Source organism: Chiloscyllium punctatum, chromosome 8 (assembly GCF_047496795.1).
Source record: "Chiloscyllium punctatum isolate Juve2018m chromosome 8, sChiPun1.3, whole genome shotgun sequence".
NCBI lineage: Eukaryota > Metazoa > Chordata > Chondrichthyes > Orectolobiformes > Hemiscylliidae > Chiloscyllium > Chiloscyllium punctatum.
The window spans coordinates 114,173,102-114,230,271 of NC_092746.1; the positions used below are offsets into that span (position 1 = coordinate 114,173,102).

Genomic DNA, 57,170 nt, shown 5'->3' on the forward strand with positions numbered 1-57,170 from the left:
ATATTACAGGAAGGATGTGGAAACTTTGGCGAGGATGCAGAAAACATTTAACCAGGCTGCTGCCTGAATTAAAAGGATATGAGCTACAAAGAGTATAGAAGAACTCAGGTTTTCTCTGGAGCAGTGGATGTTGAGGGGAGACTTAAAAGAAGCCTATAAAATTATGAGGGGCATGATAGGGTTGATGGTCAGAACCTTTTCCCCCCTCCAGAATCCAAGTGTCTAAAACTAAGAGGAATATGTTTAAAGATGGGAGGGAGAAAATTCAAACACAATGTGGGGGGGGGTAGGCTTTCTTAGAGAGTAGGAGTCTGGAATGCACTGCTGGGGTGGTGGAGGAGGCAAGGCCAATAAGGCCTTTTAGATAAGCACATGAATGTGCAGGCAGAAGGGATTAATTAATTTGGCATCATGTTTGACATAACATCGTGAGCTGAAGGGCCTGTTCTGCACTGTACAGTTCTATATTCTAAATGGCATGTCATGAAGTTGCAAATTGCCTCAGAATACAATTCAGCCTTATGATTGCCTTGGGGGGGGGGGGGGGGGTTTGCATGATGCAAGATCTACCCTAATTAGCGGCAATGCTCTGACTTTTCCAGTGGTTAGGTTGATGCTGGGCCATTCAAAAAGAATTCGAGAATTTAGTTATTTGATCCAACTGCTAACAAGCCGTTCACAGGCAAGAGTCAACAACATAGATTTGGAATCAGATGTAGGTCAGATCAGGCAAGGACAGCAGATTTGGAGAACAGAACAGCTGAAGTATCGTGTGGTTCTAATCACCACATTTTGAGCATCTGATTGCACTAGACAGAGTGCAAAAGAGATTCACCAGGATGCTGCCTGGGCTGGAATGATTCAGCTATGAAGACAGACTCGATAGGCAGGGGCTGTTTTCCTTAGATCAGAGAGAGAGAATGCTGGTGAAGGGTGTCTGTACGTGTGCACATGCATAGAATCTAAATGACAAAGTTCCAAGGAATGTAATCAGCTAGATAGGGAGAAACACCTAAAAAGAGGGGTCAATGACTAGGGGGCACAGTTTCAGAGTAACAAACAGTTAGTTGATTGGGAATTTGAAAAGCTACTTTTACTTGTAGGGTTGAGTGCATCTAGAACACACCATCTTTTAAAAAAAAAGGGTAGTCAAGGCTGGAATCCAAGACATTTAAGAACTATTTAGATGAGCACTTGAAATGTCATAGTACACAAGGCTATCAGCCAAATGCTGGCAAACAGGATTGGAATAGATGGACATTTGATTCCTGGCACAGACAACAGGCTCAAGAGCCTCTTTCTGTGCTGTTAAAAAGAAAAATATAATTTCCTTTCCAAAAAGGCTTTAGTGAACCAACTGGGTTTTTAAAACATGCAGCTCCATGATCATCAAAAAGAAATCTGGAATTAATGGTCTAATGCTTGGGTCTCTGGATTATTAGCCCAGTGACAACACCACAACACCATCACCACCTACTATTGGCATTCCCATAATCCCAGTATTCTGCCTGAGAGATGATAATGAATGTTTTTAGAAACTTAAGTCAGGGACAAATATTTAAAAAATCCAGAATGAAATGGAACACTGGACCACAAGATTTCAGAATGTCATATTAACCCAATGGCTGCCAGTAGAGCCAACAGCTCACTTCTGCTCTAGTGTTTTCCATATGTCCCAGTTTTCTATACATTAACAATCTACCTTTCCTCCAACCTCCATTTAATCTATTCACCTAACCCCAAATACCAGACATTTTTTCCCCCTCCCCCCACCCCCCACCCCCAACCCCCCCTCAACTCAAAATGTCAACAAGTAAACATTGAACCAGCTGCTGGACAACTAAATTAAGTCCACGGGGTCAGATTCCATCCAGACAGTGAAATTCCTAGTGTGCTGGAGAGAGTCAACATTTTTATTTTAAGAGTCATCTGGTTTCTTATAACTAGCAGCCAGGTGGGATTAGAAACTGCGAGAGCACTAAAGTTAGCTTTTTGGACATCGGAATCCTTCCAGAGGACTAAAATGTTGTAATTATTCCAGTTAGCCCTTACTCCAAATTTACACACACAATTCAGTACACAGTATCATTTTATTTGAGAATTATGCATGACTTCAAAAATTACAACGCCCAAGAAGCAAAACTTCAAGAACAGAGAGGTAATAGCTCACTAACAAATCAAGGCAAAGATTTTATTCAAAATTTTATGAAAGGTATTAAATTATCAAAAAAGGAAAGAAGGGAGAAGGATCATTGCTTCCTAATAAAGTACAGACAGAATCAGAAATGTAATTTAGGAGGCTGGGAATTTCAACTCACTGTACAAGTACAATTGAAACAAACAGTCTCTTAAAAAGAGAAAAGAGTTTGCACAATTATAGTGGATTTAAAATTGCTACATACTCCATGCTGTTAAAAACATCTGAAGCAAAATGTTTGAATAGGGGCAAATTATAGATGGCTCCAGAATAAATGCCAGCTGGAAGAAATCCCCTGCCCTTCAAATAGTGCCATGAGATCACTCATGTTCACTAGAGAAGGCAGATGGTGTCTTGGTTTAAAATATTACAGTATCAGCCTGGTTTCAAGTCTCAGCAGAGTGGTTTGAACCAACATTTTGCAAGGGTACCAACATAGAACCAATAATGAATCGGTGAATGAATTTCCACATCCTAGAACTAAACAGATAAATGCCCTCTGTTGTACATCATTTCATATGCAGCACTCAGGAAGAGTGCAGGGGGAAAAAAGTTGAAATCAGCTTGTTTCAGTTCAATCCATTACAGCAAGTACAAACAAAGCACATTTCTGTATAAAATCATCTGTCAATGTTATTGCTGAAAAAAATTGGCACTGTACACAAATTTCATGAAGACAAAATACAATTTTTCAAAAATAGGATTGTATACAATTTCTATTTAATTTTATACATTTTTACTGAATTTAAAGATCACTTCTATTTTCACTTTTCTTTAAAAATAGCAGTCAGGATCTTACAAAGTCCTGTTAATTTTAAGCACCCATTATGGTTTTGCCATCAACTGCAATCTAATAGCTAGAGGCCCAGACAATATTATTTTAAAAAACCTCTGGAGCCACTGCTGACTTTGCTTGAACAAACTGCTTTGGAGTTTAGCCTTGAAGCACAGGTGAAGGGATTATCGTAGAAAATACGGAGGACAAGAACAGCATCATGATCCAAATACTGAGGTAAAACAAATATAAGCCTCTAAACAACACATACTTTATTGGAGGGCATGGTTGTGAGAAATCGCTGCTTCAATAAGTATAGCAGCCAAACAAACAGTCTGTGCAGTAAGAACATGTGATCTCCAGTTAAGGGCTCAGTTTGAGGAAAGATATCTATAATAGATATACTTGCACTGTCTCCAGCTCTGGCTCTAACCCCCAGATCTAAACTTTGGTATAAATAGTTATGAATAGTGGCACTTCCATGTTTCAATAGCAGTTATTGTCAGGCCTAAAAGGCTGGGTGCAAAGACAGTATGCAATTGTGAATCACAATAACAGATCAGAGAGCAGAGAAATGGCTGGCAATACTGACTAGTTCCAAACAGCATAGACCGGTGTAGCCCAAGAAGGAAACAATACTAGTCATTGAATCAGACTGTAAAATTTTAAATAATGATTTTTGACAAATCAAGGAATGATTAAGATATAGACGGCAAATTCTTTTTGAAAAAAAAAAGAGATCCAAGGTTATACAACTGGAGTTATTCAGACAGGTTCCCCAATACTAGATTGCCCCAACCACAGTATGTGACAGACCAAAGCCCAGAAAAAGTCATCATTGGAGACTATTTGTGAAGTAGAACTATCCAGCATTAATAACATCCAAATTTGGATTTTCTATTTGCTGTAACAACAGCAATTATTTTGGAAATAAGAAAAACTACCGGTAAAAGTAAATGTCTGTATTTACTACAAAGTGAAAAGGCAAAATTATTACAAAATTACATCCTAATTAAAATTTGCACCAAAAGCTAAATTTGATTATATAGTAAAGGGATGCCATGGCTTCAGGTCTTTGCAAGAAGGCAAAAAAAACCATTAAACAGAAAAATTCAGTTTTTGTTTCTAATCAAGAAAAGGCAACACATTTTGTAGATGGAGGTATGAGGCACAAATCAGCGGTAAGATTTAAGTACTGGCTCTTTCACAGTCTAATTACAAGGTCGATGGATGTGACCTTTGTAGCCAAGTCTTGTACTTGATAATGACCTCCCTCTCTTCTTCCAGGGTCATGTCAAGGTAGTCTTCTTCATGCTCTGGGATGTCTGCTAAAACCTCTTCCACAATTTCACGCTCCTTTTGCTTTTTTTCTGAAGACTCTTCTGAGGCAGGTATGAAACAAAAAAAAAAAGAGCCATTTAAAAAAAATTGTCTATGCTGCAGCACTGTTTCATTGTTGGCTGAAATGTAGAAACTTAATGAATTAGCTGCTGATCAGGCTTTAATTCACATTAAAACACAATCTCAGGAGGGAATCTAGTCACCACTGCGCCACTTACATGGATTATGACACCTCAGGGTAGAAGGGACCATATGTCCTCAATGTCCAATTGCTGTTATCACTGAAAAAAAATTTAACTAGGCTAGCTATATAAATATAATGGGTGACAAGAACAGCTTGAATTAACTTCAACCAGAACCATCTAGTATTCAAGCCAGGAGCACAATGACATGCTTTCCAATTGCCTTGATGAGTGCAGCTCCAACAGTACTCAAGGAGCTCCGTTGACTTTAGGAATTGGGAAATCATTGTGGCTGTATAGGACATTGGATAGACCACTTTTGAAATACTGCATGCAGTTGTGGTCACCTGTAGGAAAAAGGATGTTATGAAACTTGAAAAGGGTTAAGAAAAGATTTACAAGGATATTACCAGGGTTGGAAGGTTTGAGTTTTGGGGAGAGGCTGAATAGACTGGGGCTATTTTCCCAGGAAGAGGCTGAGGAGTGACCTTATAGAGGTTTATAAAATTGTGAGGGGCATAGTTGGGGTAAATAAACAAGGTCTTTTCTCCAGGATGGGGGAAATTCAGAAGGCATTAGGTTTAAAGGTGGGAGGTGAAAGATTTAAAGAGGGACCCAGGGCAACCTTTTCCACACAGAGGGTGGTGAGTGTATGGAGTGAGCTACCAGAGGAAGTGATGGAGGCTGGTACAATTACAACAACATTAAAAGGTGGTTGGATGAGTATATAAAATAGAAAGGGTTCAGGAGGATAATGGGCCAAATGAGAGTAGAATAATTTAGGATATCTGGTCGGCATGGACCAGTTGAACCGAAGGGTCTGTTTTCATGCTGCACATCTCTGACTATGACCATCCAGAACAAAGTAAGCCACTTGATGTGCGCCCCAAATACCAGCTTCAGTTTCAACTTCAATCCTTTCATCATTGATGCACAAGTGGCAGTACTCTCAGCTACAAGAACTGCAGCAACTCACCAATGCCTGCCTGGGTTTGGAGTGATTCTGAAGTCCAGAGTAGTCTATTGTTGGCACTGTAAAAACAGCTTTGTTGTTCAGCTAGCTTGCACTGTACTTGACCAGAAAACAATTCGCACTCCATGAAGCAGCATTTTAAAGAGGGGGTGGAGAGGTCACTGGACCCAAAACATTAACATTGCTTTCTCTCCGCAGATGCGGCCAGACTTGTTGAGGTTTTCCAGCAATTTGTTTTGTTTCACATTCATAATTGTTGCCAACCTGACTGAAATGTACCTCACGTCAATGTCAATCTATTTATTGCCACACACAGAAAAAGAAGTGTGAATAGGAATTAGGAGCTTTGTGCTTCTGTTACAAATTAAACCTTTTCCTCACAAGAAAAGGCATGCCACAGGACAAGATGGGCTCACATTGCAACACCTGAAATATTCCAAAGAATGGAGGAAAGGAAAGGAAAGGAAAGGAAAGGAAAAGGAGGAGTGCCAGAAAAGGTCATACATGCCAAGGGGGGATAAAATCAGAACACAAATTCTTTGGTAGAATTAAATTCCAAAAATATTTTACAGGTTATTTTCTTAAAAGATAGTTCAAGTAGTAGTCAGAGATTCCTTATTCTCTTCACAAGCTTCTCCCTTTCAAACCAAGTGCTCAAGTCAGTAATTGATTTTATTAATACACTGTCTAGCTCAGTGACATGGGCCACTGCCCCATCTGTGTATAATGACATATATAAAAGGTCATGGTTACTACTTCAAAACCAAAAACCCAGTGACATTCATGCCAAATCCTAGCTGATATTTATCCCTTCAACATAACTCAGATTACGGGATCTTCTATTATACTGAGTTTGAGGCCTTGCTGTGTAAAATTGGCTGCCATGTCACCAACACTACATTTCCAAAACAAAATTCATAGACTGCTCCAGATGTTTAACAGGCTGAGCTCATGAAAGGTGCTAAAGAAAGGTTTGGAGTTTGTTCTTTTCTCAGTAGTTTTGCACATTGACTCCAACTGCAACTTTGTTAGTTAACACAATTACCTTCAACATCCATATCCTCTGGTGATGTCGATGAGGGAGGTGAATTAAGTAGACTTGATGGAAGGTATCCACCATGATCGATCAAAGCCTGAACAGCACGCTCAATGTTCCCATTAAATCTCCTGAGGGCAATTTCAGCAGCAGAATGATCAAAACCCAAAAACGCCACCTGTAAGGGAAGACATTATTGAAGAGGATTTACCAGTTATTAAAATTTCCTAAATTCAGAAATTTTAGGTGAATCACCAAACTGGAGTGCAATCCAGTGAAACTCCTGGGAGCAGGAAACAAGTTGGACAGGGGTACTTAAGTCTGAGGCAACATGCTAGCTACTTGATGAAAGATGGTTAAGTTGACAGAAAAAAAGTGAGGGTGCATTGTGCTTCCCAACAAGCAGTGAGAAACATGTACCTGGAGATTCGTGACTAGTTTGAAAAAAAAGAGGCGGTGGCATTGGGTGGGGCCCTATAAAAAAAGGGGGATCCTGGGGGACAAAAGTTGGAATATACAGGAAAGGGTTACACATGCAAGATCAATGCTTAGGTCTAGAGAATCAAGGCTAAGAGATACGACAGATGGAGGGCCCTGGCAGTTCCATGTTGCTGGGAACAAATAGATGGTGCATTGGTCAGAGTGGCAGTTGGGTCATGAGGAAGTTTGGGGTCAAATGATATAGTGAAGGGTGACATGATTGTAGAGTGTGGAGGTGTCTTAGTACAAAGCTCACAGAGGACAGGGGGAAAGGGTGAAAGAGGAATATGCAAAAATAATGCGAGTTAGTTAATATTACGAGTAACTCATTCAGTAAGCCTTGTAATCTTATACTGAATTTTTAAAAAACACTTTAGTTATGACTTCACCTTTACCAGCACATACAGTAATGTTGGCCTCAATCAAGTAAGGCGAGAGAAAGAAATACAAAGGCAAAATAATACTCTGGATATTGGCTTCTCTTGTTCTATTTATGATTATCTGCAAAATGCATCTATATACATAGATGGTGGGACTGGTAAGACCATAAAGACAACCAAAAGGAATAGCAACAGGAGTAGGCTATTTGCCCCCTCGAGCCTGCTCGGCCATTCACAGCCATGATCTCCAACATGGATAAAATTATGAGAGATATGTATTGCAGGGTGATTCAACCACAGAATTGTGCTCTTGATTGACTGGCACCTGGGGCAGGGAGAGGAGTGGGGTATTGAGGAGGAAAACAAGCCAAGGATTGGGAGTATGGTCAATAGTCTCTCAATTTTTGCTCTAAAACATTTACGAGAACATTTATGTAGATTCAACCAGTTTGAGGGCAAATTATCAATCCATGTGGGCGGCACAGTGGCACAGTGGTTAGCACTGCTGCCTCACAGCGCCGGAGACCCGGGTTCAATTCCCGCCTCAGGCGACTGACTGTGTGGAGTTTGCACGTTCTCCCTGTGTCTGCGTGGGTTTCCTCCGGGTGCTCCGGTTTCCTCCCACAGTCCAAAGATGTGCAGGTCAGGTGAATTGGCCACGCTAAATTGCCCGTAGTGTTAGGTAAGGGGTAGATGTAGGGGTTATGGGTGGGTTGCGCTTCGGCGGGGCGGTGTGGACTTGTTGGGCCGAAGGGCCTGTTTCCACACTGTAAAGTAATCTAATCTAAAAAACAATGCAAACCTGGTTAATAGTTTCTTCAGAAACTTCAATTCTGTTACTTGGTCCAGCTTCCTCATCATCCAGATAGACTTGCTCTGGGGTGCGTTGAAGTATCTGAAAATAGTGCAATTAGTGGAGGATCAGTCCAATTACCTACAATAAAATAGCCCTCTCAGTAGTGGGCAACTTGGGATATTTAAAATGGATACAATAAAAAAATGCTTTTAATAACCTGTCCATTGAACAGAAGATGGATATGTCTAAATGATAAGGTTGAGAAATTTTGTTATTTGATAAGTTATGGGTGCCTGACATAACTGGAGGAAAAACAAACCAAGAGAGCTTCAGAATTCACCATGTTGATATTTTAAGCTGAAATGTACATTCAGCCTGCATTGGATCCAGTACATCTTGATATTTGGGTTCAAGTTTTAAGCTAGGAACTGACACCCAGAGTCTTGTTAAGGAGTTCTTTGGCACTTAGGCTTTCTGCTGGTGTGCATTAAAAAAGGAGGATACACATCACTTGGGTGAATAGTGTTCAGCTTAATGCCCGAGCAACAAATAAACTGATTGCAAGTAAAGAAGTCATTGCAGTGGATTTTGAATATTACTTTAAAAAACTAATCACCTTTTAAATGCTTCTTGTTCCTGTAGGTTTGGAGCAGACCTCTGAAATGCGGTAAGGTAATTCAACATTTAATCTAGGAATTCAAGAGGACTTCACCTTCACAAGTGCTGCTTTAGATTTATCAATTAGAAATCACAAGAGAAAACAGTTTCAAATCATTAGGATCTTGCTCAGTATCCTCAAGCTTTCAGGAGAAACATGTGAAGATGTTAAGGCAGTCAGAGCACAAACAGCAAGTGAGAAGGACTAGGTGAGTGGGACTCCAGTCTTTCAACCCCGCTGATGGATCTCCTTTGCTAGGACCTACAGTATATCAGACAGCATGTCTGCCTGCTCCCTCAATCCCCCTCGCTCTATCATTTTAAATCCTGGCCATATTGCACTTCCTTGTGGGCCTTCAATTATACCATTATGCAGAATTTGTTTCACCCAGTAGGATGTGCATTCATACGGAAACTATCCCACTTATTTCTTCATTGACATCAGTTGTGGAGCCAAGATCTCAACACCTTGCACGAGTCCCATCGGGTCAAATGAGTGGTGAGCGTGAACTTTACTTATTCTACACAGCATGAACTATCACCTACAGCATTCCCTCTATGCACATAATCTCCAATAAAACTACAAAGATGTTAAATTGTGTAAGAGAGCATAGCACCTCAGCAGAATTTACATGTTTTGTGCACTGTCTCTGGTAACCACCACCACTGCTTCCTTCAAGATACAGGAGTCTTAATTACAATTGTCTGGTTGCACCAATATACCGTAGAAACAAACACGACTAGGCAATTTATAAGTAGACAATATAAAACAAAATGTCCTCTTTAGGGGCTGATTAATATTGTCACTTGTGACAAAGTTTAACTATTTTGCAGGAATGGATAGGGCAAGGCAAAAGCTAAATTTATAGCAAGTTTGCAACTGAAAGATTTACGATTTGTGCAATATAAAGGAGTAAACTAATCTGATACAAATGGAAACATTGTATTTTTTCCCTCCAGGTGAGGTACGTAAATGGTAGAAGATTATTCAGTATAACAAAATGCAGAGACAAACAGCTATTTCTGATTTATGTTAATAAGTTTTAGCTTTAGTCACAGAATGGTACACAACAGATTCTCAATCCTTAAATTACCACGACATCCCCACACCTACCTCAAAAGTACAATTGTGTAAGGTCCCTTTGATGGAGATGGCCAACTTGGGTGCATTTTACAGTAAACATTGACTCTTCTGTCAAAGGAGGACAATAGGGTTAGGCTAGGTAATTGCAGACCACTTAGTCTGACAGCGGTGGGAACTGTTGGAAAAATTCTAGAGGACAAGCTTAATCAATATTTGGAAAGGAAGGGTTTGATCAGGGATTGTCAGTACTGAGAGTTGCCAGATGGCTCAGTGGTTATCACTACTGTCTCAGCGCCAGGGACCCAGGTTCAATTCCATTGTCAGGTGACTGTGGAATTTGCATATTCACCCAGTGAATGTGAGAATTCCTCCAGGGGCTCTGGTTTCCTCCCACAATCCAAATTTGTGCACGTTAAGTGGATTAACCATACTAAATAGCCTGCACACGATAGGCAGTGTAGATTAGCTATGGTAAATACAGGGTTACACAAAGATAGGTTTGGGGGCTCAGTCTGGGCGGGATGCTGTTTGGAAAGTCTTGCAGACTTGATGGGCCGAATAGCCTCTTTCCACACAGAGGGAGATCCTCCCTGAATAATTCAGAGAGTTTTCTTTTGCAAAAAAGTGAATAAATATACCAAAGAAAGCACAGTTGATGTGGTCTACACAGACTTCAGGAACATTTTTGATATAGTCCCTAACGAAAGACTGGTCAAAAATATAAGCACTTATGGAATCCAAAGGTAAGTTGGCAAAACAACAAAAAAAAAAACTGGCTTAAAAATAGACGGCAAACAATGATAGTGGAGGGCTGTTTTGTGATTGGAAGCCTGGTGTCCAGCAGTGTATCACAGGGTTTGGTGCAGGATCCTTGATGTTTGTTATGTACATGAACATCCAGGTCATTAATGTAGAAGTTTAATTAGTAAGTTTGCAAATGACATGAAAACCTGTGGTGTTCTTAATAGCAAGTCGGATAGTCTCAGGCTAAAGTCTGATATTAATTAGCTGGAAAACTAGGCAGAGCATTGGCAGACAAAATTTAATCCCAACAAGTGTGAGGTGATGCATTTTGGGAGGTCTAACAAAAGAAGGATGGACACAATGAATGGTAAGCCCATAGGGAGTAGTGAGGAACGAAAGTACCTTAATGTACTAGTCCACAGAAGGTGTCAGCACAGGTAGACAGGCTGGTGAAAGCAGCATTCATGACGCTTACATTCATTAGTCAGGTTGTTGGATATAGGTGCAAGGGAGTCTTGTTACAACTTTATAAAACATTGGTTAGCCCAGAGATGCAATACTGTGTACAATTTTGGTTGCCACAGTATTAGAGGAATGATTGAACTGGTGAGGGTGCACTGGAGATTCACCATGAATCACCATTCACCACTGGAGATTCATTGCTTAGGATGAAAATTCTCAGGTATCAGAAGGGCCTGGATAGGCTTGATTTGTTTTCCTTGGAGCAGAGTAGGCTGAAAGGAGATCTGATTGAGGTACAAAATTATGAGAAGCATAGATAGAGTGGATCGTGAGAATTGCTTCTACATGGCAGGCGTGTCAAAGACCAGACATCATAAATTTAAGGATGAAGAGCAAGTGATTTGGAGGAAATCATCTCCGGAAAGGTTTTTTTCACCCAGAGGTTGAAAAGGTATATGAACATGCTGTCTGAGGGGGTGGTGGAGCAAAGTACCTTCACAACCTTTGAGGAGCATCTGGATGAGCACTTAAAATGCCAGGGCATTTTAGCTGTGGACCAAGTACAGGTAAAAGGGGATTGGTGTAGTTTGGTGTTCGCTAGTCAGCATAGACACGGTGGACTGAAGGGCCAGTTTCTATGCTATACAACTGACTTTAAATTGAAGTTTTCAATACTCTCTCAAGTGGAGATGAGAAGCTATGCATAAACTAGCTTTTATATTTCCTGTATTCCTGCTGAAGGGCCTTTGCCCAAAACATTGATTTTACTGCTCCTCAGATGCTGCCTGAACTGCTGTGCTCTTCCAGCACCACTAATCCAAATTCATATTTGTTACATTGACAATAATTTCATTGAATGCAAAGTTCTTCCTTTGGGTTGAAGATGCAAAAGGCAGTTTATAACTTGAAAGCATTTTCCCAAACGGATTTCAAAAGAGAAGCAATCTCATGGAAACTGACTCCACTGTTTGGGTGCAAACAAACTCCATCAAAATGACATTACAGCTTAGTGCATATTTGAATGACATTTTCTTAGGTGAATTTGCATTTTACCCCTCTGCTCGTCTGTTTTTTTTTAAATTAATAATCACATATCTGTCATTAATAGAGGAGATGAATAGCGCAGATTTTCAGAGATATTCCTTTACTGGCCATGGCCAAAACCAGTCAGGAGTGAAAATTAAGAGGCTTCCTCGTTTGTGTGGACTAAAATCCCAACACCATCTTTGAAATCACTACCACAGAATTCTGTACAATGAAAGTTCCTGACCTCTATAGCACGTTCCAAGTTATTATTGGCTGATCTAAATGCCTTGGCTGCAGCTTTTTCCGAATAGCCCATTGCCACCAAAGAATTCACAGCTTCTTGTTTCTTCCTTTTTCTTTCAGCCTTCTCTTTTCTCCGGATTTCAGCTTTCTCCTACAAAGTGCAGAATCAAAAACACAGTCTCACCTGTCAGATGTTTGTGTTCCTGACAGTAGTTGGAATCAAGAGTTCAAAAAAAAGTGTGTTTTGGCCTTTATTTTTGTAAAGGAAAAATACACCAAATTAGACAGCATTTTGCTACTCTATTTGGCTTCTTCACCATAAAAAGGAACTTGTTATTGTCCATATGTACAGCACAAACAGTGGTATAGTCAGTTTTATGGACATATTAAATGGGAAACAAGTTGAAACGATTAGTGGCTAGGAAAAAACCATGATAAATCCCTATCCCTAAATAGAGGGGTTCAGGTTCAAGCACCACACACCCCTTCCCTTCAGGTGTATAATCACATCTCTATTAGAAGAGTAGGTTAAATAACAAAAAAAATTGTTAAAGTCATGTCAATCTGCCAAGAGAAACAGAAGAAGAATCTAAGCAGTTTGATATATTGCAAAAATCCATGCAACCTTTATTTTCAGAGAATTATTAGGAGAAAGTGTTACCTTAATTTAAAAAGCTCTACTTATGAGAAATTATTTTAATGAGATTGAAATATCTTTCTGGAAAACAAGTTACATCAAATTTTAAAAATGATTCATCTAGATTCTAACCTCAAAAAAGGTGTGTTTACTCCATCTGCTTTAGTCTGCCCCAGATTTTCCACTTACTCTAGAATACGTTTTTTTTAAAAACAAGCTCAAGGTTTTTTTCAAATTGAATAGATAGGGAAGCTGGCTTACAAAAAAGATCAAAAATTAACAAAGGAAGTGTGCGAAAGACATTTATACGGTATTCAGTTTAAAACAAAATTTATTGTATCCTAGGACAGTAACATTATAAAATTAGATATTAGGCAGTCTGGGAGCAATGGTTTCCCTAGCAAGAGCTTGCTTGACTTTGTCAAATGACTGATTCATTTACCATGCTGCAATGGCTGTAGTTAATATTGCATCTCAACTAGCTGCAGTTTCTGGTAGCACAGAACAGCTGCTGACCATCTGGAAGCAGGTGTTTGGCCATTTAAAAGATGTGAGCGCTGATGGTAGCTAGTTAGCTGCAAAATAGTCCAAATCAGCCTCCCTCTTTGATTTCCCCAACCCTTAAATTTTCCAGTCCTTTATTAGAGTCACAACTAATCTGACTAAGTGGAGTTCAAGATGCCAGTATCACTGCACCAGATAAGATTAGAACATAAAACATTACAGAGCAGTACAGGCCCTTCAGAACCTCAATGTTGCTCCAACCTGTGAAATTAATCTGATGCCCATCTAACCTACATATGGATAACAACAGAATGGTGTATGTCCAATGCTCATTTAAATGCTCTTAACATCAACAAGTCTACTACTGTTGCAGAGAGGCTGTTCCATGCCCTTACTAAGGGAACTACTCTCGATATCTGTCCTAAATTTATCACCCTTCAATTTAAAGCTATTTTCCCTCATGTTATCCTTTACCAGAGGTAAAAAAACCTCACTGTCCACCTTATCTAACTATATTATCTTAGACATCTCAAACAAGTCACCTCTCAACCTTCTTCTCTCCAACAAAAACAGCCTCAGTTCCTTCAGCCTTTCCTCATAAGGCTTTCCTTCCATACCAGGCAAAATCCTAGTAAGTCTCCTCTGAACTCTTTCCAAAGCTTCCACATCCTTCTGATAATTTGGTGACCAGAACTGTACAGTGCTCCAGGTGCAGTCTTAACAGTGTCTTGTACAGCTGAAGCATGACCCTGTGGCTCTGAAACTCCATATCCCTACCAATAAATGCCAACACACCATATACCTTCTTAACAACCCCATCAACCTGAGTTTTATGCACCTGGACACCAAGATCTCTGGTCATCTACACTGCCAAGACTTGTACCATTAGCCTAGTACTCTGCATACCTGTTACTTCTTCCAAGTGAACTACCTCACTTTTCCACATTAAACTCCATTTGCCATTTCTCAGCCCAGCTCTACATCTTATATATGTCCCTCTGTAACCCAAAACATCCTTGGCATTATCCACAACTCTGCCTATCTTAATGTCATCTGCAAATTTACTAACCTACCCTTCTATGCCCACATTTATAAAAATGACAAACAGCAGCGATGCCAAAATCAGATCCTTGCAGCACACCACTGCTAACGGAGCTTCAGGATGAACATTTTGCATCAACCAACACCTTCTGTCTTTTTACAGCTAGCCACAGTAGCTGGTCCTTGAATAAACTCCACATTTCAACTGTGTCTATCCCCTGCAGTTTCCTTCCCCATCCTAAATCTTGCCTAATTACATCATAATTGCCTTTTCCCCAGTTATAACTCTTTCTCTAAAAAGTATATACTGATCCCTGCCCATTGCTGTTGTAAACATAACCAAAGCATGGTCACTATCACCAAAAGTACTCACCTACCTCCAAATCTAACACTGACCAGGTTCATTCCCCAGTAGCACTGACACTTGGTCTGTCTACGTATGGTGTCAGAAAATCCTCCTGCACACGCTGAACAAAAACTGACCCATCAAAAGTACTCGAACTATAGTATTCTCAGTAAGTATTGGGGAAGTTAAAGTCCCCCATAACTACCCTGTTAATCTTGCTCCTATCAAGAACCATCTTTGCTATCCTTTCCCCTACATCCCTTGAACAATTTGGAGACCTATTGAAAACTCCCAACAAGGTGACCTCTTTTTTTTTAGATTAGATTACTTACTGTGTGGAAACAGGCCCTTCGGCCCAACAAGTCCACACCGCCCCGCCGAAGCGTAACCCACCCATACCCCTACATCTACATCTACCCCTTACCTAACACTACGGGCAATTTAGCATGGCCAATTCACCTGACCTGCACATCTTTGGACTGTGGGAGGAAACCGGAGCACCCGGAGGAAACCCACGCAGACACGGGGAGAACGTGCAAACTCCACACAGTCAGTCGCCTGAGGCGGGAATTGAACCCGGGTCTCTGGCGCTGTGAGGCAGCAGTGCTAACCACTGTGCCACCGTGCCGCCCACAAAAATTACAAACTGATTCAGTTTAACGTTTTACAGATGTTTGTTAACACTTTCATCTTTCTCCTGGGACAGGGAGTTTTTCTGGTCTTTGACTATCAGTTGATTAGAAGGGTGAGAATACCGCATTCTCTTCTGTATCTTCAAGGCTCTTACCTTCCTCAGTACTCTGTGCCAGAAAAATCATACACACATACACCGAAAACAACTCTGGTCATTATCACATTGCCTCCTCTGTCTGGCATCTGACTGTTGGCTTTTCTACATTGCAATCATGATCAGCCTTGAACCTTGCCATTCAGGAATGAATCTGGAAGTAAATTATTGTCACAAAAGACAGTAAAATCTGAAATTTCCTCTTCTTCCTGGTTTCTAACCTCAGCCCAAATAAACAATCTCAGTGAATGAGTCCTCAAAACTTCTCTCAGCTGCTTGTAATTCCACCCTTTGTTAACAATGCCACCCCCCAACCTTTTGCCACCTTCTGTTCTACTGAAACATCTAAATCCCAGAAGCTGCAACAACCATTTCTGTCCCTCTAGCAATGTCTAAAATGGCCACAACATCGAAATCCTAGACACCAACCCATGCTGCAAGTTCACCCACCTTATTTCAGATGCTCCTGGCATTGAAGTACACATTTCAAACCAACATCCTGATTGCCGGTGCCCTCTCACGACCTTGTAAACCTATCCCTGACCTCACTATTCTCAACCTCTTGTACACTGGAACCATAATTCAGGTTGCCGTGCCCCTGCTGCATTAGTTTAAATACCCCTGGAAGAACATTAGCAAATTCCCCCTCAGGATATCAGTATCCCTCTGGTTCAGGTGAAGACAATCCCGTTTGTAGAAGTCCCACTTTCCCAAAGACAGTTCCAATTACCCAAGAATCCAAAACCCTCTCTCCTGCACCAGCCCTGCAGCCATGTGTCCAGCTCCACACTCTCCCTGTTCCTTGCTTCACTAGCACATGGCACGGGCAACAAACCAGAGATAATAATTCTTTGTTCTAGCTCCAAGATTCCATCCTCGTTTGCTGAATTTCTGTCTTCGATCCCCATCTTTCTTCCTAATTAAGTTGTTGGTGCCTAGGTGGACTACGACTTGGGGCTGCTACCCCTCAAGGATCTCAAAAACACCAGAGACATCACAAACCCCAAGACCTGGGCAGCAACACACCAAGCAAGAGTCTCTCTCGTTCCCACGAAACCTCTGATCTCTCCCTCTATCTGTGGGGTCTCCAATGACTAAATCTCTGCTCCTCTTCCCCCTTTCCCTCTGAGCAACAGGGACAGACTCTGTGCCTCATTGCTTACCCATGGTAAGATCTCCATCCCCACCACCACAACAGTATGCTTGTTGTTGAGGGGGAACCACCAGAGGAGATCCCTGCACCGCCTGCCGGTTCCCTTTCCTACCACTGATGGTAACCCATCTACCTTCTTCACATGGCTGTCGAGTAGCTACCTCCCTGTAACTCTTTTCAATAACCTCCTCTGCCTCCCAAATGATCCAAAATTCATCCAGCTCCAACTCCAGTTCCCCAACAGTTCGAGGAGCTAGGGTTGGGTGCACTTCCCACAAATCAAGTCAGCAGGGACACTAGAGGTGACCCTTACCTCCCACATACTGCAGGAGGAACATTCAACTGCCCTAACCTCTTTTTTCCAGTGATCTATTTGGGAATTTAGAATAGTGGAAATAAAATGAAACATGAAAGAAAACACTTGTCACCTTACCCACCAACACACAGAACTTTTGTTTTTGGTTGCAGGAGGCAAATGGGTGAGAGACACTGAGTAGTGTTTCAGGTAAAGCAAGGTAGGTCCAAAAGTGGCAGTAACAAAAGTTATATTACTAGGTATTCCGTAATATAAATTACCTCCCTCCTGTGGTAGATGTGCGATGCAGCAGCTTCAATATCATCATTGCACGCTCGTAAACCTAGCCGTGCCTCCTGGGCTGTGAAACCAAGACACATCAGTTGCATCACCTTTGTATCATCCACAGAAAGCTTTCCCAGTAATGTTTCTGCCTGAAACAAGGTTAATATGGTTAAAAATGAATAGGATGATTCATTGTAGAGAAAAGCGTAAACTGACACTTAAGAATTGAATTGCAATGTAAAACTTTAAGAAATTACAATTTGAAACGTACAAGAACAGCGATCTTGGGATATATGTACGCAAATCATGGAAGGTAGCATGAAGCATTGCGAAGGTGAGAGAACAGGAACATAATATAAGAGGAAGCTATGACAGGTCTTTAACAAAAAAAAATTGAGAAAGTTGCATATGGCTATTTTGAGATCAGAATATAGGAAGGTTGTGAAAGCTTTAGGAATGATGTACATTGGTGAAAGAGTCAGAAACCAGAGAGGACACCAACGGTAAAGGGAGGCAAATGTAATTATACTTGAAGGGTATTAGTCAATCAATTAAAGATTTAAAAAACAAAAAACAAAGAACTGCAGGACCATGGGAAGAGAAATTAAGAGGGCATGGAGCAGAACTCATTGAACTACATTTGTAGAGAGCTGATACAGAAAAAGTGATTCCTTTGTGTTGTAATTATTCTTAGGATTTTACTTCTACGATCCCTCGGAATAGAACATAGAACATTACAGCACAGTACAGGTCCTTCGGCCCTTGATGTTGCGCCGCCCTGTCATACTAATCTGAAGCCCATCCCACCTACACTATTCCATGTAAGTTCATATGCCTGTCTAATGAATAATTTCTGTTTGTTTGCATGATTTTTCTTGATGTTAACATTAAGTGGAAAACAGAAACTTGTGTTTTGCTGCCAAATAAAAGCAAACATTATTGCAGAATTAGGCGGAACTGAAAGTGATCTTAAAATAAAGTTAAATGACTACAAAACAGAAGAAGGTGGAGATAAAGGCCTGCACCTCATTCAGATGATTTTTAGTCTGATCCAGCTTTCCTTTATGGTACAATACCACTCCCTGAAGAAGCTTGAGCCGCAAATATAGCACCTGCTCATTGGCAGTATTACCCTATGAGATGCAAATGAGCAAACAAAATAAAAAGAACTAGCTTAGACAACACATCAGAATACAAGTCATGGCAAAAACAACAAAAAATTACATAGGTGCATAAGTAAACATACTGAAAATTCCACAACTTTCTGCTCTATCAATAGTTTGGAAATACCTCCAAGATGGTAGTGATAGCATGGCAGTGACTTCACTTAAGGTTTAAGTAATGATTTAACAAAAAAGGTAAAAATCAGAATTTGCAACAAAGTTAATGTAGTCTAGGAGAGATTACTACCACTTTCAGGCCGTGTACTGACATTGCAAATTTAGTGCTGATTTAGAGTTTTTAAGAATATCTTAAGAAAAACATTGATGCGACCAAGCAAAATCAAATATCAAAAACCATTAAGCATCAACCTTCAGGTTGTAGAGTCGCTCCAAGTTCTCGCCATAGCAGTTATTCAGCCGGGTCTGGGCTCGTTTTAATCTCTCTTCCGCATCACGAAGGCAGTCGAGTTGCTCCAGTTGAAGGTAACACCACACTATTTCCAGTTGCAGGACCGCATGGTTATCTACAATGTTCAGGAGTTCAGACCCACATTTCCTGGAATACAAATTCTATCAATATCCTTATTTAAATCACAAAATATTTACAGTTGACAATTAATCACTTAGAAGCTCCAGAAAGTGACACTCACATCAAATGAGCAAATAAAAAAATTCTCAAATCCAATTTGTTGACCCACAAACGTTTTAAACAAAAACTTTATTCCCATTGAGATCAAAGTCTGAACTTTGACTCCAATTTGAAATAGGTAGTCAGAGAACACAGTAAAACTACAATATAGCTGTTTAAGTTAACAAAACGCTATCAAATCGAACAATAAAAAAGGTGAAACTAATTTTGCAACAAAAACTTTGTCCCATCCTCAGAGTTTGGTGTCTTATCAAATCTCTTATGGACTGTGGAGGAAAATAGAAGGGAATAGGAAAGAGGATCTCTTTAGCTTGGCAATTAAAAATCACAGAAGACACAATGTTCAGTAATACAAAGGGCAATAGCACTAATTTTCTTCCTTCAAAGAATCTCTCAACAAATATTTCAATTAAACAAACAATTTAAGTTATTAACAGTGTTAAATGAATAAAAATCAGGATACTGAATTACAAATAGCAGGATAAGACTAAGTCAGAAGCCCCACGACACCAGGTTTAGTGTCACAGGTTTATTTGAAATCACAAGCTTTCAGAGCAGTGCCCCTTCATCAAGCCCAATCCAACACTTCCACATCAAGAATAAGACCAAAGCCTAGATCTTATGCAATGATGTGCTTAATTCAAACAGACAGTTTCATTGAAATGAAATTTTTATTTGAGCTAGTTAACTGCAGCCCTGATTGGGAACTATAATGCTCCAGAGAATCTCCTTGGTGCCTTGTAGATGGAATAGTGTAGTTTAGTTGCATTAGCCATGCTGGGTTACAGGAATCGGTTACAGGGTTACATGGCTCACTGCTACAGCAGGCGCAGAGAAGGGAGCTGGACGGTAAGCGGAGACTAGTTTAAATTAAATGTTTTTCTTTTCGCAGTCTGTTTTTTTTCCTCCAATTAGGAGCGGGAATCCAGAAGTCGTCAACAGAGGCTTCTGGGAAGGCAAGAAGTTTGAGTGGAGAAGGAACCAGAGACACGACACGTGTAGTGTCTCCCATTCTCCCACCTAAAAAAAAAATGGACTCAGTCGGCTGAACAGGTCAGCGACTTAGCGTTCTTGTTTTGGAGACAAAGTGTAGAGTTATGGCAGTGCAGGCAGTGAAATGTTCCTCCTGCGGGACGTTTGAGGTAGGTGACCACTGATGCTCCTGCCAACTTCATCTGCAGGAAGTGCAGCCAGCTCCAGCTCCTCACAGACTACGTTAGGGAATGGAGCTGGAGTTGGATGAACCGAGGATTCAGTTCATAGAGGGTGATAGATAGAAGCTACAGGGACATAGTTACACCAGAGAACACAGAGGTAGTTGGGTAACAGTTAGAGGTGGGAAAGGGAGGAAGCAGGCAGTGCAGGGATCCCCTGTGGTCATTCCCCTCAACAACAAGTATACCGCTTTGGATACTGTGGGGGGGGGGGGGGGGGGGGGGGGGGGGGGTGGGGTGGTGGTGGTGGTGGAAATGGCCTAGCAGGGGTAAGCTGCAGTGACCAGGTCTCTGGCATGAGGTCTGGTTCTGAGGCCCAGAAGTGGAGGGGGGGGGCGGGCGGAAGAAGAGAAAAAAAAAAAAAGGAGGTGGAGAGCGCTAGTTATAGGAGACTCTATAGTTAGAGGGCCATACAGGCGGTTCTGTGGACATGGGAGAGACTCTCGGTTGATTTGTTGCCTCCTGGTGCCAGGGTCTGAGACGTCTCGGACAGTGTCTTCAGAATCCTTAATGTGGAGGGTCTGCAGCCAGAAGTCGTGGTGCATGTTGGCACCAACGACATTGGTAGGAAGAGGGGTGGGGAGGTCATTCAGGAGCTCAGGGAGTTAGGCTAGAAGCTAAAAGCTAGGACGGACAGAGTTGTCATCTCTGGGTTGTTGCCGGTGCCACGTGACAGTGAGGCAAGGAATAGGGAGAGAGTGCAGTTGAACATGTGGCTGCAAGGATGGTGTAGGAGGGAGGGCTTCAGGTATTTGGATAATTGGACTGTATTCTGGGGAAGGTGGGACCTGTACAAGCACCTGAACCAGAAGGGCACCAATACCCTGGGAGGAAGGTTTGCTAGCACTCTTTTGGGGGGGGGGGGGGGGGGGGGTTTAAAACTCATTTGGCAGGGGGATGGGATCCGCACTTGTAGTCCAGTTAGCTGTTTCAGGATGTTCAAGAATGTAGGGAGACTGGAGAAGGTAGCACTGACAGGGAATACTTGCGGACACAGATGGGCTCAAGTGTATATACCGCAACGCAAGGAGTATCAGAAATAAGGTGGGTGAACTTAAGGCGTGGATCAGTACTTGGGACTACGATGTTGTGGCCATCACGGAAACATGGATAGAAGAGGGACAGGAATGGTTGTTGGAGGTTTCTGGTTACAGATGTTTCAGTAAGATTAGAGGGGATGGTAAAAAAAAAAGAAAGAGTGGAGGGGTGGGGGTGGCAGGCATTGCTAATTAGAAATGGTATAACAGCTGTAGAAAGGCAGTTCGAGGGGGATCTGCCTTTGGAGGTAGTATGGGCTGAAGTCAGAAATAGGAAAGGAGCAGTCACCTTGCTGGTGTTTACTATAGGCCCCCCAATAGCAGGAGAGATGTGGAGAAACAGATTTTGGAAAGGTGCAGAAGCCACAGGGTAGTAGTCATGGGCAATTTCAACTTCCCAAATATTGATTGGAAGCTCTTTAGAGCAAGTAGATTGGACAGGGCGGTGTTTGTGCAGTGTGTCCAGGAAGCTTTTCTAACTCAGTATGTAGATTGTCTGACCAGAGGGGAGGCCATATTGGATTCGGCACTCGGTAACGAACTGGGACAAGTGACGGGCTTGTTAGTGGGTGAGCATTTTGGTGATGGTGACCACAATTCTGTGACTTTCACCTTGGTTATGGAGAGAGATAGGTGCGTGCAACAGGGTAGGTTTTACAATTGGGGGAAAGGGTAAATACGATGCTGCAAGACAGGATCTGAGGAGCATAAATTGGGAGCATAGGCTGTCAGGGAAGGACGTCGTTGAAATGTGGAACTTTTTCAAGGAACAGATACGACGTGTCCTTGATGATATGTATGTACCGGTCAGGCAGGAAAGAGATGGTCGTGTGGGGGAACCTTGGTTGACGAGGGAGGTTGAATGTCTTGCGAGGAGGAAGAAGGAGGCTTACAAAAGGTTGAGGAAACAAGGTTCAGACAGAGCATTGGAGGGATATAGGATAGCCAGGAGAGAGCTGAAGAAAGGGATTAGGAGAGCTAAGAGGGGGCATGAAAAATCTTTGGCGGGTAGGATCAAGGATAACCCCAAGGCCTTTTATGCGTATGTGAGAAACACGAGAATGACAAGAACGAGGGTAGGTCCGATCAAGGACAGTAGTGGGAGACTGTGTATTGAGTTGGAAGAGACAGGAGAGGTCTTGAATGAGTACTTTTCTTCAGTATTTACAAATGAGAGGGACCGTATTGTTGAAGAGAACATGAAACGGACTGGTAAGCTAGAAGAGATACTTGTTAGGAAGGAAGATGTGTTGGGCATTTTGAAAAACTTGAGGATAGTCAAGTCCCCCGGGCCTGGCGGGATATATCCTAGGACTATGTGGGAAGCAAGAGAGGAAATTGCAGAACCATTGGCAATGATCTTTTCGTCTTCACTGTCATCAGGGGTTGTACCAGGGGACTGGAGAGTGGCGAACGTTGTGCCCCTGTTCAAAAAAGGGAATAGGGATTACCCCAGGAATTACAGGCCAGTTAGTCTTACTTCGGTGGTAGGTAAAGTAATGGAAAGGCTACTGAGGGATAGGATTTATGAGTATCTGGAAAGACACTGCTTGATTAGGGACAGCCAGCACAGATTTGAGAGGGGTAGGTCTTGCCTTACAAGTCTGATTGAATCTTTGAGGAGGTGACCAAGCATGTGGATGAGGGTAGAGCAGTGGATATAGTGTACATGGATTTTAGTAAGGCATTTGATAAAGGTTCCCCATAGTAGGATTATGCAGAAAGTCAGGAGGCATGGGATAGTGGGAAATTTGGCCAGTTGGATAGAGAACTGGCTAACCGGTCGAAGTCAGAGAGTGGTGGTAGATAGTAAATATTCAGCCTGGAGCCCAGTTACAAGTGGAGTTCCACAGGCATCAGTTCTAGGTCCTCTGCGGTTTGTAATTTTTATTAATGACTTGGAAAAGGGAGTCGAAGGGTGGGTCAGTAAATTTGCAGATGATACAAAGATAGGTGGAGTTGTGGATAGTGAGGAGGGCTGTTGTTGGCTGCAAAGGGACTTAGATATGATGCAGAGCTGGGCTGAGGAGTGGCAGATGGAGTTCAACCCTGTCAAGTGTGAGGTTGTCCATTTTTTGGAAGGACAAATAAGAATGCGGAATACAGGGTTAACGGTAGGGTTCTTAGTAAGGTGGAGAAGCAGAGGGATCTTGGGGTCTATGTTCATAGATCTTTGAAAGTTGCCACTCATGTGGATAGAGCTTGTAAGAAGGCCTATGGTGTATTAGCATTCATTAGCAGAGGGATTAAATTCAAGAGTCGTGAGGTGATGTTGCAGCTGTTTAGGACCTTGGAAAGACCACATTTGGAGTACTGCGTGCAGTTCTGGTCGCTTCATTTTAGGAAAGATGTGGAAGCTTTGGAGAGGGTGCAGAGCAGAATTACCAGGATGTTGCCTGGAATGGAGAATAGGTCGTACGAGGATAGATTGAGAGTGCTAGGCTTTTTCTCACTGGAATGGCAAAGGATGAGGGGTGACTTGATAGAGGTTTATAAGATGATCAGAGGAATAGATAGAGTAGACAGTCGGAGACTTTTTCCCCCGGGGTGCGCGCAGGGTGTCGGGGTAGGTTCTTTACCCAGAGAGAGTGGTGGGGGCATGGAATGCGCTGCCTGTGGGAGTGGCAGAGTCAGAATCAGAATAGTTGGTGACCTTTAAGCAGCAATTGGATAGGTACACAGATGGGTGCTTAAGCTAGGACAAGTGTTCGGCACAACATCGTGGGCCAAAGGGCCTATTCTGTGCTGTATTGTTCTATGTTCTTAACGGGGGGGGGGGGGGGGGGGGGGGGGGGGTGGCGAAAAAGGAAGGAATGAAGAGAAGGGGGGGAGGAATATGGGTCTGCGTGGGATGGTTTTCAGAGGGTTGATTTGGACCAAATGGCCACTTCCTACACTTTGGGGATTCTATTCAAAAAACATTCACGAGGATGTTGCCAGAGTAGGAGGGTTTCCATTATAGGGAGAGGCTGAAGGGTGACCTTATATTTAAAAAAAAGGTATATAAAAGATTAAGAGCAACATGGATCGGGTGAATAGCCAAGGTCTTTTCCTCAGAACTAGAGGACACAGGCCCTTTTTAAAATCTTTTCTCACACCTTAAACCCAGGGGCAACTTTTTCGCACAGAGGACCGTATAGCCAGGAGGTGGTGGTGGGAGGAGGCTGGTATAATTACAATATTTAAGATGTAAATGATATAAATAGGAAGGGTTTGAGGGGGATATGGGCCAAATGCTGGCAAGTGGGAGTAGATCATTTTAAAGATATCTGGTCGGCATGGGTGAGTTGAACTCGAGTCTGTTTCCATGCTGTACATCTATGACATGAGGAATGGGCAAGAAATGCTGGTCTAGCTAACAAATTTCCCTTGAACAAATAAAAATCCCAATAGGGAAAATTAATCTGATTTGCAGAACAGAACTTCAGTTTCATGGCTGAAATGTTGGAATCTGAAAAACAGGAATCTATGACTAAATAAATATGCAATCATTAGAAAAAGTACAGAAACTCTTGCAACAGCAAACTAACTAAAAGTCAAGTTCTGGAAGGTACAGCATATATGGTGCAAGTAGGAAAAACTTCTATAATATGCCATAGCAAAAATTAATGTTGAGAGTTATTAACCACAGCACATTTTAATGATAAATACAATATTGTAATTAAAAAAAGCATTACCCAAATTCTTCATCAGAATCCAACAGATACAACAATGCTGAAGCATAATCTTTCTTCTTCATAAATGCTCTGCCTTTTTCATGTAGTGTCATAGCTAACAATAGTGCCTAGGAAGCAATGAAACGGAAATTTAATTAAAAAGCTTAATACAAACTTGTTGAGTCGGGCATATTGCCATTAACAGCCTGACAGGAAATCGGTCAAATCTGTGTGTTCTCTCAAAAATGAGTTTGGGGGCGGGGGGGGGGGGGGTGCGTGCTGGCAAGGGGAAAACCAAAAATGACTAAACACTTAGTTGAAGTTAAATGCTTTTAGTGTCTTACAAGTGGAGTAGAGTAAGGTGCAAATTCAAGAAACTAAAGGCATAGTCACCAAGCAAAATTCTGCCTTGCAATTACATAGGTATGACAATCTTAAATATCTCAAAACAATACCATCATCATCCCCAAAAGAAGCAGCAGCAATGTCATGTGGCATTAACACAATGCCAACTGAGATAGGATTTCAAACAGGTCTAGCATCTCAAGTCTTGATATACATGAGGTGGTGTGGGCCATCAGCAACAGCTGAATTCTACTTTGGTCAGAGTATGGAGTACAGGAATTGGGAGGTCACGTTACAGCTGCACAGGACATTGGTTAGGCCACTGTTTAGAATATTGTGTGCAATTCTGGTCTCCTTCCTAAAGGAATGATGTTGTGAAACTTGATAGGGTTCAAAAAGATTTACAAAGGATGTTGTCGGGGTTGGAGGATTTGACCAATAGGGAGAGGCTGAATAGGCTGGGGGGCATTTTCCCTGGAGCGGAGGAGGCTGAGGAGTGACCTTATAGAGGTTTACAAAATTATGAGGGGCATGGATAGGATAAATAGACAAAGTCTCTTCCTTGGGGTGGGGGATTCCAGAACTAGAGGGCATAGGTTTAGGGTGAGAGGGGAAAGATATAAAGAGAGATCGAAGGGGCAAGTTTTTCATGCAGAGGGTGGTACGTGTATGGAATGAGCTGCCAGAGGAAGGTGGTGGAGGCTGGTACAATTGCAGCATTTAAAAAAGGCATCTGGATGGGTATGTGAATAGAAATAGTTTGAATGGAGATGAGCCATGTGCTGGCAAGTGGGACTAGATTGGGTTGGGATATCCGGTCGACATGGACGAGTTGGACCAAAGTGTCTGTTTCCGTGCTGTACATCTCTATGACTCATGGCCTGTCCGATCTTCCATTACCATCATGTAAGGGGCTCAGCCAATGTTCAAAGAGTGCAGAAGGACATGCCAAGCACAGCATCCCTAAACATAAGATGCCAGTCTAGTGAAGCTATACTACTGGATTACATAAAACAACAGATGACGGAACAAGCTCAGCAATCCATAACCAAACAATCAGATCAGAGCTCTGCTGTCCTTTCAAATCCAGTCACAAATGATGGTGGACAATTAAAAGTAACTTGAGGTAATGGACCCTCAAATATCATCAGGAGCCCAGCACATCCATGCTAAACAGAAGGCTGAAGCATGTGCAATATACTCAGCCAGAGATGCAGATGGACAATCCAATTCAGCCTCCTCTGCAAGTCCCCAGTATTGCAAGTCTAGAGCTAATTCAATTCACTGATTCAAAAACAAACACACAGCTGGAGACACTAGATACTGCAAAGGCAATGAGCCCTGATAATATTCCAGCAGTGGTTCTGAAGACACACAAGATAATCAGACAATATTCCAACAATGGTTTTGAGACATACAAGATCATCAGAGGATTAGATAGGGTAGAGACAGTGAGTCTTTTTCCTAGGATGATGACGTCAGCGTGTACGAGGGGGCATAACTACAAATGGAGGGGTGATAGATTTAAGATAGATGTCAGATGCAGGTTCTTTATGCAGAGTGGTAAGGGCGTGGAATGCCCTACCTGCTAATGTAGTCAACTCAGCCACATTAGGGAGATTTAAACAATCATTAGATAAGCACATGGATGATTTTGGGATAGCGTAGGGGACGAGCTGAGAATAGTTCACAGGTTGGCACAACATAGAGGGCTGAAGGGCCTATTCTGCACTGTATTGTTCTATGTTCTAAGACCCTTAGACAAGCTGATCCAGTATAAATACAATGGTGGAAAATTACCAGGTACATCCTACACACAAAATACAAGACAAATCCAATCCAGGGCCAGTTACCATTAATCAGTCTACTCTCAAAATCATTAGTAGTTTAAAAAAAGGTAATGAAAGGGGTTATCAATAGTGCTATCAAGCAGCATGTGCTCACTGACACCCAGCTTGGGTTCTGCCAGGGCCACTTCATTATTGCCTTGGTTTAAAACAGGGACCAAAAACAAACAAAAAAGGAACTCTAGAGGTAAGGGGAGAGAGAGTGACTGCCCTTGACATTAAGGCAGCATTAGACTAAACGTAGCATCAAGGAGTCCTGACAAAACTGCAATCAGAGGAAAAAAAAAGGAAAATCTCCACTGGTTGAAGTCATCCCTAGAAAGATGGTTGTGGTTTTAGAGACCAGTCATCTCAGCTGCTGGATGGTTGTGCAGGCATTCTTTAGTGTCCTAGGCCCACCCACCTTGAAGCTGCTGCTTTGATGACCTTCCCTTCTTCATAAGGTCAGAAATGGGAATATTTGCACAATGTTCAACGCATTTCATAACTTAAGATACTGAAACAATCCATATCCAAATATCAGCAAGACCTGGGAATATCCAGGTTTGAGCTGGCAAGTAACAATCATGCTACACAAATGGCAGGCAATGACCATCTCAAACAAGAATGAACTTAACTATTGCTCCATGCCATTAACATTGCATCTCCTTAGGGTAATAGTCAACTAGGAATTGAATTAAACCAAAAATCACAGAAATACTGTAGCTTTAAAGGGTAAGTCAGAGGCTAAACTAGAGGACTATATTATGTTCGTAAAAATTTGTTAAATGCAAATCACTTACCTTTTTTTCCGCAGCAGGAATAGGGATTGGCCGCCCTTTCTGATCTGCGATTTCTAAATATGGAACATTACTGAGATCTGTATTTTCACCTAGAAGAGAAAAATGTTCCATTTATTTCAATCACCCACTCAAAATAAAGTCTACAAATTAAAAGTGTTCAAGTTAATAATGAATAATGAAATATCACATGGTCAACTTGAGTCCACACCCCATGTAATCCAAGGATATTGGCAAATTTTCAGCAACAGGTTTCCCTACCACCTTTAAGAGCACATGAAGGGATGCTATATGTCATCATCTTTCCTCACTAAAGTCAGCACAGGCACAAATTGTTCCCATGCTGTTGAAAACTTTACATATTTCAAACGTTGCTAGGAAAGGCAAGCAAAACAATGGTTGTTCTTCCTTCTCACAAAACACTTTTCCCCCCCATACTACTCCCCTCATAACCCCAGCTGATTCACTTACTAAATCTACTGAAAATTATTACAGACAGAATGTTGAAGGGGTTAGTAGCAAGGCAAGAGAATTTCAGGACATGATATAAATCACACATGACTCAGTCAGTAATTAATTACTGGTTCCATAAACATAAAGAGGGATAGGAAATTTTATTCCAAATTATTATTTTAAGAAAAATAAGATAAGCTTACCATGCTGAGCTAAGATTTCAGCACCCTTTCTGGTCCTAGATATTTTGGCTTTCCTCTCATCCTGTTCTTTCATCTCCTCTTGACAATTTATCTCCTGTTCTTTTGCTTCTTCTTCAGTCAGAGTTATTTGCATCACCATAATTAACGAATTATTTTTTACATTCTGTTCAGCAAGCGATCGATCTGAAAAAAAAAAAGAGACTTTTGCCATGAAAAATACTATATGACACTGTGTATTGTAACATTAAATTTCTATAAGTTTATTGGAATGGGAGGGACCCAGTTTAATTTTTCCTTCCCTTGGAACTACTCATCTCTGCTTTGTTACTGAACAGAGCAGGTTTGTTTTAGTTTAGAAATCTCAGCATATATTAAGCATGTAAATACATTAAATTCTAATGGTCAAACCTACAAAATAATTGAACCAGAAGCTGAATTCTGTGATTCAGTTAAGGAAAATTGTCCATTGTTACTTAGATTAGCAAGTGACAAAACAATGAAAATGATGATTTCCTATAGGGCACCACAATTACTTCGGTAATTATCTATTGTTGGGAACATGACATCCACAATAAAGGAAAGGTCTCAAGGCCTTTACTTGTGGATTAGAACCCAGACAGTGATTAATGTGGGGGAAGTCATTCGAAGGACTGGGAGGTTAATACAGATCTTTTTTGCAGACTTATTAGAATGGAACAATACTATTATTATTGCAAACCACTTACCCATTTTAAGAACTTTGGAATTCATTATGAGTTTAACATGTTGTTCATTCATTCCAGTCAATTTCGCAATTCTGTGCAGGAATGAAAGTACGATTATGGAGATGCAATTCTCAAAAAAGGCATGACTACAAAAGACTATAGTCCAACTTCTATTGCTTATACCAGTGTGAAGAAATGCAAGGTAGGCATCATGTGAGCAAAGTAGGCATTTTAAAGACATCTGGGTCTCTTTGATATTTTTTTGTTTTGCCTTACGACCCTCAGGTTTCTAAAAAGAAATTTTATTTCCCAGCACAGAAAGTATAAACTACATAAAGTAAACCAATGTCAGCATACAATCCATTTAGCAAAGCCTGCATTTTGTCTTGTAAAGTTTTAACATTTGTAGCAGCAATACAATACAGGCTTTGATAGCAATGCCCAATTCCAGAGAATAGATTTTTTTCTATTACATTTTAATAAAGTAAAAATAGGAATGAAATTTTATTTTAAAAAAGTAGATACAAATAACATTTGCTAATAAGTACATATGGAAGAAATCACATTTGTTTTATAATGCAGCAATCTTAAACTGATAATTGTAACCATCTTCCGAAGAATTCTTCACAGCTCAAACAGGCTCAGGACTTACTCAGCTCTTAGATCTTTGGCTGAAATGTTTAGTTTAGTTGTCAACTTAGTTTTCTCTTTTCTTTTTGTCTGCAATATTAAAAACAATATATTTCAAACTGTATTCACTGATATTCTAAATCATATTAATAAACCATATTTCAAGTTTTGAAGAGAACAGCCAGCAACTATAAATAGTCAGTTTTAATCTAGTTGCTAAAGTCTGCATGATTTGGAGATGCTAGTGTTGGATTGCGGTGTACAAAATTAAAAATCATTACACCAGGATATAGTCCAACAGGTTTATTTGGACGGACTAGCTTTTGGAGGGATGCTCCACAGCCATCTGAAGGAACAACCACCCCCCCCGCCCAGAAAGCTAGTGCTTCCAAATACACCAGTTGGACTATAACCTGGTGTTGTGTGACTTTAAAATCAAACTCTGCAAGTACCCTGCACAAAGCAAAAGTTATTTGAACAAGGATCTGGAGTTATTCTGTTAAAAAAGGTTCTTCAATAAAAATAAAAAAAAAGGTAAATAATTGTAGCAAATGTTATTTTTGACTTGGAAAGAACAAGTGTCACTCAGATACAAATGGAGTTTCAGATCAGAGTTCATTAAATGGTTGCACCATTACAAATGAAACAAAAAGTCACTTACATGACTGGTATAATTGATACGGATTGTCGCAAGTCCAGTGTCCTCAAATGTTTTTTTTGCATTCAAGCCTTGCAGTGAATTACACCTCAAATTTTCAAGAACATTTTCCACCATACTCGAATCAATGCACAACTGTAATGCATATTTCTCACCCAGAATCTGATTGGAAAAAGTAGGAGATTTTAAAGAATCACTTATTCTTGACATAAAATTAAATACTTATGCCAACACTTCATGAGATTATACAAGCAAGTATTGATCAGTAAGAAACACAAGTAAACAAACACTGAAGAAATTCAGCAGGTCCAGCAGCTTTTGTGGTGACAGAAACAGAGTCACCGTTTTTAAAACTTAGTCTTAACTGTTTCTGTCCAAAGAAGCTGCCAGACTTGAATTTCGCCAGCATTTAGTTTGTTTCAGATTTCCAGCTAATGCAGCATTGCACTCATATTCAAGTGTAGATTAGTGATTAACAAAGCCTATCTACCAGGCAAGCAACAAACCCTTGGTATTCATCACCAGAATGATAGCACTGAATACTACCTTTAATTTGGTTATTATTGCTAAATAGCAGAACCAAATAACTCAATCTATTCTGTATAATCACATGGCCCAAAAGTTGTAAACAAAAACAAAAGAGGATATTCATTGAATCAAATGTTTTTAATGCAATCCATTTCTCTACATCAAGTAAAAAGTGCTTTTCAAAAAAAAAAAACAGAATTGAAATAACTATAGTAAAACAAAAGAGAAAGTAAGTATGGGAAATCCCAGTTTACCCACAAGACATGGGTTCAAGCATCTGGTTGCAGAAATGCATTTATTGAATTGATAATGAAATTTAATTTTTAAGTGTGACTGTTTTTGATCTCTAGGATCTTACAGCACAGAAAGAAGCAATTCAACTGTCTATCTACTTTGTCCAATTCCCTGCCCTATCCCCATAACTAAGAATAACAATTTTCCAAATTTTGAATTTTTTTAATTACAGAATTTGGTTCAACCACTCTTGCAGACAGTATATTCCAGATCTTAAATAAAAACTGCCAGTTTAAACAAGGTGATAAAAAAAAATTATTAACCAAGATCCTTATCAACAGTCTATGCTTACCTGTGTCTCATTGCAGTTAATAAAGTATAGTAAAGCAACGTTTATTTATCAGGGTAGGTTATTCTGGGTGAAAGCTTAAAAAAAAATGATGTTCAGGTTTTGAGAATGGAAAAGTAAACGCATATATAAAAAACACCCTGAAAGTTCATGATTATAGGTACAGCTGGTTAATTGGTTTTAATATTGTTTTATAAAACAAATCAGCTGCAGGATGTTATTTTAGTTTCACTTAACAGTCAACCACTCTAGGATTTTTCATAATAATGGCGATGAGGTTGTTGCAAAACAAGTAGCAGGTAGACATTATCACTACCAGAAAAATTATTTGAAACTCTTCTCCCTAGAATTTGCAGAATGGATCCATGAGCTAGGGTTAAGTTCCTGCCAATAATACTTTGCAAATGCTCCTGGTGTTAAGGTTGATGTAAAAAGGGATATCAGTTCTGTAAATAAAATTTAAAGATTAATTTTCTTATTTTCAGATGATTTTAATGGTTAGACAAAGCTTTAAAACATGGGCAAATAATCCATTGGTATTTTCATCTGTACACCACTTCATAATTTTCCAACAAATACACTTATGTACCTTCAATGATTATTTAAAAATATTTTATTTTATCTGTTTCTATCAACTTGATCCCATACTAGAATGCTTTCTGAAAACATTTACAGCATGAAGTTCACACTGCAAGAGTGTTTGCGCTGCTGTTTTGGACTGCTTTCTCTTTGCAGATATAGGGCCAGTGTTAAGATAACAATTGTATCTTCAAACAAAAAAAATGCACAGACACCTTTACAGCCAGACATTGCTAACAGCAGAAACACCTTGAAAAGACAGCATATTCCATGGACAGCTTGTTGTTTAGTGAGAGGAGTTTCCCTCGCAAAAGAAATCTGACATTGCTGGTTACTACTTATTTGCATGTGCAAGATGTTTCTTACTAGTACTACAATTTATGTTCCATACTTTTAGCTCTGGTGAAGCATCTTTATTTTCAGCTGTGTAAGGAGGCTCCCAAAGTTTGACCTTTTCGTTCTCCAGTAGTGACCTAACTTGGTCCTGAACCACATTCTCTGGTGGGCCGTCAGTTGCCATTCTAAAAAGAAAAAAGTTTCAAAATAAAATCCCAGTTAAAATATTGTATTGCAACTTGACAACCAACACCTCGAACAAACATTCTATTACTATTAATGAACCTGCCCTGTAGTTAGTGATTAAACTCAATAAAAGCCCATTTCATGATTGTGATACAATGCAATCTAGGAATTAGGTACAACAGGAAGCTAGCAAGCAATTAAACTGGTTTCTCTCACAATTCAGGATTTCTGTAATTCCACACTAAACATACCGAAAATGAGGAGTGGGGGGGGGGGGGGAGGGGGTGGAAATAAAGCTAACTGGCTCAAGATTAACATCACTCAAGGAATCTAATTTTAAAAATTTCAAAAAATACTTTTTACAAAAAGTATTACATAGATGCAAAAAAAAAGTAAGTATAAACACACATGAAGAACGCAGTTCAGTTTTATACAAAAGGAAACAAAAACAAAAAAAAAAAAATCACTGGAGTTTGATTCAATCCAAACAAACAAACAAACAATCCAGAGGCATCTTACTTATACAAGACTACACACTAAGATAGATTTCAGACACTGGGAAGGTTTGATAACTGAATGGACCCCCATTTAATTTTAGCAGAAAGACCTCATACAGCAGCTGCCCCAAGCTTTAGTGCATCATTCAGCATGTAGTCCTGGACCTTGGAATGTGCCAGTCTGCAATGGCTGGTCAGGGCCAGCTCCTTGCTCTAGAAGGCTGACAAGATTTTCAGGCAGACCACTCTTTCGCCGAGTTAATGATCTTCCGGGTGCAGTCGACATGTCTGTGTGTCCCGGGAAACAGACCGTAGAGCATAGAGTGCTGCATCATGGAGCTGCTTGGGACAAATCTTGACAAAAAAATCATTATCTTTCTCCAGACTTCCTCTGCAAAGGCACATTCCAGAAGGAGATTGGAGACATTCTCATCTCACCTGCAGCCACAGAGGGCAGCATGCAGTGGCACAGTCAGACTGGGCATACAAGGATCTCAGAGATGGTGCCCCTCTTACCATTAGTTAAATGACTTCTTGGTGGAAGGTTCTGGTGATGAGATATTCTGCTAAAATGACTGTCTGTTCAGGGAACCATGTGACAGGGTCCATCCTCTCCTTTCCCTGCAAGGATACTACATGCTGACTGCTTCCTGATGGACTTGTTTTTTTCGCAATGTTTTTGGAGAAAGGCTAGGTGATATGGAACAGTCCAACTACTTTGAGCAGTGGGCATGCGTGCAAACCCGTACGGATGTTGAGCAAACCACTCCATTTAGTCAGACTCAAGCAAGAAGCCCTTGAATACATCAAGAGTTATTGCAAGTGAAGTCCAAAAGAGTACCAGATGATGCACAAGCTACTACTGTACTACTCTGCCAGAAGATCTTTTGAGAAAGGAGAATGCCAGGGGCTGTGACAGGATTTAAAAAAAAAGGTCAATCAGCAAAAAAGGGCTCCATTACAAACCCAAAGCAGAGATGCTTTTCATCAAATGAGATATACAATTGGAAAAATGGGTTGTGGTTCCAGGAGATTATATGATTAAGGAAGCATTTTACAAAGTCAGTGTATCAGGGCAAAAATGAAAACCAGCCTATCTGCATATCTGTTGTCTCGCTTGTCATAGGTATGAACTCGTGCTATGTTGTTATGTGAATAAATCAAAACATGATATTACAATCCTGTAGTACCTTCATAAACATCTGTCTCTGCTGATGCTGGAGCCAGTGCCCCAGATAGTCCGACATAAAAATTATAACCCTTTAAACCCAAGCAGTTTGCAACAACTATTGAGACACCCTTGGTGAACATCATGTTGCCCCAGTCAGACTGCAGAGGCTAGTTAAATACTTATACCCTAAAACCCAGTGTGGTTTCAGAATGGAAGATCTATAATGGATACATAATATCTTAACCAGCTGCAAGAGAAATGCCATGAGCAAAAGGAGACTACTATATATTAAGTTTCACCAACACATTTGGCTATACGAGCAGAATCTGTCTATTTAAAATCACTGGATAAAGATGGGTGCCTGCTGAAGCTGGTCAATGTCACCCACGTTTTCCAATGACATGATGGATAATGTCAGCTAAGAGTCCAACATCCAAACCCTTCAAAGTGGATACAAAAAAATCTTAAACTGGCACAACATTCTTCTCTTTGCTGTTGCTCGTTTTCAGGTTACCTAGATGTCAATTCATACCAGAATTGAAAGAAAACATTTTTTTTTAAAAAATCTATGCATGGAATGTGGGAGTCATTGGCTATGCCAGCATTTAATACTCATCCCTAAAATGGCCCAGTGGCAGAGGAGAATCAACACTATTGGCGTCAGGAGTCACATAGGCCAAAACAGCTAGGACATAGAGGTTTTCTCCTTAGAAAAAAGGAAGTTAGTGAATGAAATGGTTTATTTTCTTGAAAAAAAAAAGACAACAATTGACATAGTTGTCATTAAGCTCACTTTGCAATTTCAGACTTTGAATTCAATACAAACACCATGGTGAAATTTCAAATCCACATCACCACAACATTAGCCTGGAAGCTCTAGATTACTAGTCCGTTGATATTCCTAATACACCACCCTATCTTCCTTTCATCCTAGTTTTGGATCTCAGGGGAGGAGGAAAGAAAAGAAGAGTGCCAAATCCTTGGAGTTGCTCTACACCGATGATGGCACACAAACATGCCAAAATATGGTACTGTGACAAAGAAAAAAAGTTTGGCTTGCTCATCACCAGTCCAGAGCTTTGCCATACTAATATCAACTTTGCCAACATAAAGTTGTTCATAGCTGTTAATTGTGTAGCCTCCATGTGAAACTAATCACTCGTTACTAAAATCAACAAATTGCTAAGCTTGTGGCTATTATATTCAAGCTGAGTAAGAATGTGGAATGGAACTCATCTGACAGAATATGAAACTACAAATTTATCATCAATCTTGTCCTCACTACAAAGACCTGGACAGTGTTTGACAGGAGGAAAACCAGAATTATTTCCACCTTCATCTCAAATATCCTCAGCATCTGGTAGGACTAGGTTACTAACCCAAGGGATCAGAAGTGTGGCAATTCTGTCAGCATTCAAGTAACATTGGCACCACACAAATGTTAGCAATTACCATCTCCAATGATGGAATCTAACCACTGCCATTTGACATTGAATGACATTACCACTACTGAAAATCCCACTATTCAAATCTGAGGTTTACCACTGACCATAAAATAAACTGGATTCGCCATAAATATGTGGTGACAAGAGCACATCAGAAGCAAGGATTACTATAAGTAAACTTTCCTCCCATCTCCTCAAAACTGTCCACCAACTACAAGCCAGGCATGTGATGGAATATTCGAGGAGAAAGTGAGGACTGCAGATGCTGGAGATCAGAGCTGAAAATGTGTTGCTGGAAAATTGCAGCAGGTCAGGCAGCATTCAAGGAGCAGGAGAATCGATGTTTCGGGCATAAGCCCTTCTTCAGGAAGATGATGGAATATTGCCCACTTTCCTGGATAACTGCAGCTCCAACAACACTCAAAACTCAACACTATCCAGGACAAGACAGCCCATTTTCTTTGGCACTACACCACAAATACTGAGTAGCAGTATGTACCATCTGCAAGCTGCACTGCAGAAATTGCCCAATATCCTTTGACAACAGCACAACTACCAGAAGGACAAGGTCAGAAAATACCTGGGAACACCACCACCTGCAAAGTTCCCCTCCAAGCCACTTACCATCCTGACTTGTTCAGTCAAAATCTTGGAATTCCTTCCTGAACAACATTGGGATCTACCTATACCATTGTGTCGCAGTTCAAAACAGACAGATCATTACCATCTTCTCAAGGGCAACTAGGGACAATGCCAGTGATACCCACATTCTACAAGTCATTTTAAAAAGAAGAGACACATTAGTCAGCCAAAGACATTGTTTGGTCAGATTCATTGAACATATGGTAACTGTTTTTCTAAAGACCTTCTGTATAGATATCTAAGCTTCCACTGCAAAGATCTCTGCAAGTATAACGAAGATGGTTGGTATGGGCACAGACTGTGTTGATATCTGGAGGCTGACTGAAATAAGGGAATTAGAAGAGGTAAGCAGAAACAATGCTCAATTGGCCAAGACAGAAAGAAAGAGACCAAAAGGCATCAAAAACATGCATCTTCTCATCCCAGTCTTCACCTGCAGCAAATGTGGGAAGAGACTGCCCTGCCAAAGGGTCGCGCTGAATCAAACCACATGATGATGTTTTTTTAAAAACATTAGTGAACCAAAAGGCATTTTACTCATACATGAGGAATAAGAATGATCAGGGAGAAGGCAGGGCCGATCAGGGAACTTGTGTGTGGATTGGGCAGATGGGGAAGCCCTAAATGAGTTTTTTTTTGTGCTTCGATTTTCACTAAGGATAGGGACCTTGTTGTGAGGAGCTAGGATATAGGTTTGACTAGATCAAGATTGAAGTTGATATGCTGGAAAGTTTGGAAAACATTAAAGATTGATAAGTCCCCAGGGCCAGACCAGATTTATCCTAGGCTGCTCCAGGAAGCGAGAAAGGAGGTTGCTAAGCCGCTGGCGAAGATCTTTGACTCCTCACTCTCCATGGGAGTTGTACCAGAGGAATGGAAGGAGGCAAATGTTGTTTCTCTTTTCAAGAAGGGTCATAGGGAAATCCCTGGCAATTACAGACTAGTCAGTCAGTCTTACATCAGTGGTCAGCAAAGTCGTGGAAAGAATTCTGAGGGATAGGATTTCTGACTATTTGGCAAAGCATAGTGTGATTAAAGGCAGCGTGGTCATGCCTCAAATCTTATTGAGTTCTTTGAGGTGGTGACAAGACAGGTCAACAAAGGTAGAGCGGTGGATGTGGTGTATATGGACTTCAGCAAGGCATTTGATAAGGTTCCCCGTGGTAGGGTCATTCAGAAGGTCAGAAAGTATGGGATACAGGGAGATTTGGCTACCTGGATTCAGAATTGGTTGGCTGACAGAAGGCAGAGAGTGGTTTTAGATGGAAAGCATTCTGCCTGGAGGTCAGTGTTGAGTGGGGTCCTGCAGGGCTCTGTTCTTGGGCCTCTGCTGTTTGTACTTTTTATAAATGACTTGGATGAGGAAGTCGACGGGTGGGTTAGTAGATTTGCACAGGACACAAAGGTTGGAGGTGCATCAATAGTGTCAAGGGCTATTGCAGGCTGCAGTGCGACATAGACAGGATGCAGAGCTGGGCTGAGAAATGGCAGATAGAGTTCAACCTGGATAAATCCATAGTGATGCATTTTGGAGTGTTGAACTTGGATGCTGAATATTGCATTAAAGACAGGCCTCTTGGCTGTGTGGAGGGACAGAGGGATCTGGATGTGCAGTTACATAGATCCCTCAATGTTGCCACCCAAGTGGATAGGTTTGTTAAGAAAGCATATGGTGTTTTGGTCATTAACAGGGGATTGGGTTTAAGAGTAGTGAGGTTTTGCTACAGTGCTACGAGTCCCTGGTGAGGCCACACTTGGAATATTGTGTGCAGTTCTGGTTGCCCTGCTAGAGGAAAGATACAGAGGCTTTGGAGAGAGTGCAAAGAAGGCTCGCCGTGTGTCTGTGTGTCTGTGTGTCTGTGTGTCTGTGTGTCTGTGTGTCTGTGTGTCTGTGTGTCTGTGTGTCTGTGTGTCTGTGTGTCTGTGTGTCTGTGTGTCTGTGTGTCTGTGTGTCTGTGTGTCTGTGTGTCTGTGTGTCTGTGTGTCTGTGTGTCTGTGTGTCTGTGTGTCGACAAGGAAGAGGAAATGGATGGAGTCAATAGCCAGAGACCTTTCCCCAGGGCAGGATTGACTGGTATGAGGGGTCATAGGTTTAAGATGGTAGGAGAAAGGCTCTTTACGCAGAGAGAGAGTTGTGAATGCATGAAATACGTTGCCACTGGTGGTGGTGGAAGCAGAATCATTAAGGAAATTCAAGCGACTGCTGGACATGCACATGGATAGCAGTGAGTTGAGGGATGCATACGTTAAGTTATTTTATTTTGCATGATGTCATGGGCCAAAGGCCCTGTTCTGTGCTGTAATTTTCTATGTTCTACAGAAAGCTGCCTTCTTGAAGCAATGCCCTTGCTGGCTGGCGAGGAAGTTAATTTGTTGAAGTTGATGCAGTCCATCCTGTGGATGATACACACTGCTGTGACTGTGCATTGATGGCAGAGTGAGTGCAAGTTAAATTGTGTGCTTATTTGGTGTCAATTAAGTGTGCTACTTGGTCCTAGGTAGCATAAAGATTGATTGCTGTTGGAGTTGTGCTCCAGACAAGTGGAGAACAAGGACTTGCATTTGGAGGAGTCAGTTGGTGAGTTGCTCAGATTTCTAGCCTCTAACCTGCTCTAAAATCAGAGAGTACATGGGGCTAATACAGTTCATTTTCTGATCAATGATATGGACAGTGGATGACTCAGATTGTGAAGCCACTGGGGAAAGTGGATAGATTCTCTTTTGTTAGAGACAGGTGCTGCTTGGCATTTGAGGTACATTGTCCATTTCCACCTTCAATATCTTGAGCATTCTTTAGTACTGAGCATTTTTGATGTTTGCATAAATGTCACCTTCTGAAGAACAGAACATTGTTGCAGCTGAAGGTGCTCAGGCCTAAGATACTACCAAGGAACCCCTACAGTGAAGTACAGGAACAGAGATAATTAATCTCCAGAGACCTCAACCATGTCAAATGTGTTCCAAAACAGCAAAAGAGCTTTCCCCAATTCTCACATCCCACTTTTCGGCATGGCTACTTGGTGACATATCCAAATCAAATGTTGTCTTGATGTCAAAGGCTATCACACTCACATTCAGCTCACTCTGTCCACACTTAGACCAATGCTACACTGAGGTTAGCAGCTGAGGTAGAATTGAATAGGTCAGTGAGCAGGTTACAGACTGAAAGTGCAAGTGTCAGTTCAACAACATTGTTGAATCATCTCCAACTTGCTACAGTCAAGACTGAAGAAAGAGTGTGGTGCTGGAAAAGCACAGCAGGTCAGGCAGCATCAGAGGAGCTGGAGAGTCGACATTTCGGGCAAAAGCCCTTCTTCACGAATCATTCAGAAACTAAATTTCCAGCATCTGCAGTTGTCACTTTCTCCACAATAAAGAATAACCTGATGGAGCTATAATTGGCCTGAATCCATTTGGTCTTTGCGAAATTATGCATGTTGCAGATGCTAATGTTGTAGTTATAGTGGAACAGTTTGACTTGTGGTGCAATTAGTTCTGGAGCATAGCATTTCATTACAACTGCGAGAATTTTGCCAGACCAACAAACTTCACAATATGCAGCAGCTTCGGATCATGGTTGGAGAAAAACTGTTCTCTGATCAGGACACTAAGCTGATGGCCAACTTAGCAAATCTGGATGAAGGTGAGAGCTAAACACTGTTCACCACAGCATAAACCACTGCCTTGAGATGGAAGGCTATGACTGACACTTAGCACTGCTGCCTCACAGTGCCAGGGTCCCAGGTTCAATTCCAGCCTCGGGCAATTGTGTGTGGAGTTTGCACATTTTCCCTGTGTCTGCGTGGGTTTCCTCCAGGTGCTCTGGTTTCCTCCCACAGTTCAAAGATGTGCAGGTTAGGTGAGTTGGCTATGCTAAATTACCCCATAATGTTAGGTACGTTAGTCAGAAGGAAATGGGTCTGGACGGGTTACTCTTCAGAGGGTCAGTTTGGACTTGTTGGGCCAAAGGGCCAGTTTCCATACTGTACAGATTCTGAGCTAATCTAATCTAATATAGCATTCAAGAAAAACTACTTTACGGTGGTCAGTATTAGGATTCTCACTGATGGGTCCCACCACCAAGGAAATGATAGACAGGCAGTGGTCTCAATAGGGAACTTTATACAGTCTGCCATACCATGTAAAAGCATGGGTCACATTAGTATATCACCATTCTTTAGTTCAAGCTTTTTAAGAATGGGGGAAGGGATAAAAAGAGGAGAATCAGCCAGCAAATGGGTTTAGCTAAAGTGACTGTAGTTCCAACTCTACTTCCACGCTACATAAATCAGAAACATAATCATACAGAATAATAAAGCTGGAGACGTAATTAGTTATACAAGTGGTATTTATTTACTGAAGAGTTATAAAAACTGATCTAAAACAGATCCATACAGTCACTCTTTCTTGAAACTGCTACTTGATTTTGCCTGCACTGCACTCTTGGGCAGTGAGTTCCACAGATTTACAGCCTTCCGATTCCTCATTTCCATTTGAAATCTACCTACTCTCACTCCATATCTATGACCTCATGTTTGAGACCATCCCACAAGGGGGAAAAACATTTGTTCAACGTCCACCTTATCAATCGCATTTAGCATTTTATATACCTCAATCAGCCTTCCTGTTCATATACCCATCCAGCTGCCTTTTAAAATGTTTAATTGGACCAGCCTCTACCACTTCCTCTGGCAGCTCATTCCATACATGCATCACCCTCTGCATGGATACGTTGTCCCTTAGGTCTCTTAAAATCTTTCCCCTCACCTTAAATTTTTGCCCTCTAGTTTTAAACTCCCCCACCCTGGAGAAACCACCTTGTCTAATTACCCTATCCATGCCCCTCAAGATTTTATAAACTTCTATAAAAGGTCATCTCTTAGACTCCAACACTCCAGAGAAAATAGCCTCTGCCTATAGCTCAAATCCCACAACACTGGCAACAGCTTTGTAGAATCTTTTCCGATCCTTTCAGGTTTCGCAGCATACAGCAGCGAGGTCAGAATGACAGTATTCCAAAAGTGGCTTACCTCCTCCTTTCTGATTGATGCTAGCAACTTCCCCACTACAGAGGTCAAACTAGCTGGTTTACAGTTTCACTTTTTGCTTATTTCCTTTTTTGAATAAGGTTGTCACATTAGCATATTTTCAATCTATAATTACCTTTCCAGAAATCAGGGATTTTTGGAATATCATAACTAATACATCCACCATCTCCATTGCCACCTCCTTTAATACCCTAGGATGTGGGCCATCAGGCCCTGGGGGCCTTATCTGCCTTTAATTTCAACAGTTCTCCCTAATCACACTAACTTCACCAAATTCCTGTATTTTTAAGAAGAAATTTTCCACTATGAAAAAAAAGACAAAATATTGGTTTAGTGCCTGTGCTACCTTTGAGTTTCTCCATTGTTACCTCACCATTCTCATCCTCTAAAGGGCCAACACTTGCTTTTTAAGCAGCTTTTGGTGTCAGTGCTTACGTTTTCTGCTAGTTTTCCTTAATTGTTCATCTTAGCTCTTCTGATTTTGTTTTTAGTAAACCTTTGCTAATGTTTAAAATTCTCCCAATCCTCCAGAGTGCCACTAACTTTTGCAGTATGCTATGCCCCAGTCGTGTCTTTATGTTCTTTTTGACTTCCTTGTTAAGCCATGGATAATTTTTCATCTTACAAATCCTCTTCCTCTCTGGGATATATTTTAATCAGAAGGCATTTAGAATCTGCCAAAGCATCTGCCACTGTTCTTCAACTGTCCTGCCTAGTCCAATTGGCGCAATTCCTTTCAAGCCTGTAAAATTATCTTTGCCCAACACTAAAACTCTCATATGCAAAACTCTCGGTCTTCACTCTTTCAGTTAGAATTTGTAACTCTAGCATATTGCAATCACTCTTTACAAGAGGATCCTTAAATACAAGGCTATTTACCAATCCTTCCTCATAATCCAAAACCTAAAGTAAAGTAACCAGTTCTCTGGTTGACTCCATTTTGCTCTGAGAAACAATTCCTCATATGCTCTATGAACCTTTCTCAGAGGCTACCCTTGCCAAGTTGATTAATCAAACCAATATGGAGGATCAAAATCACCCAAAATTACCATTGTGTCCTTCTCAGAAGCCTTTATTTCCTGGTTTATACTGTGCTCTACTTCAGAAGGGATGTTCAAGGGCCTGTATATATTAGTCCTACAAAAGGGTTTCTTTCCTTGCTTTTTATATCCACCCGGACGGATTCAACATTTTGGCGCCTAGCGCCAATATCTTTTCTTAATATACCCTATCATCCTTAACCAATAAAACAATTTCAACTTCTGCTCCTTCTTTCAGAACACTGAATACCTTAGATACTTAACTCCCAGTTCTGATCTTCCTGGAACCACATTTCAGTAATCCCCACTAGGTTACACCCATTTGTGTATATTTCTACCATCAGCTCATCAACTTTATGCTGAATTCCGCCTTTCCCTTTTAATATTTTCTTGTGCACTGAACTTTCCACACTCTCCACTCTTATGGGTTTGTGATAACACTCAGCCTCATCTATCATTTGCTGTTATTTTCCAACTTTTAAAGAAAAAAAAAGTACTCAGACTTGACGATTACTGAAAGAGACATTTTACTAAGACTTTGTTTCTTGCACGCATCAGGACATTTCAAGAATACTAATTCAGCAGTAAAACCAAAATTTATACTGCAGGTTGGTTTTCCCCTTGGCTTTGTATTCTTGAAATGTCTTGATGAGTACAACACAAAAAGCTTAAACAAGATGTGACTTTTTAAAGCAATTCAGTTTTCTACTGCGAAACAACTCAATTTTTTCCTTTAAATCAACTTTTACAGTTAAAATTATAATTGCATACATGTCATGAAAACAAAAACTACCCAATAAGACAATGTACAAGACCAGCCTTTTGTCTTGTACTTTCGATATCTAAAGCTGGGGATTTCCAACCAAAACGCATGAGATCAGCACAGGTTATGTTAAACAAAGTCCGTGCAATAAAATTCACATCGCCCAGAGTTCCAGAATACACTCACAAAACTGTTCTAATCTTGAATATTAATCAATGATGTGATATTTATTGGATCAGAAACAAGAGGAAGCTGTCTCAATTGTTAAATAGGTAGAATACAAAAAAAGGAAATTAGTTAAAAAAAAGCTCTAACAATGCAACTTGTTAGGCGCATATCACAGTATTATGTACAATGGTTAATAATAGTTTCATTTTATTTTTACAGGAAAAAATATTACACATTTTGAAATGAGGGAGTAAGTTTAGTGTTTACTTAAGATTTGTAGTCCTTGTTTTTAGATTCAATTAACTGTTCAAAGGCTAGAAGAAGCTGGAGTTTGTTTCAAAACAGACAACCTTGCAGAGGTATCCCAAGGGAGCCTGGCCCCATCCACGCAACAGGATTTACCCTTTTTAGTAAGGACGACTAAGGTCAGTAAGGAAATCTGTAGTATCCTCACTCCCAAGAACTGAAGTCAAATAGAGAGTGACCAAAAATAAATTTTCTTGCTGTCTGCTGAGATGCTCTTTCAACTAAAGAGAGGAAACCCACGCAGATATAAGAGGAATGTGCAAACTCCACACAGAGTCACCCGAGGCAGGAATCAAACCTGGGTCCCTGGTGCTGAGACTCATGTCCAAAAACGGAATTATTAAATATAGAGCTAAAATATCTAACCACTAAATCAAGTTATATGGAGTGCTAATTAGACTTCGAAATACTAATCATTCAGCACATTCCCCTCTCACCCCAATAGACTGAATTAGATGCCGTGAAAAAACAGGTGAGATTAAGAACACTTGCAGTCTAGCAAGTAGTGGTTTCGGTTTGTCTAGCCGGTCCTCCCGAGTGCTTACGGGGCTTTGTTTGCTTGAAGATTAAAATGTGCAGCCCGAAATGTATGTCAGTGCTTCAGGCGAAAGGAAAGAAGAACAGATGATTTGATGGCAAAAGGTTAAAGATAGTAAATCGGATGATATGTCACCTGGAGAGGAGCAAATGATGCCTGGTCAGTCAGCCCTCGGCTGGCCGCTAACCCAGGCCAGAGGGCGAAGCCGTTGCCAAAAACCGAAAGCGTCAGTCGGCGCAGATGCCCATTACCCGGGGCTGCTGTTGACATAAGCCGTTACAGAGGGCAAGGGGTCCAGGCTTTAGTTATCCCACCGTTGTACGGTGTGGGTAGGCCCAAACTGCCGGCTGTACTGGGAAAGAGCTATGGGAGACAATGCACCGGCCGACCGTTCCTTACCTTCTTCCCTCTTTCTCTGTTCCAGATACCTCAGCAATCACCTCTCACTTTTTATTGTTATATTGATCACGTGACAAAGACACGGCCGGCGACTGACGATTTTATTCTCATCGACCGGCTTCAGGCGTGACCTGACGTCACGGCCAGGGGCGGGGTTATATTCGCTCCGCCCTTCGCCCTCAACCGTGACTTTCCGTTCCGCCCCTTCCTCTGGCCCCTCCCCGTGAACTTCGGCTCCAGCCCACCCTTTTCTCCGGCCCCGCCCATTTCAGTGACGGCACGCCCCTTCCGTGATCTTGTATGGGCTGGTTTCGATAAAGAATCACGGTCCAGCAATTAAACTCAATATGAAATCAAAAATTGCTGGCGAGAATCAGCAGGTCTGACAGCATCTCTGGGGCGAATGCAGAGTTAACGTTTCGAGTCCGGTGGCTCTTCATCAGAACTGAATGATAGTCAATGTAACCGTCGCCAGGCAGATTCAGTATATTTCGTCTTTATTTCACTGGACTTTTATTATATTCGTACACTGCAGCCCGTTAGTAGCATGCACTCATTTACTTTCTAATATTTCACAAATCCATACATCGACCGAGTTTATGACGTCAGAGACAACGGATCGTATCCCTCACACAGACCACGCCCTCTCAGCAATGCCGACCCCGCCTAACCGGGCCCACTCAATAAAAGCCCGCCCACCTTCTTACACTGACCGTGCCCCCTCAACGATGCTCTCCCCATCTGACCACGCCCACTTAATGACCCGCCCACCTGCTTACACTGACCACGCCCCCTCAACAGTGCTCTCCCCACCTGGCCGCGCCCACATTAAGACCCGCCCACCTCCTTACACTGACCACGCCCCCTCAACAATGCTCTCCCCACCTGGCCGCGCCCACATTAAGACCCGCCCACCTCCTTACACTGACCACGCCCCCTCAACAATGCTCTCCCCACCTGGCCACGCCCACTTATTAAAAGTCCACCCACCTCCTCACTCCTGAAGAAGGGCTTATGCCCGAAACGTCGATTCTCCTGTTCCTTGGATGATGCCTGCCCTGCTGCGCTTTTCCAGCAACACATTTTTCAGCACCGCCTTACACTGACCACGCTCCCTCAACAATGCCCTCCTCATCTGACCACGACCACTCAGTTAAAGCCCGCCCACGTCCTTACACTGACCACGCCAACACAACAACAAAACCCTCTTCCACAATGACCACGGTGAAAGTGAGGACTGCAGATGCTGGAGATCAGGGTCAAGGTCAGAGTGATGCTGGAAAGGCACAGCAGGTCAGGTAGTATCCGAGGAGCAGGCCAATCGCCCAAAACGTTGATTTTCCTGCTCCTCAGAAGCTGCCTGACCTGCTGTGCTTTTCTAGCACCACTCTAATCTCTATAATGGACATGCTTACCAGCCCCCTTAACCAAGATTGCTCACCCACACTGAACAACGGTCCCCTGCAAGAATTCAAACGAATTCTTGCCAAAGTCCGCGCTTGTGATTGCTTGCTCTGCCCATTAATCACAATAACCACACCCTCTTCTGCAGGCCCACCACCCTCCCCCACCAAAATCCGAAACAACTGCAAATGCGACAGATGGGTACCGCGAGGCGTGGATTATTTTATTTCCTTCTCCAATTGTATTTTGATTTAATCCCTACCCTCACCTTCACTTCTTTGATCACGTAGGCACTGCTTCTAAACACTGCTTGTCACTAGCCACTGTTGTGGAAAAAATATAGAGAATCACCAGGAGACGCAGAGAGTTCCTCAAGAAGTAGGTCTTTTATTTGCAAACAAAAAACTGTGACACTGAGAAATCAGATTCTTGAATGCCCACGAACCTCAGGGTCTGTGGAGTTTTTTTTATTATGTTTCTGTTAGCTTATCAACATGTCCAACTATATTAATCAAAATACCTCACTCTAGCTACACAATAAACCAGTGATGTTAGTTCCCATTATCTCTTTAGTTGTATATTCTACTTAATGTTATTCTAATGTCACAGTTAGATATTTATTGCTAACTCTGCTAGTGATCTTCAATTCTAGGCTAACCTGTCATGAGAGATATTTAGCTATTCCATCTATTACAATTGTCTCCTGTCTCAAGCTGACTCTACTAACTATTAATTAGATATTTTAATATCATGTCCCAATATTTATTGTCCCAATCCTGTCATAATAACACTTAACAGAGAAACTCGCTTTGTTACTTGTGTTATCTCATCCCACCATAGTGACCTTTCAGCCTACCTTCTTATCCCATTCTACCTTCCGCAGACCACAGATTGTCAGTGGTCTTCATGCTTTAACCCTTCCCATGCTTTCATGTTCTTTATTTTCCATACCACTCAGGTGTTTTTTTTCTTCTTGGTGGTGGAATATGAATAAAGTTTTCTGCACTTGTTTTTCAATGTCTTGCACCACACGCACTACATGGGTGCTGGGGAGAAATAAGCACTTCTGCTATTAGACGGTAGTGTGAGGTTTTCAATATATAAACAGGGGATTTACAATCTCCTCGTCCAGAGGACTGACTCCAAACTGGATGCCCCAGCTGATGTACTTTGTGCACGTAAATAAAGAATGTCAGGATAACAGCCTCAGTGCTAAAAAAAAGAACTGCAGACGCTGGAAATCAGACCCAAAAATAAAAATTGGTGGAAAAACTCATTGAGGATCAGAGTTAATGTTTCCAATTCAGTGACTTTCTTCTGAACTGTTCCCTAGAGTCAGAGATGTACAGCATAAAAACAGACCCTTGGGTCGAACTTGTCCATTCTGACCACATACTCTAAACTAATCCAGTCCCTGGATGTAGGTTTGCTCACTGAGCTGAAAGATTCCATTTCAGATGTTTCATCACCATCTAGGTAACATCATTAGTGAGCCTCCGGATGAAGCACTGGTGGTATGGTCCACTTTCTATTTATATGTTTAGGTTTCCTTGGGTTGGTGATGCCATTTCCTGTGGTGATGTCATTTCCTGTTCTTTTTTCAGGGATAAAAAAGTGGTAAATGGGATCCAAGTCAATGTGTCTGTTGATAGAGTTCTGGTTGGAATACCATGCTTCTAGGAATTTTTGTGCGTCACTTTTTGGTTTGTCCTAGGATGGATGTGTTGTCCCAGTTGAAGTGGTATCCTTCCTCATCTGTATGTAAGGATACTAGTGAGAGTGGATGTTCATGTATCTTGATGGCTAGTTTTCTGCCTGTTTGCCCAATGTAGTGTTACAGTTATTACAAGGTATTTTGAAAATGACATTAGTTTTGCTCCTTTTTTGTATAGGGTCTTTCAAGTTCATTAGCTGCTGTTTTAGCGCGTTGGTGGGTTTGTGGGCTACCACGAAGCCAAGAGGTTCTGAGTAGTCTGGCAGTCATTTCCGAGATGTCTTTGATGTAGAGGAGCGTGACTAGAGTGTCTGGACGTATTTTATCTGCTTGTTTGGGTTTATGGCTGGGAAATCAGCACACTGTGTTCATTGCGTAGGTGATTCGCCTCTGCTCTGCGTAGTTCCTCTGTGTTGCAGCGTGTGGTGGCTCATTGAAATAATATTTTAATGCAGCTTTGTTTGTGGGTGTAGGGATGATTGTTTCTGTAGTTCAGTATTTGGTCAGTATGTGTTGTTTTCCTGGTTTGAAGTTCTCCATTGGCTGTTTGCTCTACTGCAACATCAAGGAATGGTAGTTTGTTGTGATTTTCCACCTCTTTAGCGAACTTTATGCCAGTAAGGGTATTATTGATGGTCTTGAAGCTTTCCTCTAATTTGTTTCATTTAGTGATGACAAAAATGTTATCCATGGGTTTGCCCGAAACGTCGATTTCGAAGCTACTTGGATACTGCCTGAACTGCTGTGTTCTTCCAGCACCACTAATCCAGAATCTGGTTTCCAGCATCTGCAGTCATTGTTTTAACCCAACGAACACAGTTCACTATTAATGGCCCACATTCACAGCTCTTGATTCTCCAGGGTCGACCCAACTGCTGTTCTATCTGTTAGCTCCATTTCCAACTATCATTTATTCAATTCCCCTCCTCAACACCTCATCTTCAACATATACCAATGATTCCCTTCCTACAATCAGTTCTGAAAAAAGGTTAGCTCTGCTTTGTCTCCATAGATACTGCCAGGCGTGCTGAGGTTTTTCCCAGCAATTTCTGTTTTTGTTTCTGATGAAAAGACCTGGTGTGTCTGGGGGGAGGGGGGAAGACAATGGAGCAGGTCCTCAGGCCCAAAAATTATTGAACTCAATAAATCTCCAGCTTCTCAAGTGGAAAAAAGATGCTGAACTTCACACACATACGCAGATTCTACCAGAGCTACAGAGATTCTCCCAGCAATTTTCATTTTTGCTCGACCACAATTTGCTCACTTCCCCTTTCTTTGTGCTTGCAACACCCATTAAAGCAGGTCCCAAACACAGCTACATCCCTTGCACAGTTTTGGCCACGCCCCACTTATAACCCCGCCCCTTTTACCCGCTCCCTGCGTCACCACCCGATTCTTCTCGCTTCCTTCCATCCGTCATCCTCTCCTGAGTCCAGCCACGCCCTTCCCCGGGATTCAGGCCCCGCCCATCCTCGTCACTTTCCCACCCTGTTCAATACGTACAGCTTCAGGCTCCGCCCCTTACCTCAGGCTGCGCCCTCAAGGGGCCTGCCGGAGTGTAGAAGTCTTTTCAAATTTGGAGGTCAGTTAACCGGCGAGAAGGACAAGGTAACTGACTCGCCCCTTCCTGTATTCAATTTAAATTGGTAACACTTCAAGTGTTCAAGTGCACTTCAAGGGATCCAAATATCAAATGGATCCCTTCAAAATATATGTCCAGATTTTTAAACATTGGTCTTTTTTTCCCTTTTATGAATAATATCTGATCTATCCTTGATTATTATAGCTCATTTAAATGTATTCTGACCTGGTTTGTTAATTTTCCGGGAGAAAGTGAGGACTGCAGATGCTGGAGATCAGAGCTGAAAATGTGTTGCTGGAAAAGCGCAGCAGGTCAGGCAGCATCCAAGGAGCAGGAGAATCGACGTTTCGGCCATAAGCCCTTCTTCAGGAATGAGGAAGGTGTGTCCAGCAGGCTAAGATAAAAGATAGGGACTTGGGGGAGGGGTGTTGGAAATGCGATAGGTGGAAGGAGGTCAAGGTGAGGGTGATAGGCTGGAGTGGGGTGAGGGCGGAGAGGTCCGGAAGAAGATTGCAGGTTAGGAAGGTGGTGCTGAGTTCGAGGGATTTGACTGAGACAAGGTGGGGGGAGGGGAAATGAGGAAACTGGAGAAATCTGAGTTCATCCCTTGTGGTTGGAGGGTTCCTAGGCGGAAGATGAGGCGCTCTTCCTCCAACTGTCGTGTTGCTATGGTCTGGCGATGGAGGAGTCCAAGGACCTGCATGTCCTTGGTGGAGTGGGAGGGGGAGTTGAAGTGTTGAGCTACGGGGTGGTTGGGTTGGTTGGTCCGGGTGTCCCAGAGGTGTTCACTGAAACGTTCCACAAGTAGGCGGCCTGTCTCCCCAATATAGAGGAGGCCACATCGGGTGCAGCGGATGCAATAGATGATGTGTGGAGGTGCAGGTGAATTTGTGGCGGATATGGAAGTATCCCTTGGGGCCTTGGAGGGAAGTAAGGGGGGAGGTGTGAGCGCAAGTTTTGCATTTCTTGCGGTTGCAGGGGAAGGTGCCGGGAGTGGAGGTAGGGTTGGTGGGGGGTGTGGACCTGATGAGGGAGTCACGGAGGGAGTGGTCGGATTAACCTGTTCAGAGATGTTATGATACACCCCTGGAAACAAGTGGGTCTTGAACTTGGGCTTCCTGGCGCACTACAATTGCGCCTAAAGAGCCCTTCTTTCCTAAGCCTTTTTATACGCACACTCAGGCCTGGTTTATGAGTGCTGATTTAAATCTATTCCATTTAGGTTTATAAATGTTGAAATCCACCCTATTGTTTATTAACATTGGGCTAAATCAAACATATCTTAGGTATCAATCTTAAAGAATTCGGTTTCCTTTCTTTACCATTTATTTGTTTGTTAGTCTATACTTTTCAGAATCCTACCATTTATTCCCAAACATCCTGTACACTAATTCACATTTGTGCAGGTTGAATTCTATTAGCTACTTGTGTGCCGGTCTAAACTGCAATACTAATCAGAATTGTTATTATTCTTTTAATAATAGAGGCAAGTAAAATTGAGGCACTAGAGATTGGACAATTATTTGGATAAAAATACTGTGCAAGGGTATGGGATAAATGCAGAAGATTGGCATTAAGTACTGCTGTAGGGACCTGGGTTTAGTTACAGCCTTAGATGACTGACTGGACATTCTTCCCGTGTCTGTAGGTTTCCTTTGGGAGCCCTTGTTTCCTCCCACAGTCCAGGGATGTGCAAGTTTGGTGGATTAGCCATGGGAAATGCAGGGTAATGGGGCTTGGTCAAACAGGTTAATCTGGGTGGGATGCTCTTTGGTGTGGACTCGATGGGCTGAATGGAGATTCTATAATTCTATAAGAGCCAGTGCGCACAAGATTGGCCAAATGGCCTCTTTGTGCACCCTAAGACTTCTGTAATTCTGTAACTATTTGCAGTCCGTAGTTTTCTTCATTTAATATTTTTAAGGCAAGAGGTTGATAGTTTCTTTTCAGATAAGGAAATCAAAGGTTATTGGCAGGAATGTGGAATTCAGAACACGAACAGATTAGCCAAGGTCTTATACAATGGAGGGTAGGGTTAAAAGTGGAAATAATAGTAAGAAGGCAAAATTAAAGACTTTTAAGTTGAATGTGCATTGTGTTCTGAACAAAATAGATAAATTAACTGCACGAATACAGGTTAATGTGTATGATCTTACAGCAATTACAGTGACAGAGTTATAAGGAGATTAAATCTGGTAAGTAAATATTCTGGGGTTTAAGACTTTTCAAAAGAACATGCATGATCGAAAATGTTTGGGGGTAGCATCCAGAGGTAACTGAGAGATTGTTGTCTCCTTTGTTTTCACAGACTCATAGAGTCATAGAGATGTACAGCATGGAAACAGACCCTTTGGTCCAACTTGTCCATGCCAACCAGATAGCCCAACCCAATCTAGTTCCACCTGCCAGCACCCGGCCGACATCCCTCCAAATACTTCCTATCCATATACCCATCCAGATGCCTTTTAAATGTTGCTATTGTACTAGCCTCCACCACTTCCTCTGGCAGCTTGTTCCATACACATACCGCCCTCTGCGTGAAAAAATTGCCCCTTAGGACTCTTTTATATCTTTCCCCTCTCACCCCTCTGGTTCTGGACTCCCCCACCTCAGGGAAACGACCTTGTCTATTTATCCTATCCATGTCCTCATAATTTTGTAAACCTCTATAAGTTACCCTTCAGCCTCCGACGCTCCAGGGAAAACAGCCCCAGCCTGTTCAGTCTCTCCCTATAGCTCAAATCCTCCAACCCTGGCAACATCCTTGTAAATCCTTTCTGAACCCTTTCAAGTTTTACAACATCTTTCCGTTAGGAAGGAGACCAGAATTGCATGCAATATTCCAACAGTGGTCTAATCAATGTCCTGTACAATCGCAATATGACCTCCCAACTCCTGTACTCAATACTCTGACCAATAAAGGCAAGCATGCCAAACGTCTTCTTCACTATCCTACATACCTATGACTCCATTTTCAAGGAGCTTTGAACCTGCACTCCAAGGTCTCTTTCTTCAGCAACACTCCTGAGGACCTTACTATTAAGTGTATAAGTCCTGCTAAGATTTGCTTTCCCAAAATGCAGCACCTCGCATTTATCTGAGTTAAACTCCATCTGCCACTTCTCAGCCCATTGGCCCATCTGAACAAGGTCCTGTTGTAATCTGAGGTAAACTTCTTCACTGTCCACCACACCTCCAATTTTTGTGACATCTGCAAACTTACTAACTATACCTCTTATGCTCACATCCAAATCATTTATATAAATGACAAAAAGTAGAGGGCCCAGCACCGATCCTTGTGGCACTCCACTGGTCACAGGCCTCCAGTCTGGAAAACACCCCTCCACCACAACCCTCTGTCTTCTACCTTTGAGCCAGTTCTGTATCCAAATGGCAAGTTCTCCCTGTATTCCGTGAGATCTAACCTTGCTAACCTTGTCGAATGCCTTACTGAAATCCATACATATCACACCTATTGCTCTGCCCTCATCAATCCTCTTCGTTACTACTTCAAAAAACTCAATCAAGTTTGTGAAACATGATTTCCCACGCACAAAGCCATGTTGACTACCCCTAATCAGTCCTTACCTTTCCAAAGACATACATCCTGTCCCTCAGGATTCCCTCCAACAACTTGCCCACCAGCGATGTGAAGCTCTCTGGGCTATAGTTCCCTGGCTTGTCCTTACCACCCTTCTTAAACAGTGGCACCACGTTAGCCAACCTCCAATCTTCCGGCATCTCCCCTGTGACTATCGATGATACAAATATCTCAGTAAGAGGCGCAGCAATCACTACCCTAGCTTCCCACAGAGTTCTAGGGTACACCTGATCAGGTACTGGGGATTTATACTTTTATGCATTTCAAGACATCCAGCACTTCCTCCTCTGTAATATGGACATTTTGCAAGATGTCACCATCTATTTCCCTACATTCTATATCTTCCATCTCCTTTTCCACAGTAAGTACTGATGCAAAATACTCATTTAGTATTTCCCCATTTTCTGCGGCTCCACACAAAGGCCGCCTTGCTGACATTTGATGGGCCCTATTCTCTCCGTAGTCACCTTTTTGTCCTTAATGTATTTGTAAAAACCCTTTGGATTTTCCTTAACTCTATTTGCCAAAGCTATCCCATGTCTCATTTTTGCCCTCTTGATTTCCCTCTTAAGTATACTCCTACTCTTCTAAGGATTCACTCGATCTGTCCTGTCTATACCTGACATATGCTTCCTTCTTTCTCTTAACCAAACCCTCAATTTCTTTAGTCATCCAGCATTCCTTATACCCACTATCCTTTCCTTTCAACCTAACAGGAATATACTTTCTCTGGACTCTCGTTATCTCATTTCTGAAGGCTTCCCATTTTCCAACTGTCCATTTCCCTGTGAACATCTGCCCCCAATCAGCTTTTGAAAGTTCTGTCAGAATTGGCCTTTCTCTAATTTAGAACTTCAACTTTCAGATCTGGTCTATCCTTTTCCATCACTCTTTTAAATTTAATAGAATTATGGTTGCTGGTCCCAAAGTGCTCCACCACTGACACCTCAGTCACCTGCCCTACCTTATTTCCCAAGAGTAGGTCAAGTTTTGCACCTTCTCTAGTAGGTACATCCACAAAGTTTTATGGAGACCTGCCTCATACCTGCTATACCTGACTCTGCCTTGCGAGCTGAGCAGTTCTCCATCCATCGCGTGGACTGCACAATGTTCTCAGGTTCTGCCTCCTATCAACACCTCTTGGTGCTCAGATGCAGCAACACTGATCAGCTACTGCTGTTTAAACCTAGAATGTCTTACAGCAAAATGGAATCCCTATTTCTTGCCGTGCCAGTTCACTTCCACCATCCTGACAGCAGTTGACATGTTGTTACAACATGGGATAAACTCTAGGTTGGTTTTGATGTTGTGCTGTGCAAACTTCTTATAGACAGGTATCTTTCAGAGAGCTGTTCAACTAGCAGTCTATATTTGTGTATTCCTTGGCAGTTCTCCTTCTAACTGTTCAAAATGTCTGGTTTTATGCACCAAAACATCAGATTGTTTCATTGGTTTTAATACTATCAAAATATTAAATTCAAATTTGATTGGATTTTGGTATCTTGGGTCATAATTTAAACTGATTGGCCGAATTTGATGTTGTTTTTCGTTTCATGGCAACTCATCTGCAGGTATTTGTTTCAACCACGTGTTACATTTTTACTTTGTTCAGGACTCTCTGTGCTTTGTCAGTCCTTGCTAGTTTTTCAACTCTCTTAAAGGTACAGTACACCTCTACACCTTCATAACAGTACCACCACAGCAGAAGTGAAGAATGCTCTGGATGAAATTTGCACTGCCACAAATGCTCTGGAGACAAAATTCCCTGAGGCTTTATTCAACTTGACTGGTGACTTTAACCAGGCCAACCTCGAGAAGGTGCTACCAAAGTACCAGCAACATAGCCCTGCCACACCAGATTATCGAACATCCTTAACCACTGCTACACACCCAACAAAGACACCTGCCAATCTATACCCCACACGCACTTTGAAAATCAGATCACAATGCTATGTTCTTCTTCCCAGCTTACAAGCGGAAGTTGAAACGAGAGGACCACCTCACGGAAAGTAGTACAATACTGGTCCGAGGCAGCGGAAGAGCTCCTCTCGGACTGCTCAGAATCAGTGAATTTGACCATATTCAAGAATTCAGCAGACAACCTAGGCGAGTATGTCACCAACATCACGGACTACTTTTGCAAGTCCACAGAGGACTGTGTACCGAAGAAGTCAATTCATGTGTTCCCCAATTGGAAACCTTGGATGAACCGGGATATCCAGTACCTACTGAAGACCAGGCATACAGCATTCAAGTTGGACGACCCAGAACTAGAAAGGAAGTCCACTTATGACTTCTGCAAAGTCATTGAAGATGCCAAAAGGCAGGACTGGATAAGTTAAAGGCCCAAACTAACCTTACAGATATCTGCTGCCTTTGGCAAGGCCTACGCAACATAATGGAATGCAAAATGAAGCAGAACAAAATAGCAGATAGATACATCTCTCTCTAGAGCACTCAATGCTTTTTATGTTTGGTTTGAGCAGAATGCCGGTGGTGTGGTGTCATTTGACCCAGACGCACCTGTTCCCTCTCACTGCTGCAGACATCAGATCAGTCTTTCTGCAAGTAAGCCCAAGGAAAGAAACTGGCCCAGATGGAGTCCTGGCCGTGCACTCTAACCCTATGACATCTTTAACCCCTCCTTGCTACAGTCGGAAGACCCTACCTGCTTCAAGAAGACCACCATCATCCCAGTACCAATGACTACCGTCCAATGGCTCTGACTTCCAGAATCATGAACTGCTTGAAGAGGTTAGTCATGATCCACATCAACTCCACCCTCCCTGCCTGCCTTAATCCCTTGCAATTTACCTCCTGCGGAAACAGCTCCGCAGCAGATGCCAATTCCCTCGTCCTACATTCATCCCTGGAACATCTGGATAACAAGTACACCTACATCAGGCTGCTACACATTGCCTTCAACACTATATTCCCCACCAGACTAATCCCAAAACCCCCTGAGAGTCAGTTCCTGGCTCTGCCCACTGCAACTGGATACGCAGCTTCCTGACCACAGACCACAATCAGTGAAGATAGACAACAGCACCTCCTCCATGATAATCATCAACACTGGTGCCCCGTATAACGATGTGTACTCAGTTCCCTACTGTAGTTACTGTATACACAATTGTGTAGCCAAATTTTATATGAATGTCATCTATAGGTTTGTTGATGGTACAAACAATGGTGAGTCAGAATACAGGAAGGAGATAGAATGATTGCAATGTCAGCAAAACCAAAGAGCTGATCTTTGACTTCAGGAAGAAAGGAGGAGGACACGTCCCTCTGTACAACAATGGAGCTGAGGTGGAGAGGGTCGAGAGCATCAAGTTCCTAGGAGTGATGACAATCGACAATCAACAATCTGTCCTGGATCTCCCGTGTAGATGCAGCGGTCAAGAAGGTACAACACCTCTTGTTCCTCAGGAAGCTTAAGAAATTTGGCATGTCCATAACGATGCTCACCAAATTTTATAGATGCACCATAGAAAGCATTCTATCTGGGTGCATAATGGCTTGGTACGGCAACTGCTCCGCCCAGGACCATCAGAAACTACAGGACGTTGTGTTCAAAGCCCAGGCCATCACGGAAGACAAGCTCCCATTGATGGACTCCATCTACACTTTTCGTTTCCGCAGAAAGATTGCTAACATCATCAAGTACCCCTTCCACTTTGATAATATTCTCTTCTAACCTCTTCCGTCAGGCTTAAGATGCAGAAGCTTGAACACATGCACCAACAGGTTCAAGAACAGCTTCTATGCAGAATGGATGTCTCTAATTTCAAATCTTGCTTTTGTGCACCTCTTGTGCAGTCATAGTGTCATCGAGTAATACTGTGGAAATAGGCCCGTCCGCCCAAACTGGTCCATGC

The 57,170-nt window shown here is 41.8% G+C and overlaps 1 protein-coding gene across 5 annotated transcripts; it reads right to left on the reverse strand.

Moving 5' to 3' along the window:
- Nucleotides 1-2,076: 2,076 nt before the first annotated feature.
- On the reverse strand, nucleotides 2,077-45,133 carry nub1 (negative regulator of ubiquitin-like proteins 1). 5 transcript variants are annotated; one of them, XM_072576278.1, is made up of 15 exons: nucleotides 44,992-45,133; nucleotides 32,844-32,973; nucleotides 30,766-30,924; nucleotides 30,127-30,194; nucleotides 29,496-29,566; nucleotides 28,771-28,953; nucleotides 28,118-28,206; nucleotides 25,165-25,271; nucleotides 18,957-19,143; nucleotides 18,450-18,557; nucleotides 17,421-17,573; nucleotides 12,378-12,527; nucleotides 8,167-8,259; nucleotides 6,514-6,682; nucleotides 2,077-4,342 (listed from the first exon to the last, which is right to left on the reverse strand). In XM_072576278.1, the coding sequence occupies exons 2-15, from the start codon at nucleotides 32,970-32,972 to the stop codon at nucleotides 4,188-4,190; spliced, it is 1,821 nt and encodes a 606-aa protein (XP_072432379.1). In that variant the 5' UTR covers nucleotide 32,973; nucleotides 44,992-45,133; the 3' UTR covers nucleotides 2,077-4,187. The 5 variants fall into 5 exon arrangements, with proteins under 5 accessions (XP_072432379.1, XP_072432378.1, XP_072432376.1 ...); XM_072576277.1 differs by having other exon boundaries at nucleotides 2,077-4,351; XM_072576275.1 differs by having other exon boundaries at nucleotides 2,077-4,354.
- Between the last annotated feature and the right edge of the window lie 12,037 nt (nucleotides 45,134-57,170).

Coding starts and splice junctions, on each gene's coding strand:
- nub1 (XM_072576275.1), bottom strand. CDS start 32,972: ATGGCAACTGACGGCCCACCAGAGAATGTGGTTCAGGACCAAGTTAGG. Junction 30,195..30,765: donor GTATCAATTATACCAGTCAT/GTAAGTGACTTT, acceptor TTAATATTGCAG/ACAAAAAGAAAAGAGAAAAC. Junction 19,144..25,164: donor GATTCTGATGAAGAATTTGG/GTAATGCTTTTT, acceptor TTTGTATTCCAG/GAAATGTGGGTCTGAACTCC.